The 72,089-nt window shown below is 40.8% G+C and overlaps 1 protein-coding gene across 1 annotated transcript; it reads right to left on the reverse strand.

Annotated features, from left to right (window-relative positions):
• Positions 1-23,523: 23,523 nt before the first annotated feature.
• Positions 23,524-49,718, reverse strand: Lpl (lipoprotein lipase). The gene is made up of 10 exons (XM_005329286.4): positions 49,409-49,718; positions 42,176-42,333; positions 36,448-36,627; positions 35,107-35,218; positions 34,711-34,944; positions 33,024-33,266; positions 30,628-30,748; positions 29,096-29,278; positions 27,691-27,792; positions 23,524-25,477 (listed from the first exon to the last, which is right to left on the reverse strand). Coding segments are annotated over exons 1-10 (1,422 nt in total). The 5' UTR covers positions 49,497-49,718; the 3' UTR covers positions 23,524-25,476.
• Positions 49,719-72,089: the final 22,371 nt, after the last annotated feature.

A 72,089-nucleotide genomic window follows, 5' to 3' on the forward strand; every position in this document is an offset into this window, starting at 1 on the left:
GCTGGTCTACCATCACGCAAGCGCTCGGTGGAGGAGCCTGCCATTCAGTCTATCGGCCTCTCTGAAGGTTCCACATTCTGAGCTCTCTCTCTATGTAAAGGACTAAGGACACTTTAAAGATCCTCCCTGTCCAGGATCCTGCCATGACCTTTGCATATCCTGGATGGAACATGTACAGAATGCAGACTTCCCTGTGGGATTGGCTCACTCACAGGAACTCCAAGTCGTCCACTAATCTCGAGACAAACACTCCCTCCCTTTGGGGATCTGGCCAGTCCTTGGGGGGATGAAGCGTCCTCGAGGGGATCACTAGGTTGCACAGGTTGTTAGAAAGAGCTTTCTTGTATTTAAAGAGCCCCACTTGGAGTCTCACCTGGGGAGGGGACGCTCTGCTCGGGATTTCCTAGCTACGTGGCTTCAAGGGTTGGTGTTTCCCCCAATATAGTAACATATTTTCTTTTCTTTGTCACCTTTCACTTTTGCTTTCATATTATAACTAAAATAAATACTATCTTACATAAAGAGAGTGTCTTTATTGTCTATTGGATCAGACCAGCCAAATTTAGTAGCTGCACACATCCGTAAGGCTTTAATGTTCCCCTCTGCCTGCCTCGCCTTGGGGGGCCAGAATACCACGGGGCCTCTGAGAGGAACCAGGAAAGACACAGAAGAAATTTCAGAGCACACTGAGGCCAGAAGATGTCTCAGAATGCCAGAGGGGAGAGGGGGGACATGGGATGCTGTCAGTGCTTCCTATAGCCACTATGGTGAGGCAAGAGAGGGCTTGAAGGTGAAGACTCGCCCTCAAGACCAGTCGTACACACTAGTGCTCAACCTAGGGAGGAACTAGATGCCTTTTAGAAGTTGGATAGATGCTTTTAGCATCAAATTGATTTGGCCACTAAACGAAATGCTTCATGCTGTTTCTTCCTGGAATCTGGACACCACTTGCCCTAGCAGATTAGCCAAGGAGGAAGCTTAAAAACTGGATTGAGTCTAGCTTTTGTTAACTATGACTAAGGTACTGCTATGCTATTATATATCCATAACATTAGTGCATGATAATAGTATAAAACAAAATACTGTACCTAATATGTTTAATAATATAAAGCTGAAAAAAGGCTTTGATAGAGGACTAGGCAGAAGAAATCAATGTTTCTCAAAATGGGCTGGTGGTGTGGGTGTATTCGAATCTCTTAGGAGACACGTTCAAGTTCAGTAGTGCTTGTCGTCTCTGTCCATCTCTGCCAAGGTTATAAAATGTCCAAGCATGCAAGGCTACGTTTGGTGAGAATTGGAGATGAAGTGTCCCCTAGGGGGTGATGACATCTTGGCAATGACTTCAGACATGCAGAGCTGGCTGGGTTGGTGGAAGGGGTGCCCTGGGGACCACCATGGAGGAGAGCAGAGGAGGATGAGGGAGGGTTTTCAGAAGGCTGAAAGGTGGAGTTGAATCTTAGAGACACGTAGGATTTCCTCAGCCAAGTGTGGGCCTGTGGAAGTACCCTTCATAGATGACTTTATCCTCCTTCTGCCCAGTTGGTTGCCACTTATTAAATCCAGAACACTGTTACTCAAAAAAGAATTTTCCTGGCTGTGCTAGAGGCCAAGTGGTTTTCCAGCATTCTATTATTATACCAGGTGGCTCACTGCTATTAATTCATGACTAATTCCGACAGTAATAATCACTAGGGCTTCTTCATCAAATAAGCAGGGCTTTTTGCTCGGGGATTTAACTGCATTATCTCAAATCCTGGAAACAATTATACAAGGCAATGAGGAATATAGCTCTTTAAATGCCTTAATGCTCCCAGATTAACTGGCAGCTTTAGGACTCTGTTCCCTCTATATTTTTGGCCTTGGCTTGTTGACGTTCTGTCCACCTGCTCTTGTTCACTGTAGCAATAAACAGCATCAAAGCTAGGTTGATGTCATCCATCCTTGACATATGTCCTGTATACAGAAGTCAGAGAGAAACAACATGGGCCATTTTCCACACTCGGGAGCATTACTTGAGCTTCTAGATTGGTGCTAGATTGGATGCTAACGGGAATGCACAATGAATATGGCACAGGGCTGACCTCTGACCTCCAGGGCTCTCGAGGCGTGAGGTCGAGATACACAAGTCAGCACAATGTAGGTCAGATCATGGTAAATGTGAACAGAAATAATTTAAGGGCAGAGATTCTAATTGCTGTTTATTTTGTGTCTTTGAATATGTTTAAATGCCATTGAAATTGAGACCAAGTCACCGTTAACCTTCAAGAATTACAAAAGCATATTCTGTCTGATATTTCACAGGAAAAAGAATTTTTAGCAAACTATTTCTTAAAACGGAGACCACAGAGAGAACCAAATTCTGCTTTCTGTTAACATGCTGACAGAAGATTTGGAAGTCCAAGTTCCTCAGAAGACGGGGAAAAGTGAGTGGCAGGAAAATGGCAGGCCCCAACCAACTCAACATTCAAAGTGCTGCCTGTGGTCTACCTTGCTCTAGGACAATTTTCATTCCTGGCCTGGGTTCTAAATCTATCCCAGCTGTGGGCATTGGCATCCGTGAGGTCTTGACAGGCAGCTGGGACCCTTCTACCCTTGTCTCTCCTGAGTGCTGAGAAAGTTCAGCTGGGCTGACTCCACTTATTCAAGAAGTTCATAAATAATCTTCTGTTGTTCCGTGTCTACAAATCCCTAGAAGATCAGGGAGCCCTAGTGTTTTGGTCTCAGTGTTCTCCTGTACCCTCCACAGGGGGCCAGCCAGCCTCTCCGACCTCCTTCAGCTGAGGCTCTTTGGAATGCAAGTAATGTCTTCCCAAGGAGTCTAGACCTGACCCTAATCCTAACCCTAGCCCTAGCCCTAACCCTAGCCCTAACCCTAACCCTCACTTCAACAGAAGCACCCTCACTGGTGGAGACCTTATAATCCTTCCCAAGGCTAAACTCATATCACACATGAAACTAGAGTTCTCCTAAGACAGGGGCAATACTTAACATTAATCTGGGTCTTCACAAATTTCGGAAGCCCTCTACCTTTAAGAAGTCCAAGATTGGGCAGCTGCATGTGCTGCTTCTCAATCAGAGTGGGCAAAAATACCCATGAAAGGTGTGGTCTTGCTTTATGATAATCCATCTTCAAAAAAAAAAAAAAAACAACTCACTCCCAGAAGAAAGGGATTAATTCCTATTAACGTAATCACCTCTTAAAGGCCTAATCAGCTCTCAGCCTATTCGCTACAGAAAACTTCAACCTGAGTTTCAGAAGGGACAAACCATATTCAAATCAGCACCTGCTCACAGCTGTCCAATCCATTCCTTCTCTCAACCTACCATGTGGCCCACACCACCTATTGTATCCTAACCTGATCCTAGGAGCCAACTAGAATTGCCTTTGTGGATTAAAGAAATTCTCATAGCCTTGTCCTACACCAGGATTTCATCACCATTTGCAGCAGTAGCTCCTGGAGGTGGGGCACCACAGGTTAAGGTCTGTGATGTGTTAGACCAGGCATTTAGACCAGGATTGCCTAGGCTTGCATATGAAAAGCGTGCTCATAGGTATATAGTTTCCCATCCTTAGGAATTAGCTAAGGCTGCCATTTGTGGAGTCTGTGAGGCCCCAAGATGTGAAATCATTAAAAAATATAAAAAACAAAAACATGATTAATACAGGTTAAAACTCTGACTCTAAGAGTAAAACATAAAACTCTGTCTGGAAGCTGGTCAGCACAGCTCACCTACCCAACAGTAGCAACGAGTGAAGTTGGGGGCCTGTATCAGTCTCCACATCTTGGGGCCTCCAGAAATGCAGGCATGACTTGAATGGGCTGTTCCTCTGTGTCTTCTAGAGTCCAAGAGATCATGGAGATAGACAGGCTAATCAGGAGGAAAGAGAGCCCTAATCATAATCTTGAACGATTGTTCAAGGCTACACAGTCAGTGAAGTAGCTGGGCGGGGAACCTAGGCTTCTGAATTTGCTACCTGTGTATTCTTCCCTACTTCTCATAAGAGGTAGGTCATACATGTGAAAAATGGGTCCCAGAGGAGCCAAATAACTAGCCCAAACTTAGGACTAATAATGGGTACAGTTGGATTTTAGAATACATGTCTCTTTAAAAAGTGTCCAATTTGATACATTATCTCTTACACTCAGTGATTTCTTAAAAAAAATTTTTTTTTGGCTTATATTTTTTGAGAATCTGCTGAATGCCATGGGCTATCTCTCAGAAAAGAAAGCTAGCTGCTAATAGTTACATATATTTTAATATTCTGAAAAGGATCCATGAACAAAGATGATGGGGGGGTGCAGTTTGCAGACCCTAGATTAGGACCAATGTTGTGTAGCAAATATTTAACCATTTGCTCTCTGTTTTAGTCAACATTTTTGCTGCTGAAACTAGAAGACCTGATTTTTTAAAAAAAAAAAAAAACTGCAATAGAGGAAAAGTTTATTTGGGGGCTCACAGTTTCAGAGATCTCAGCCCATAGACAACAGGCTCCATTCCTCGGGGATCGAGGTGAGGCAGGACATGGTGGAAGAGTGTGGTGAAGGGAAGCAGGTTACGTTATAATCAGGAAGCAGAGAGAAACTCCACCTGCCAGATACAAAATATATACACCAAAGGCATGACTCCCAGGGACCCACTTCCTCCAGCTACACCCTATCCATCTTCCATTACCACTCAGTTAATCCCATTAGAAGATTAATTCACGGATTGGGTTAAAACTCTTATAACACAATCATTTGTCCTCTAAACCTTGCATTGTCTCACATATGAGATTTTTGGGGACACCTCACATCCAAACCATAACACTCTCCTAGTACAATTCTGCTATGAATAAATATTAGTTGATTTTTGACCAGTAAAATGAAGTGAAATAATGAACTTGTAGTTCAGAACTTCACTTCTTTCTCAAGTGACATGAGAAACTTTCTGGCCAAATTTATCACAAGTTTGGAAGGCTACTACTCAATTTCTGTGCTATTTACAGTGAATGGCAATTGTCACAATTTACTTTAAGTCTTCATTATCAACATTTCTCTATCATATTCTTACGTCTGGATAATCCACAAACAGTAAATCAATCACTGATTTGTGGTGTTTACTAATTTCTGTAGTATTAATATTTCCACCTGGGCAATTTCAAGCTACCAACATGCAGTAGCATACCATTATACTTAATTTGTATACAATGACATAACCCTAAATGCATGGATAATAATAAACTATGGTAATTAGTAATTGAGAAGGTCTATGTATTTTTTACCTTTGTTTTTAATATGATGCATTTAATTTTAAGTTATTTAATTTATTTTGAAATAATGGTTGCATTTAACAACTGGCTTACAAAATTCCTGAAGATTTTAACAGTGGGTGCCTTTGAGCCAGGTATCAGCTATCTCCAAGACAGCCTCTTTCCCTAGTCTCTTAAAACCTCTTAAATTAAGACACTATCCTCCACTCTACTGACCTCTGTTCGATTTTCATGAGATCCCCAAGTCCACCTTTCTTACCTGTTTTCTTCTCTAGCTGCAACATATGAGATAAAACAGAAGACTTCCTGAGTCCAGCTTATTTCACTTAACATTGTCAAGTTCCACCCATTTTACTGCAAATGACATAATTTCTTTCCTCTTTATGGAAGAATAAAACTCCATTGTGTGTATATACCAAATTTTCTTTATCCTTTCATACATTAAAAGACCCCTAGGCTGGTTCCACAGTTTGGCTATTGTGAATTGTGCTGCTGTAAACATGGGTAGGCGTGTGTTGTATGATGACTTTAATTCTTTGGGATAGATACCAAGGAGTGGTATAGATGGGTCATATGGTGGTTGATTTCTATAGTGGTTGTACTAATTTACAACCACCAACAGTGTAAAAATGTTCTTTTCTCCATGTTCTCTCCAGAATTTATTATTATATTTATTCTTGATGTTTGTTATTCTGACTGGAGTAAGTTGTATTTCCTTGATTGATAAAGATGTTGAATCTTTTTTTCATGAATTTGTTGACCATTTGGATTTTTTTCTTTTGAGAAGTGTACCTATAATTCATGTGTTCATTGTTAATTGGGTTATTTATCTACTTTTGGTGTTAAGATTTTTGAGTTTTTTTTATATAGTCTGGATGTTAATACTCTGTCAGAGAGTAGCTAATAAAGATTTTTCTCCCATTCTGTAGGTTCTCTCTTCACATTCTTAATCATTTCCTTTGCTGTGCAGAATATCTTTAATTGGATGCCATCCCATTTCTTAATTCTTGGTATTATTTCCTAAGCTTTATGGGTCCTATTGAGAAAGCATTGCACCTCTATGTTGAAGGGTTGACCCTACATTTTCTTTTAGTAGTTTCACAGTTTCTCGTCTAATTCCTACATCTTTGATCCATTTTGAGTTGACTTTTGGACAGGGTGAAAGTTAAGGATGTAGTCTCATTCTTCTACATGAGGATGGGTTTTTCCAGCACTGATTTAAAAGGCTGTCTTTTCTCCAAGATATGTTTTTGGTACCTTTGTCAAGGATCAGATAACTGGGTATATTGGGTATCTGGGTGCATTTGTCTCTATGTTTTTTATTCTGTTCAACTGGTATATGTGCCTGTTTTTATTCCAGTATCATGCAGTTTTTGTTACTATAGTTCTGTGGTATTATTTAAAGTCAGGTATTATGATGTCTCTAGCATTGCTTTTTTGGCTTAAAATTGCTTTGGATATTCTGGGGTTTTATTCATCCAAATAAATTTTAGGACTGGTCTTTTCTAGTTCTGTGAAGAATGTCTTTGTTATTTTGATGGGCATTGCACTGAGTCTGTATATTGCTTTAGGCAATATGGTCATTTTCCCAGTATAAATCCTGCCTATACTGAACATGGAAGGTCTTCCCATCATCTTATGCTTTCCTCATTTTTTCACTGCTCTATAGTTTTCATTGTAAGGTCTTTTGCCTCCTTGGTTACATTTAACCCTAAGGTTTTGTTTTGTTTTGTTTTGTTTTGTTGCCTTGGTTAGACTATTGTGAATGGGATTATTTTCCTGGTTTCTTTCTCAGCAGACTCACTATTGCTGTATAGGAAAGCAGTTGATTTTTAAATGTTGATTTTGTAACCTGATAAATTGGCTGAATTTGTTTATTATCCCTAGCAGTATTCTGGTAGAGCTTTTTGGATTTTCTAAGTTTAGGATCATATCATCTGCAAACAGTGATAATTTGACTTCTTCCTTTCCTATTTTTATCCCTTACATTTCTTTCTCTTGCTTAATTATCTGGTTAAAATTCTTAGTAGTGTGTTTAACAGGAGTCATAGAGTGGACATCCTTGTCTTGTTACAAATTTTAAAGAAAATGCTTTTAGCTTTTCCCCATTCACTGTGACATCGGCTCTGGCTTTGTCATATATGACCTTTATGTTGTTGAGGTAAGTTCCTTTTATCCCTGGTTTCTTGAGCTTTGTTATCATGAATGGATGCTGAATTTTGTTGAAGGCTTTTTCTGAAGCTATTAAGATGTCTATGTGATTTTTGTCCTTATTTCTATTTAATTTACATATGCTAAACCATCCTTGCAACCATAATAAAAACAACTTGGTCATGATGTTGTTGAATATAGTTTGCTAATATCCATTAAGGATTTTTTGCATCGAAATTCATCAGGATACTCTTCTGCAGTTTTGTTTCTTTTATGTGTTACCAGATTTTGTTATCAGGATGATACTGACTTCACAGAATGAATTTAGAAGGCTTCTATCCCTTTTTATTTCATGAAATGATTTGAGGAGCATTGGCATTAGTTCTTCTTTAAATGTCTGCTAAAATTCAGCTAAGAATTCATCTAGTCCTAGGCTTTTCTTTGTTGGAAGGCTTTTTATTACTGTTTCTAGCTCATTGCAAGTTTTGGGTCTGTTTGGTTTTCCAAGTCCTCTTGATTCAATTTGGCAAGTCATATGTCTTGAAATGTGTCTATTTCTTGTAGATACTCCAATTTGTTGGAGTATAAGCTTTCAAAATTGTCCTAATGAGTCTCTCGATTTCTGAATGACTGTGGTGATTTCTTCTTTTTCAACCCTATTTTTATTAATTTGGGCCTTCTCTCTTTGTATTTTGGTTTATTTATTTATTTATTTATTTTTTAAAGAGAGAGAGAATTTTTTTAATATTTATTTTTTAGTTTTCGGTGGACACAACATCTTTTTTTTTTTTTTTTTTTTTTTTTTTATATGTGGTGCTGAGGATCGAACCCGTGCCACATGCATGCCAGGCAAGAGCGCTACTGCTTGAGCCACATCCCCAGCCTTATTTTGGTTAATTTAGCTAAAGGATTTTCAATTTTGCTTATCTTTAAAAAAAACTTTTTATTTCATTGTTTCTTGTTATTTTTTTTTTTTTTTTTTTGCTATTCTCTATTTCATTGATCTTGGTTCTGATCTTAATTATTTCCTTCCTTCTATTGGTTTTTGAAGGGATTTATTCTTGTTTTTCAAGGGCCTTGAGAGGCATCATTAGGTTGTTATTTAGGACCTTACTGATTTTGTTATGTAGGCACTCATAGCTATGAATTTTCCTCTTAAAACCATTTTTATAGTGTCCCAGAGGTTCTGGTATGTTGTATCACTGTTCTTGTATGAATCTAAGAATTTTTAAATTTCTCCCCTGATTTCTTCTATCATCCGAATTGCATTCTTTGATCTCCACATGTTTATATAGTTTCTGTAGTTTTTTAAACGTTGATTTCTAATTTAATTCCACAATGATCAGATAAGATGTAAGGAATTATTTAGATATTTTTGTATTTGCTTAGAGTTGCTTTGTGGCCTAGACTATGGCCTATTGTGGAGAGGGTACCACAAGCACTTGAAAATAAAGTGAATTTTTGCTGATGTTGGATGAAATATTCTACAGATACCTATTAAGTCCATTTGATTTATAATTTTTTTAGGTTTGAAAAGTCTTCACTGAGGTTATGTCTGGATGACCTATCTATTGGTGAGAAACCTGTGTTGAAATCACCTAGACGTAGGTGAGAACTTCACTTGTTTCTTGAATGTTAGGGGTACTGGGTTCTATCTGAGTCTTTAAGTTGAGTAGTGTATGTTTTATGGAATTAGTTACACCAACCATTGAGAAAAGCCTCTTGCTTTTCCTGTTCAGGGAGATACAGCTTCGGGAGTAATGCCCCGTGTTCTCCTTAGTTGCTTTAAGTAATTTACCTTTTTAAAAATTCTTTTATCTCCTGATTGTGTTTTATTAGCTTTGCACTCACCAAGGACTGAACTCATTGCATTTAGTTATGAAAATATTATTGTTTTCTCCATTGAATGATTGGAAACTTTGCTAAAATTAATTGATCATAACACATGGGTTTATTTGTGGATTCTAAACTCTTACATTGATCTATATTTCTATCCATGGTGTCAACATCACACTATCTGAATTATCATTGCCTTGTAATGAGTTTCAAAGTCAGGGAATTTGAGTCCTTCTATTTTGTTCTTTTTTCAAAATAGTTTAGGCTATTCTGGGACCCTTGTGATTCTATATGAATTTTAAAACCAGGTTGTCAACTTCTACAGAGAAGACATTTGGGATTCTGATGGGAATTTTATTAAATCTATATATCAATTTGAGGAATTTTGCCATTTTAATACTGTTTAATTTTCCAACTTATAAACATGATTTTTTTTCATTTATCTAATAATTAGATACCATTTAATTTATTTCAACAAATGTTTTTTAGTCTTCAGTATATAAGTTTGTATGTGTGTGGGGGGGTGTTGTTTGTAGTGGGGATTGGACCATGGGGCACTTTACTGCAGAGCTATATTCCCAGTCTTTTTTATTTTATTTTGTGACAGAGTCTTACTAAGTTTCCAGGAATGTCTCAAACTTTTGAATAGCAGGGATTATAGGCATGCACCATCATATCCAACTAGCTTTGCATTTTTTCCCAAATTTATTCCTAAATTGTTTTATTTAATTTATGATCACAAATGGTATGTCTGCCATTTCATATTCATATAGCTTATTACAAGTATATAGAGATCTGATTTTGTATCTTGTAACCTTGCTGTGAACATTAGAAGAATTCTTTACCGAATCCAAAGTCATGTCGATGTGTACTAGTTGTTTTATAGTTTCAGTATTTCAAGTTAATTTTTGTATAATATGCAAGGTAAGGGTCCAGATTAATTCTTTGGCATGTAGTCCTCCAATTGTTCCAGCTGCATGAGTTGAAAAGACAATTATTTTAGATAGTAGCTTTTTAATGGATCCCTTAACATTTTTTTATATATGTCTTTTAAGAATAGAGATATATTGGCTTCTTTCTCCATTCTGGGTGACTTTTACATCTTCTTCCAGTTCAGATGCCTTGGATAGAACCTCTAATACAGTGTGAAAGTGAAAATGGATGACCCCAATTTTTTTTAACTTATTAATTTATTTTATAGCAGAATTCCTTTTGACATATTCTACATAAATGGAGCACAACTTCTCACTCCTCTGGCTGTACATGGTGCAGAGTCAGTCCAGTAGTGTAATCATACATGTGCATAGGGTAATAATGTCTGTCTCATCCTACTGTCCTTCCCATCCCCACTCCCTCCCCCCTCCCCTCACTGCTTCTACACAAAGAAGTTCCTTCATTCTTCCCTATCCGCCCCCCACCCCGCCCCGCCCCACTATGGATTAGCATCCACTTATCATAATCCCAGTTTTAAGGGGAAAGCACCCAGTCTTTCACAATTAAGCATCATTTTAGTTGTGGAGTTTGCAGAGGTGCCTCTTATGAGGTTGAGATTACATCCTTCTATTCCTATTTTTCTGAAAGGTTTTTGTTGCCGTTGTTTTCAGTTTTTTGAGGGGGATGAAGAGGGTCTTGGTATGTTGTTCAGGCTGGTCTGGACCCCATGGGCTTAAGCTTCCTCCCGTTTCAGCTTCCCTGGCAGCACGGACTACAAACATCCACTACCACACCCAGCTGAAGTTTTTTTAAAATCGTGTAGGGATATGGGATTTTGAAAAAGGCTTTTTCATACTCAGTTTGTTTCTGTTTATAAAGCAATCCTAAATGAAAAACATATGCTGCTCACAAAGTTACTATTATAAATAAAATTGTCAAGAGGGATAATGTAATAATATCCTTTTACAGATGAGTATCTTCAAATTAAATCCCAAGCGGCAAAACTATCAGAAAACGGTATGCACTGATAATTTTGATAGATATTGCCAATTGTCTTTCCTAGGAGTTAATGTATATTCCTACCAGTAAAGTAAGATAGTTCTTATTTCTCTTTGGAGTTATAAAATAACATATTTTTAAAATTTTTTTTTAGTTGTATATGGACACAGTATCTTTATTTATTTATTTTTATATGATGCTGAGGATCGAACCCAGTGCCTCACACGTGTTAGGCAAGCACTCTACCACTGAGCCCCAACCTAGCCCAAACATAACATATTTTTTAAACTTCAAGATTTTCCCAGTCTAAATTTGTAAAAAGTAGCATTTCAGAATATTGAATTTCATCTCTCTTTTTGCTTTTTTCAAAGTTCAGGAAGTCAGTATTCAGGTGAGTTTGGCTCATCTCTTATTACGAGTGGCAGTGACAATCTTTTCACATGCTGAAGGAAGATTTTATATATGATTTTCTGTTCCCATCTTTTGCTCTTTTCAACATGTGAGAATTTCTTGATTTTTAGGAACTTGTTTTTAGGTATCAATCTTGGTGGTAGTGGGGCATTGTTGTTTTTAGCTTTGCTTTTGGTGTATATAAAAACCAATTTTTTGTCTTATCTTAAATGGTGACTTTTTTTCCCATTTCTAATGGGAGTTTAGGAATGTACTTATGAAAAAATGTAGGCAACCCTGTAGTTTTATCCATTTCTTTGACAAGTCACTTTGTGCAGAGATGTCTACAGGTGGAGAGACTTATAAAAATAGCAAGCTGATTGCTGTTCATTTCTTTTGCTAAAATTATACCATGTAACCTGACACTTCTTCTTTCACTGGTGTGGGTAAAGGTACGGTCCTCCCTCACATTGTACCCTTTGGTGTGAGCAGAGCAACCCAGGTAGAAGAGCAAGGTGATGCTATGTGTTGTGTCTGAGTTAAAATGTGCCTTTGGATACAAGGTCACCTTGAAATAATTAGTGGCTTCATCTCAGATAAAATGCTCCTTACCTCTGAGGGAACCTTCATCACTGACATTTAGCCAAACCAAAGGAGTCCCCGGGGCCTGATTTATAGGCTCTCCTCCAATCTGGAGACAGCCAAGAGATCAATTTCTAATTTTCTTGAAGTTTCTTGAATTGCTGAGTTCACAATATTACTTAAGCACTTCAACTGACCGGTACTTTATCTAACCGGTACTCCCAATGTCCTCAAGAAATGACACCATCTCACATGATGTTGCCACATACAGTGGTCAGAGAAAGTCATTTTTTTAAAAAAAATCAATTTTACTAAAATGACATAGCATCACGCTATAAATATCTTCCTTCCTTCTTTCTAAGTTCTGCTTTTTTCTTTTTTCTTTTTTTGTTTAACCCCAGTTCCACTCACCCACTCTTTCCTAATGTCATGTTTTTGGTCAAAATCTCAGTTCCTTGTTTTCTCCTTAGGACACACAGGAAAAAAAACTCTTCCTAGAGCTAATAATGTTCATGTTCGTTACATTCTTTAGAAATTCATTTTAATGAATCATAGAATGTATTTTTAGAACATCCTACAGCTCTGTTCCTGGGAAGAATGAGCATACTCATCAAGTCCAGTTACACCCACTGCTTACAGAAACCTAAAGTAAGAGACATGGAGTGAAGACAGATTTTCATTTTTTTATGCTCCTAGTCTGTTTGAAAGTACTTATATTTATTCATGACAGTCACCATTCTTTTACTCATGGATTTATTTAACAGTACATTTATTTTTATACTCATGAAGTCAAAGTCAAGGGAGCAGGAAAACCTCTTGGAGAGGTGGCCGTGTTCCTTATCTTGATGGTATCAATGGTTTCACTGGCACATGACCTATTACATTATGCATGCCAGATAGGTAGTTTATTGTATTTAAATTTTCCTCATTAAGATATTAAAAACCAAGCAGACTAAAAGAGAAAAGAGACCACATCATGTTTACCCGTAGATGTATTAAACATCAACTTCTTTCTTACACAGATCCCCTACTCCTGGGAATGAAGGCATCCATACTGGAAGAGGGATCTCTTTTCCTCTGGGAAGAACACCTTGTCCCTCACCCAAAGCTCACAGCTTTAAGGTAGCAAGCAGTCTGTCCTAGAGACCACCATGCCTTAATTCCATCACACCTGCCAAAGAAGCCTGAGTTACCCAAGTTGTCTTGTGTCTTTCACCTTCTTAAGAATCTGTGTGTTCCCCAGTCCAACCCCATTTCCTACCTTCCTCAACCCTCACTTCCTTCCATAGCACTCCCTGGAGTATTTTATTCATCATCTACTCTGTCTCTTGTGAGAACATAACCTCTTTCTTCTTGTTCCAAGACTTGGTTCCTGGGGTACAATCTTTCCAGCTTTCCTCTGGAACAGTGGCTATTTTTACCTTGTCCTGAGAGGGAGATAAAGACCCTGTTTGTTTCTCCTTGCCGTTTTTAGACTATTGTTTTTTTTTCTCCCTCCTTAAACCCTTAGATAGTTGATGCTCATGTCAATAAACTATTTTCTTCTATTTTCCTCCTCGTACACATCTTTAGACCTTTGAGTTTTCTCCTGATCATTCCTTGAATATCTGGACCACTTTCTCCCCCTCCAACTCCAGTCCTCTCATTATCCTTACTGGTTTCCATAGCTACGCTACCACAGATGCTATTTTCCAAAGATGCTCACAACAATACTGCCTGTTACACATGTGCTTCTGCGGTGTTTCCTTGCCGACCCTATCAAGAGTTAGAATCTAATCTCCCCACTCCTTTGAGTCTGGGTGGGCCTTGATGTTGGTTCTACTAATATGATAAGGACATCAATGACGCTGTGCCGTTTTTGGGGTGTGGCCCTTAGCTGGCTTGATAGCTTCTGCTTTCTGCCTCTTGGGTCATTTCCCTTTGGAACACAGCAGTGAGGGAAGAAGTCCAAACTCCATGGAAAAATCCTGTGGTTGGAATTTTGGTCAGAAGCCTAGCTGAGCTCCCAGCCAATAGGCAGCACCCACCATCAACCATGAGTGAGCCATCTTGGACCCCCAGCAGGTGAGTGGTTGGAAGACTTCCACTGCTGCAGGCATCCGGGTGGCACCACATGGAAAACCCCAGTGGAGAATTGCACAGCTCAGTCTAGTCAGCCCCACGTCCCAAGAGAGATAATAATAATAATAATAAAGAGATAATAATAAAAAATTGTTTTAACTAAGCATCGAGGCGATTCGTTATGTAACAATAGATATTTGGAACATTTGCTGATGAGACATAGGGGAGGACATCGGATGGCAATGGCAATGGAGGGAAGCATAGAGCAGAGCAAACTGCTCACATCACAAGACAGGAAGCAAAAAGGAAAACATATATTAAAACGCTGAGAGCAGCTGGGAGCTACGGTGCGTGCTTGTAATCCCCGTGGCTCTGGAGGCTGAGGCAGGAGGATCGAGAGATCAAAGCCAGCCTCGGCAAAAGTGAGGCACTAAGCAACTCAGTGAGACCCTGTCTCTCAATGAAATATAAAATAGGGCTGGGAATGTGGCTTAGTGGTCCAGTGCCCCTGAATTCAATCCTCAGTACCCTCCCCACAAAAAAACGCTGGGAGCAGTGGCACATGCCTGTGATCCCAGTCACTCAGCAGGCTAAGGCAGAGGATCACAAGTTTGAGGCCAGTCAGGGAAATTTAACAAGGCCCTGTCTCAAAGAAAAAGATAAGAAGGACTGGGGATGTAACTCAGTGGTGGAGAGCCCTTGGATTCAATCCCCAATAGGGCAAAGAAAGAGGTGGGAGGAAGAGGCAGGGTCTCACATCATCTTTTGATGACACACTTCCAATGACCTAAGGCCCCCCCCTAAGGTCCTCAACACCTCCAAACAGCACCACCTTGGAGACCAGGCCTTTAACACAGGGACCCTTGGGGAACACTATTCATATTCAGACCTTCACAGTTACCATTTCCAGCAGTCTGCATTATGCCATTAGAGGCCTTAGGAGACATTCAACATTTCATTAACAATTTTTGTCTTGCGTATCCACAAAAGATGAATTGTTTCAGTTTCTGTATGTCTGAAAAAGTTTTTTTTTTTCATCTTTGGTTTTTCAGAGCTCTTTCCACTGAGTATAAAATTCCATGTGGTATCTTTTTCTTTGAGCACTAGAGATGTTGCTCACATGAATTCTGTTCTATCTTTCTCTTATTGCTTTTATATTTTCTTCCTCACTTGTCTTGAGCACCTCAATTATGATGTGCCATGGTATAATTTTCTTGTACCTGGGTTTCATTGGGTTTCTCTGAGCTGTAGTTTCCTTCAGATTTTAAAATATTTCCACCATTTTTTTTTGCTATGTATTTTTTCTGTACTTCAAAATTGCCTCCTCTGTTCGATTACATATATAATAGGCCACTTCAAATTGTTTCATGATTCATTAATAATTTGTTTAATTTCTTATACTTTTATTCTCACATTTTTCATTTTGTGTCATAGGTCTCCCAGCCATTAAGCTATTATTTTATCATTCCTAGATTGCCAATAATTCCATCCACTTTACTTTCCATCTTAGACATTTTTATCTCTAGAAGCCTGATCATTTTAAAAATAAATTCTATGTTTCTAATTAATGTGCTTAATTTTTTCTCATATTCAAAGGGTAAAGTTTCTAAGCTGCAAAGCCTGAGTTAAAATGTAAAGGACCAGGCATTGTAAAGCTGCTTCTAAGCTGCAAAGCCTGAGTTAAAATGTAAAGGACCAGGTATTGTTAAGTTCCTATGCTACACTCAAAACCTGAAATTCCTGTAGCTGTTAAGAATTCCCGGGACTGCCCAGTAGATATTCCCCCTGACCATTTAGTTGTTTAATAACCTAGGACGCTGTGCAGCTTGGCACGTAGGCATTCAGGGCCCAAACCAATCAGTTTAAATGTATCCCCTCCTTAGGATTGACCTATCACCCCCGCCCGACCTGTTCCCGACAATGAATGTACTAATCATGTTCAGGAATTGTTGTTTGATTTTCCCGCAGTGTATAATGATTTGTTAAAGGGGACCGTGACGTATGTAAAGTTCCTGCCCTCCCCAAAAAGTGTACTTAAGCACTGCTCAACCCCTGCTCGGGGCTTTTTGGCCGCTCTCCCTTCTTGAGTGAGCCTGGAGCCCCAGCGCACTGGATCGGATCCTCAATAAATCCCCTTTTGCTGTTGCATGAGTCGGTCTCTTGGTGGTCTCTTCCTCCGACCTTCGCCGGACCCTTACAATATAACAGTCATTAAGATGATTTAAATGTCTACTTATATCATCTGTGACATTTCTAGGTTTGTCATTATTCAATTTCTTTTCCTAGTTCTGAGTCATATTTTTCTGCTTTTTGCATTCCTTATAACTTATTGGATATATTGTGAGCTTTATCTGTGTAGGTGCTTAAAATTCTTATACATATTCTTCAGCATTTTCTTTAGAGCTAATATTGTTGCACTGTTGAGGTAAGGTTCTGCTTGCTGTATGTTTTGTTGGAAATCCATTAATCATGAGGTTTTCTAGTCAGAGAGAAAAAAGACACGGTTTTAGGTCTGTGTGAGGCAAAGGTATCTTTTCTGCTACTCCTTTTAGGTAGCTCGACCTGCTGTACCTCCCTGGCCCCTTTGCCCTGTTTCCATCTCATCCTGCTGGGCTGCACCAGGGCTCCCTGGCATTCCCTGCAGCTGGAAACTCCCTGGATACTAACCTAGACAATGGCAGGGCTTCCGTGTGCTTCCTTTCTCTCAAGGATCACAGTCCTTTGTTGGCTAAACTCCAGTCTTGAAAAAAACCCCATTGTTTCACAGGTTCTGTCTGTTTCTTTCTATTGTTTCCTTGTTAGGTAAGGATTACTTCATTTTGATTAGAAATTGGGTCTATAAAGACTTTTTTTTTTTGGTGGGAAGTGGGCAGAGTCTATGGTATAAAATTTGTTAATAAACCTCTGGTAAACAAATTTCAGTCTCCTTGAGTAGGATGTTAGATGTGCTTCATAATAGTCTTTCATTCTTTCTGAACTTTGATTTTATGAATGAGAAGACTAAAAGGGAGATTAAATAAATTGCACAAGTACCGGGTGATGTGCACTTTATTTAAATCCAGGTGTGTCTTTGCCAAAGCACACATCACATTCTCTTAACTAGTCCTTGGTGTTTAAATGCATGAAAATGACTTGTTTGGCCCACATTTGGAATCTAAAACTAAGTAACTGTGCCTATAAAATCTCCAATAGATATTTTAAATTCCAAAGGCTAAATGCCAAGGAGGTTTTGTCAATGCAGAATAGAATAGACTTATCCAACTATGCGACCAACATTTTTCCTTCCTTTCCATGTTTTTTTTTTTTTATTTTGCCTTCTTCCTTTCTTTCTCTAGTGTTTTTTTCTTTTTTTGAGGGAGGAGTATGACACTATCTGGGACTCACTATCCCCTAAACAAGGAACACCTTGACTTTTGAGAAAACAGCAGAAACAGAAATAAGAAACCAGTCTTTTCAAAACTTTGAAAGAATTCTCTGACCTTCTCCCCTGACCCATACACACAGCCGACTTCTCCCTGAAGTGGGCCATAAGACCCTCACTCCAGAGGTGTCCTCACTAGACCTGGAGGAAAGGGACCTCCTTGTCCTCAGAGAGGCCAATAAAGCAAGGAGGATCAGAGCACACGGGCCCTGCTGAGTTCCCTCCAGTCTGTTCCAGTGGCACCAACCTCCGTCCAACCTCACTTGTCTATGACTGTCCACACTCATGGAGCCTACGCATGAGAATGTGCATTGTCCCATTGCTTTGGGTCTTCGTTGTGAAGACTCCCATGTCAGATAAAGCCTTAAATAAATGGGCAGGCTTTTCTTGTGCGGATCGTCTTCTGTGACAGGTGTCTCAGCCGTAAACCTTGTGATGGAAGAGGAGAAGGTACTACTTTTTCTTTCCCGTTATGTATCAGGTATTTTCACTGGATTTGCTGGATTCAAAATTTGGTAATTGATTTGAGCCCAGACTCCAATGATCATTCAGAAAAATGATGAACTGGTATCACCTGTCAGGTCAGGTGAAAAAGACATAAGGCTATCAACATGTTGGTAACTTGGTAGCTCAAAAATCACCCTTCATAAACACACTTCAGGGTTTTTTGGAGTTTTTGGTTTTTTTCCTGCATAAGTTACGCTTGCCTACTGTATAGTGCTTTTGAGCAACTTTATCTTTTTATAAAATTGAATGACTTTGTCTATTTGTTACTTTTTCAATCCATCAAGGTCCTGGCCTAAAAAGGGCCCAGGAAAAGAATCAATAAATTCCGTGCCACTAAGAGTTTGGGCATGTGGACAGTTAGACACTGCACTAAGTGAAGCGGAAAGACATGGAAATAGCACAGTCCCACCTATTAGGTTTCCTTAGTAGAAAGCGGCAGGATCCCAGGAGAAATACGTGGAAATAAACTGTCTTACTTCTCTCAGCATTTCTAAATCTAGGATTTTTTTTTCTAGTTTATCTTCAAATATTGGCTTCTATTTTCACTTTAACCTCTTGGATTTGTTCCAATTTTTAGGAAGGGGACTTTGATGAACCTGGGATGATGCTCACTGTGCCCTCTGCTGACTCTGCACACAGTGACAAATACCTAGACTCTCCTCCTGGCTGCAAACGTGGGCTCATGGACACCACCCCCAGCCCCTAACACTTCCTTAAAGGCGATGGGCAGATGACCTTTGCTGAGATGTGGAGACCCAGTAAAGAACTTCAGCGGCACGACTCAAAAGCCTTTCCAAAGACTGAGCCAACTGTTATCTCTGGAGGGCAGCATTCGAATCCAGGTCTATTACAACCTATTCTCTGATGAGACTGAAAGTTAATTGCAAAGGTTTTTTTGTTTGTTTCTGTTGAAGGCCTGTTTGAGGATGCTTTATAAGCTTCAACCAAATTTCAGAATCCCAGACCTGAACTTCCCAAGAAGTTTGCAGAGTGGCCATGAGAACATCCAGGCATGAACCCTGGGCTGCTTACATTCACTGGGTGTGGACTGGGTGCTGTCGGATGGGTCGTTGGTAGGTTGAAGTGCTGCTAAGAAAACTTGTTGGATGGTGTCACTATGCTCTAGAAATCTGAGTTCCCAAAGTCTTTCCCCATTGAACAAAACAGAAGCCAGGTCTAGAGCATTAGAGACAATGAAGTCATCATCTTAAGAAGTCATTACAGATTTTTGTTTATTTTGTATAGTTTATTTTTTGCTGTGCTAGGGAACGAACCTAGGGCCTTGCACATGCTAAACAAGCCCTCTACCACTGAGCTAAACCCACAGCCATAAAATCATGTTTGTTTTAGATTGAGGTGAGCAGGGAAAACAAATATACAAGCCAGGGCTGGGGGTGTCGCTCCTTGCTAAGGCACATACTGAGCATGTGCAAGGCCCTGGGTTCCATCCCCAGCACCACATGAAAAACAAAACAATAACAACAAAAAATATAACACACAGTACTTTAAGGAAAGAAGGTTCCGGCTGTGAAACCAAACCAACATTGAGCTATTCTGCATCCTCAGAGGACTTGAGATCAGTGCCAGAGTCCACCCCACCCGAGACCAGGCAGGGGGCACCTGCTGTGATTTGCTTAGTCACCTGTTGTTGTTGTTGTTGTTGCAGTGCAGGGGACTGAACCCAAGAAAAGCACTCTACACCTGGGCTAGACTGCCAACCTTGTTCATATTCTTGGTAGTTGCCATTCTGACTGGAGTGAGCTGAAACCTCAATGTAGTTTGGATTTGCATTTCCCTAGCTGCTAATGATGTTGGACATCTCTTCATGTATTTGTTGACCATTTGTATTTCTTCTTTGCGGAAGTGTGTGTTCAGTTCACTTGTCCATTTATTAATGGGGTTATTTGATTTTGGAGTGTTACGGGGGTTTTGTTGTTGTTGTTATTTGTTGTTCTTTTTTTTTTTTGCAGATTGCATTGCTTACCTGATGTGTGGGTTATGGTGATAATAACGGTTGCCTGGGTTACTTTTCCGGGACATGAAAGTTGCTTTTGCTGAACTGACTCTTCCCTTGGGCCCACAGATGTCTGGATTGGAACCTCTGTTTTCATATTATGTCCGATCCCTTTTGCCTTAAGTTTTGTGTTAGAGTCTACCCAGTCCTGCGTGTAGACTGTTGGTGGCCAGCTGCTAAGCATATTCCTCAGCAATCCAAGCACCCAGAGTCCTCCAGTTCTATCCTAAGGCCCAGAAAGAACCTGTGCACACACATATGGAGAAGATGCCGGTGCCCACTCCAGGAAGACAAGCTGATGGTGACCGCCCCGTTCTCAGCCTTGTGCAAGAAGAACAACTTTTGGAATCGTTCCCCCGGCCAGTGGAAATTATAACTCTAACCGCCCCAGCAAATCCATACAAGCTTGTACCTCCCTTTGTTCAGGAAGCAACCCGGTGCCCCTTTGCATCACTGTGTCCCTTCAGCCGAAGCCCAATTAAAGCCCTGCCGGTATCGTGCTCACCAGAACTCAATTTTGGTTTTATTTTCTGTCATCCACTCAAAAGTTCCTGTCTCTGATGTCATTTGTCATTTCAAGGTATGGTTTTCTACGTGTTTAATGAAGGACTCAGAATCTGTCAGGTAAAGCAAACCAAGTGCTGTAACTGTCTGACTGTCTGGCCCCAAAATTTGGCAGGTGAGAACATCATCGTTTATCATTTCCCAGTTTTTGTGGGTCATGAATCTTGGTGTTTCTGAAGGGTCAGGGTCTCTCCTGAGGATGCACCTGAGCCATTGATAAGGCCTTCCCTCTACCTCAAGCTCCCTCGTGTGGCTGGAGCGAGCTCAGGGGCTCCAGTTCTGCACCCTAGAGCCACTCGCATGGTGACTCCATCCAAGGGAGTGACCTAGGACAGAGACCCTGAGAGAGTAACCCACAGAAAGCTGCAGGCCTTCAGAGCCTAACTTTGGGAACGAGATACTGAGGCTTCGGCCACATACATCGGCCACATGGATCCATGTGGGGAAGGCACACAGGTGTGAGCACCAGGAGGCAGGGTGGTCGAGACGGTGTGGCAGCTGGTCACTATTCCACCCCGCTTGCTCTACACCCATGCAGGACCCACAGAGGAGTCCATCTGTCTAGGACACAGAGCAAAACAAAGACCTGAGATGGGATGAGCCAGTCAGTACCCAGTCAGTACCCTCAACCCCACACACACTGGGTCACTAGTCATGGAGGGGGGGATGAGATTGAGGTAGATTCATTCTATCTTGGTAGGAGGCTGAATCACTTCTAATGGTAAATTTATTCTGTTGCTTTTGTATATGAAGCAAACTCATAACAAGGCAAATAGTATGTAATGTGTTTGAGAGGCCGGATGGTATAAACCAAGTAGGACTCACTGAATTATCAATTAGAAAAGATCACTGCAGTTTCGTGTGTGTTATTAAGTCGCTGTGCAATATCAGGCGAGTCACTTAGCTTCTCTGAGCTTATACCAACTAAAAGTGTCCTATTAGGTGATTTATACTAATGCTGCCATTTCTAAAAATGTTTGTTGATGTTCTGACGATCACGGAACATTCCCAGGGAGATTCAGAGGAATATTATCTGTGTAATTTAATTACCTTTCTACAATAAGAGAAATGCCTCATAAATGGGCTTACAATCTGAGTGACATTTTAAATAGAGTAAGATTATGACAGCTCTCACTTATAGTAAACTGGACACCTGGGATAGGTGAGCCTCGAGTGAGAGGGTGGTGGACAATCCCTGCAGAGACCCCTTGTTGAGGGGAAGAGGGTGCTGCAGCCCTTGGCTGTGTCTATCCCCACAGGACTATGTGGTTGCATTGTGTGTGTTTTGTTTCGTTTTGATTTTTTGGTACTAGGAATTAAATCCAGCAGCACTTTGCCACTGGGCTACATCCCCAGCCTTTTTTATTTTTATTTTTTATTTTGAGACAGAGTCTCTCTAAGTTCCTGACACTGAACTCAAACTTGTGATCCTCCTGCCTCAGCCTCTCAAGTTCCTGGATTTACAGGTGTGTACCACCATACCCAGCCCTGTTTGTGTTTGCATTTTTAAGAGCCTTCCTTATGTAGATACACTTTACATGTCATAACATTCACCTGCTGCACGTGAAAATGTACCATCTAATAATTTTTAGTCAATTTACAGTCATGCAAACATCACTGCCATCTAATTCTTATCACTCCCCAAAGATCCCTCGAGTCCACTTGTGGTCAGTTGTTCCAACTCCCAGCCTTGGGCAACCACTCCTCTATTGGTCTCTGCAAGTTTGCCTTTTCTAGAAATGTCATGTAGCCCAAAAATATGTCGTCTTTGGCATCTGACTTCTCTCTCCCATAGCAAAAAAGTTTCAAGGTACATCCGTGTTGGAGTGTATGCAAGCAATTTGTTCACTTTATTCCAAATACTCTTCCACTGTATGAATGTGTCACCCAAATCTCTTCACTACTCAATGGGCATTTGGATTCTTCATGTTGAGGCTCCTAGGAATAATGCTGCTATGAACATTGGTGTAGTGATCGTTGTGGCCCTGTTTCCATTTCTCTTGGATTTATATTTAGCAGCAGGATTGCTGGTCATACAGAATAAACCCTCTGCATAACTTTTCAAAAAGCTGCCCCATGTTCCCTGAGTGGCCACACCATTTTATAATCCTATCACACAGCCTCAACATGCTCAGCGACCTTGTAATTGTCCTTTTTGATTATATCAACAGGCAATGATGGACAGTAGCAGAGTGTCAACTGGGGAGTTCCTGCTATCTATCAGGGAGGACTCCTGCTCCCGAAGACCCTATCCTGGCTAACAATAAGAGTTTGGGTTAGTAGCTGGGGAAACAACTATTTTTCTGGGCCAAATTCTTCCTCACTTTACAAAGAAGCATAGTTCCATGGATGGACTTTAATGCTACTTTTTTTTTTTTTTTAATGATTAAGGTGACCCAATGCAAAGTCCTAAAAAAATGCACCCACCCATCTCAAATAATTCATCTTATTGCACAAGTACTGCTTGCATCGTAGCTAACAATGAGACCTCAGAAGTAGATACACTGCATCTTAGAAAGCGATCAAAGATATTTTATATGAATCTAACGCTTTTCTTATGATAATGCATACTGCAGGCAAGAAAAGCCTTCGTACTTTATTCAGGAAAAAATTCTGCATCCTTTTCCTCTACATTTAATTTAAAGGATATCTACAGCTTATGTACAAATAGATGTTCAAAAATGTGCACTGTAATTCTTAGAAGCTATCTTACTAAGTATAGTGGTTGCTCAGTTGAAATTTGCTGAATGAATCTGCCCTAAGAATAAATTTACTTTTTCTCAGGGGCTAAAATGATACAACATAATGACTGAGTGTGGTAATAAAATTTTGTCAATTTTATTAAAAGCAGATTCCATTTCTTCACATAGTTAATTCAGTTTCTTTCCTTTTTTTTAAGCCCATTTCATTGTATTATTTTATAAGAGTGAGTTGGTTCACTAATCAGACACGTATAAAGTTAGCACCACACGTCTACAAATCTATAAATGCAGGTAGCCACAATGACCTTTCCAATATGTACACACTCCTGTACACATCCACACATATATTTACAGCTCATAAATAAAATTTAAAGGCAAAGCATCATTGATATATATTTATATATATATTATATATATAGCAAATCTTTAGAAGCAGAGTTCCCAAGCCATGCATGGACTTGCTCAATCTTTTACGTTTATGCACCCTTGATTAAAACCCAAATCCAGAAAAATCAATGAATTAGCAATAAAGGGGGATACCAGTGACCAATCATACATTGTTTTATTGTTAGAATCCATTCCAAGCCTGATGTAGTCAATCACAACATTTGTCCTTCATTATTTAGTCACAGTATCTTTCTCCAATAGAGGGATGACATTCTGGTGCATCTGGAACTATTTCTACTCTGACATGTTCCAATACCTTCCTTGAATGTTCACCTTCCAAAACACACTGCATGACAGACACACAGGTGGGGCTTTATAGGCATGTGTTCATTTACCCACACACTTTCACAGTTTGGGTTCCCAGCAATAACCTCCAACATATCTGACTTCTTAATCATTTTATAATACACAGAAAAGCATTCAGAAGATATGAGATCTAGTCCATAAATAATTGCTCACTCACTCTTGATTCGTTGTTAAAAAAACAATGGTAACAACCCTCCTGGCACTTCATATGGTGACAACAATCAAGGATTCTCTTTCTTGCACTCAATGGTTTATAAGCACTGCTTCTGCATATAACCCGGTAACTTTTTTGATACTTAAGAAAAACAATTTTTGTTTAAGGTTTGCAGTTCACGTGACACAAAATTTGAATTTTTAACACATCTAAGCCAGAAATGAAAGTTTTTTCATGCTTCAAGTATGATTGAGGCATGACTGAGATGAGCCCAAATCTCAATAGCAGCCATCAGATAGGAAACGATTTCAAATTGATGAAAATAATCTGAAAAAATGTGATAATAAAATCATAGTATTGTTTTCTTTCTGCACCAAATTCTGTGTCGGCTGAGGATTGTTGGTTTGTTTTTGGAGAACATGTAAAAATATAATATTAAGACAAAGGAAAAAAGGAACAGAGATTAAGCAATAAAATATGAAAATCTATTAAAGAATTAATGGATCTGAACTTTGTATGTTTTGCTTATAACTTTGTCATGATGCAAGCCAAGAGTCGGGCCAAAGCTTAGGACTTTATCAGCCCCATTCTCTGTCCCTCTCTCCAAGTCGCATTTCTCTAGTTAACTCCTGGGCCACTTCCCAATGGCAAGAGAAATATTCCAAAAGATCAGGTGTTTTGCTTGCTAAATAAACAGATCCGACTCATGCCACAGGGAACCATCTTCTATATTCAGACTTGGAGAAAAATTTGAAAAGGCCTCAGTCCAAAAAAATCCAGAATTCTAATTAAAATAGGAGGGTCTAACTAATTTTAGTTAGTGGCCAACGCACCACCTGAAGGAGCCTTATCTTACTACACACAGGGACAATTGTTCCTTCTCAGAGGACAGAATGCAGTGCTTTTCACGTGTGCTATCTTAGCACAGCAAGATGAGCAATTTGGCCTCAAATTCAATTAGCCACTTTTTTAGACTGTATTTTGAGACTGTTTCCTAATTGAACTAACAAGGATATAGCTTTGGATTAATACTTTTTCAGGACAAGTCCACTTTTAAACATCCACTTTTAAACACTGGGCATCTTTTGTAAAATTTACTTCATTTGCTTCATTCTTCACAGAATTCTTGTGTTCTTCTTTCTGTGGACTTTTCCAGTGTCTAAGAAGAAAAAAAAAAAAAAGAGGAAGAAAGGCAATTTATTATCTGCTTAGTATTTTACAAACTCTTCTCAACCCCTCTGCACCATTTAAGAGAAAAAAGTATTCGACTGGGAATTTGGAACAAAGTATGTGAGGCTAAGCCCCTGGGAGGTGCAGATAAAAGATCAGAGACAGCAGAGGTTCCTGGGACTAAGAGATACTCTGACATCTATTTAGCTAAGTCCCAACAAAAAGTATCATTTTTAGTTGCCGGAGCCAAATGATTTCAAAATTTAGGAAGTTTTCTTACTTCCAAAACGTATCCAATGAAAATCCTGTTTCATTCTTTCCCTGTGATCTGAGCCTTCTGAAGACTTAACGGAAGATACTAAAGAGAGCCTTTGGTTTGGTTGATTGATTTTGGTCCCAGAGGAAAGAAACTGCAGAAGACCATAAGTCTGATTCATAATTACTTCCTAAAGTTAAGATCTATTAAAAAGGAAAAAAATACTGCCTAAATACTTGTCGTTTCAGTAATCAGACAAAAAAAAAAAAAAAGGAAAGAAAGTATCGTTAGACTTTCTCAAATAAATGCTTGTCACCTATACCTAGTATGGCCAGAAGTACTTTATCAATGGCTGGAGCTATTTCCTGATTGGGGACTTCATTTTCATATTTCCAAGTTGCAGACGATCTGGGGAGAATGAATCCATGTGTGTATGTATGTGTGTGTATGTGTGTGTGTGTTGTTTGTAACACAAATGTGCAAATGTGTAAAACTTCTCAGATGTGTGAGGAGTAGAAATGGAGCGAAGAGCCGATCACAGAGAAGCCTCCCCTGGTTAAGGACAGAGCTGTTCTGCCAGGCTCACAACCAGCAACGCTCCTCCATTTCATCGGGAATGTCTTTCCTTCTGTGTTTTTGATCCAGATGGACTTATCTTGTCACTCAAAATGTGCATGCCATGTGGGCTGGGGTTGCAGCTCTGTGGTAGAGCTCTTGCCTAGCATGCGTGAGGCACTGGGTTCCATCCTTAGCACCACATAAAAATAAATAAATAAAATAAAAGGTATTGTGTCCATTCACAACTAAAATTCCATTTTTATAAAACATAAAAATATATAAATAATAGGTAACTATAAAGCGTGCAAGGATGTAAATCAAAATGTGAGTTGGGGCTGTCAGCGGGTGACAGGGCCACGGTGATTTTCTTTGTGTCAGTTTTTCCTAATCTATTCGCGGTGAGCACGTATAAATGATAAAACAGAAGTTTAAAATGATACAGATGCTCCAGGCAAGGTCTTCGGGAGACTTTTTCTGATGAGGCCATTCTTATTCTGCACTTTCGTCTCTAACCCTAACTGGGAAAAGAGGACAAATTAAAGCCAGTTGCTTTTTCTATTTCCCCATGAAGTGGTGACCGGCCTTTGTCACTGTTTCTGGTGTCACTGGCTTGTGTGACGTGGTCTAATGTTCCTCCCCTTTTTAAGTGTGAGCCATTAGCACTTGGCATCTGGCAGGGGAGCCAGGGCAGGAATGAAAATGGCAGATCCCGAGAGCTGGCGGGGGCTGGGAGGGGGAGGGACGGTCACATGCTCAGTCCTCACTTAGCGCTGACTGTTCTGGAAAGATTCCGCTGACAGCTGCCATTCGGATTAGCCTTAAAGGTCAGGGAGGAAAGAGCCAACAGTTGTTTTGAGATAGAAAGGAGGGGAATCTCCACACTCTCATCCCATTAGCTCCTGTCTTTGAGGGTTTTGAGAAGGGTGCTGGACCTTCCCCTTGGGTTCTGTGTCCTAGAGTCCGCTGGCACTTGGAGAATTGAACTATGTGGCCACCACAGTTGTGACAAGACATTTTCTTTCCTGGGGAGGACTGTACTCACAGGACATGGGCAACTACTAAGCCTCCAGTGCCCGCTCTGCACACAGCACCTGTGAGGGCTGCAGAGGGGGAACAGCAGGAAAAACAGTCCATTGGGGGAAGTTTGACTACCCCATAAAATAAAGTAGCCTGAATTCAGCACATGGGACTAAGGCCAGAACTGTTGGGAGAAAAACAACATAAAAAAACAGAAAGAAGAGAAAAAGAGGAAGTAATGCAAAAAACAAATGGATCCAGAAGGGCTAGAGAGATAGCCTGAGGTTCTGACCACAGGACAGGGCAGGCCATTAGCTATGGAAGAAGAGTGGCACATGTGGCTGAAAGCTTCGTCTGACCGAGATGCTCACCAGCCAGACTTCTTGAGAGACTTGTCATGGCATTTCACAAATACCGCGGATCCCTTCCCCTTCTGCAGATGAGCCACCTTCTCCCTGGAGCAAAAGATCACCCTGTGGAAGAAAATGGATGTGAACACACCATGTGGAACAATAAGAACGGCTGTTCAGAACCGTGCTGTTCAGTAAGGACTGTCTGGATCCTGCATGATCAGGCAGATGATTGTGTCGATATTTCCAGTAATTGTACCACTCAGGGCACATCTGAATCCAGGTTAATGAGGGCCCAGCCCAGTGTTCAGCAAATGAGCTAGTTTATCAATCTAGACAGGTGTATAGCTTGGTGCAGCTTTAAAGCCACAAGGCTTTCGCTAAGAGATGGCACAAGGTCAATGTCACCACCTCTTAGCATCTGCATTAGGAAATAGGGAACAGGCCTTCAACTGGCCCTGATGGAGAAATAAAGGTTCTTCATTTTCCATCGACAGCATCTTTTATGGTACAAAAACAGATGATGAAAGAGAAATAATCTCTCAATTCTAATTTAAAGAGTTGGTTTTACTAACAATAGTCATATACTATGGCTTGCAAAATCCCTGCACATGTAGTAAAAAAGTTTTAAATCCTGTCTATATAACCCATTTTGTGGATGTCTTACCCACATCCATAAATGAGGAGTACAGTTGAGGAGACAGGATGAGATGCCCTTGGAATCCCATCCTCCTTGAAGAGATTGGAGTTAGGCTTTGAATGTCAAAGGAACATCTCCTTTGACATAAAATAAGGAGCAAAACAGGGTTTTGGTCAACCAATGCTGAGATTTCTAACTTCTGATCCTAACTGTCACTCCAAATAATGTGAACAACACAGGGCTCATGTTTTCCTTACTTGAAATGCCAAATACTACAGGTTGAAAATCCCTAATTCAAAAATCTGAAATCCAAAATCAAAATGAGGCCATAGTGGAAAATTCTACAACTGACCTCATGTGACAGGTTGGAGTCAAAATGTAAGTATACTAAAAAAAAAAAAAAAAAAAAGAATAAAATTACCTTTAACCTATAAGTATATAAGGTGTATATGAGACATAAATGAATTTTGAATTTAGGTATCCCCAAGATATCTCATTATGGATTCACAAATGTTCCAAAATCAGAAAAAGTCCAAAATCCAAAATACTTTTGTTCTCATTCATAAGGGACATTCAACCTGCACTACATCCCCAATGTAATAACAAAAGAATACTCCAGAAATATCCTAGGTATAGTTACACAGGCTCACAGGATTGAGGATCCACTTTACTAAAGGTTCCCTTCAGTGAAAATTGTAGGTTCCTGAGATATTGTCACCAGGTAATGACATTAGGGGCAGTCTGAAGAGCAGCAGGTGGTGGGGTGAGGGGGATCAACTGAATTACTTTTTTTGAGTCTCTCCTGCTTTTACTCGGATCTTCTCAATAGCGAAGCGGGAGCTGCTCCACCAGTCTGACCAGCTGAAGTAGGAATCACTCTTCCACTTGAGCTTCATCATTAGCAGCTCCCCAATATCCACCTCCGTGTAAATCAGGAAGGAGTATGTCTTATTGGTGGAAACTTCAGGCCTGAACAAAAATTCAACAAATTTGGTTAGTTCTGTAAACCAGTTTTCTCTCTCTGATTTGTTCACTTCCCAAAATTGTAAATGGCTTTATTGTTTGGGCGAAATTTTAGAAATGCAAAAAATGTCCAGAGCAACACTTATGCTGAATGAATGCATTTAGTGTATTTTTAAAGCTGTCCACACCCCCATTGAATCTATACGAACACCCATCCTAATAACATGAACCATCTACAATTCCTAAGAGGAAAAAATTGATTAGCCAGTCATTGACATTTTCATGTATTCCTTTTCAATTGGTATTGATATGTGAACGTATTTCTACTTAGTCACAATCATGGTACACATGTGATTCTCCTTTATTCTTTGTTCTCTTCCTATTATCTTTTGCTTTTTGCCATGTTTTAGCTAATTTTCTATAATTACAATTGTTAAAGGGTAGATTGATCTTACTGAAAACAGTAAACCACAATTCACTTACCATAGACACAAGGCTGACCACTTAGTTTCTAATTTACACTAATTGCCAGTGTGTTATATTTTAAAATTTTTTTAAAGTTTCTATTGACACTTTCTTTAGAATAAATAAACTGAAAACTAAAAATATAAAGTAGAATAAAAACTAAAAAAAAATATTACTCCACTACTTATAAGTACATTTTATGGTTATAGAAAGTTACTTCCTTGCTATTTTCCTTAACTAGAGGGTTCCAGCAATAAACAATATGCCCAGTGAGGGTTTGTACTCACTCACCAACTCATCAGCACTGGGAACCTCAGAAGATTCGTTTGCTTAGGAATTATCAAAGGATATGGAAAAGTTGCCTTGTGTTTTATATTTCTTTGATGAGGAGTGAGTGGTAACCCTTTGTCTTGGGCTTCTTACTATTTCTATCTTCTCTACCTATTATCTTAGCATCTATAAAGTGGTTTCCAAAACAACAACAAAAAAAACGGATAAAATCATCTTTAACTTGTAATATATAAGGTGTATATGAGACATAAATGAATTTTGAATTTAGGTATCCCCAAGATATCTCATTATGGATACACAAATGTTCCAAAATCAGAAAAGTCCAAAATCTTTTTTTTTATGTCAAAACTTTTGAAGGAATTTCATTGTTTTATTTCATTTCTTTGTATAAAAGAAGTAAGCAAAAAAAAAAAATTAAGCAGCTGTAAAATGTATTTGTCAATACAAAAAAAAGAGCCAAGACCTCAGTTCCAGAGTTCCAGTTTCAAGCTAGAACTTGTTGCAGGCGTGATTCTGCCTGTTTCTCAGACCTACAGCTATGGCAAGTACCAGTGCCCTGACCAGCCCCCAGGCAGCAGACGAGTCCCCAGGCTACTCACAGGGTGAAGGGGATGTTCTCACTCTCAGCCACGGTGCCATACAGAGAGATCTCGAAGGCCTGGTTGGTCTGCTTATTACTCTCAGTCCCAGAAAAATGAATCTTTACTTGGTAGTGGAAGACTGTAGGGGAAGAAAATGGGAGCCAGGGCTGGTCAGGCTTCCTGAAAACACCACCATGATGATCAGGCAGTTCAGACCCACAGAACGTATCTCACAAGCTCCCGAAATGGAAGTGCACACACAGCACCACCCATGGCTTGGAAAGACTTCTTCCCGCCCTACAGTGTCACACCTTGGAAGTGCAGACTTTGAATGCTACTCCTTTCAGAAAAGTGTGGTTGCAGTGGACGGGAAAACCCCCCGGGGTATGTGAGTGGTGGAGCAGTCCTAGATGGAGTACTGGGGAGATCACATCAAGCCCCAAACACCTGGGATGCTTCCTCTGGGACCTCTGCCCGTCTTGGCCATCTTGCCCCTCTTGGCCATCTTGCCCCTTAGCATCTGTATCAAGCACATTTGGTACCTGTGACCAAGTCACTGAGTGAGAGGGTGCGCCTTCTCATTTCCCCATTTGCCCTCTGTCCCTGACTTCAAGCTCCTTCAGGGCAGAGGACGGTGTCCATCCTCTTTATTCCCCCACTCAGCCCAGGGAGACAGGCAGTAGGCTCACAGCAAACCATCAGTGAGGCCAGGAGCACTGTTTTGAAAGCTGGTCCCTAAAGTGTTCTGATTTAGACACCGATTCAGAGCAGGAATTTGAACTTAGATATCTCATTCCTGCTCTTCACCAATCTCTGCCGAAACTTCCAAGCAAATAGGACTGGGGAGGGGTTAAGGGGATAGAGGAAGGCAGTGGGCCTCAAACACAGCTAATGTGAGGGAGGAAAAGTTATTATAATACTTTTTTTCTTCTGTATCTCAAGATCCTGGTCATATTTTTTTCTTATTTGTGTTCTGGCAGATGCACTTTCTCTTAAGGTGGGACCCAGGTTTCATAATACTCACCATTTGGCACAATATAGGCAAATGCTGTTCTAATGCTACCTTGGACATTTATTCTAATGAAAATGGTTTTCGATACATTTTCTTATTGTGAGCTTCCAATGTCAAATTGTATTTTATTTTATAGCTAAATAAAATAGATAGAGCTATCTCTTTAAATAATAAAAATAATTAGCCAGATGCCTAAACAAAAACAAACAGAAAAATAAAACAACAAAACCCTCCAACCAGTAAAAGATGAAGAGAAATAGAGTTAAAGGCAGCCCTTGCAGGCAGCACGAAAGACAGAGCAGGAGAGGCTGGGAGTGCCCAGGTGCCCCCACGGGACGCTGATGGCGCCCTGGCAGGCACACTCGGGATGCTAGGGTTGAGTGATCTGTCCATGTCTTCAGAAGTCAGTCTCCTCTGTACCTCACACACTCCTGGTTCTGAAGAATCAGAGAACCTGAGGGTCCCCTCATTGCCTGAAAGGTTTCCCAGAATGACAGATGCTCCAGACTCGATGCCACCAAATGCACCTCTGCAGAGTCTAACAAACCGCCTTACAGATGGCCACGGACAGCAGATACCTTTTACCTCGGGAAACTGTTCTTGAATATCCTGCCTTTGCTCAGGCTTCCACGGGGACTCCACAGAAGCCAGCTTTCCTAAAATCAGCCCCTTTCACCAGTTGTCTGATTACCTCCTCCTACCCCACCGGGGTTTAGGTCTAACCCTAAGCAAGAGGCCAAGTTTGAAGTTTAAGAGTGAAATGAATGGACATATCATAGCGGGTTTGGTATTTTCTTGCCTTCCAGAGATAGTTGAATTCTAAAATACAGGTGGCTCTTTGTCTTCACATAAAGCAAACTTTAGAGGTGGCAAACTTTCCATAAAGGGCCAGAAAGTTAATATTTTAGACTTTGCGAGCCATATATTCTCTATCTGACCTATTTAGCTCTGCACTGGTGGCCTAAAAGCTACCTTAGTCAATAAGGAAATGACTGGTGTGGTCGTGTTCTAATAAAACTTTATTTACAAAAGCAGGTGGTAGGCTGGGTTTGGCCCACGGGCCAAAGTTTGCTGATCCCAAGATGATGGTTTCAAATAAGCTCCAAGCTCAATCCTGACAGACTGAACCATGATAATGGTCACAGTTACACAGGCCAGTGACAGATGAGGTTGGAAATCCCAGGCCATGCCCTGGGCCACACTGGCCAGAGAATTAGGAGCATCAATGAAGTGGATCAATGCAATTCCCTGTACTGCAACAGAAACACAAATGAGGGCTCAGGGCTCAGCAACATCACCTCATTAACTCTGTTCCGGGGGATAGAGCAGTACACGTGGTGCAGAAGGCACGATCAAGACAGGACTAACTGATTGTCCTTACTTAAGACAGTCCCCGGCTTACCTTTGTAGGGCATCTGAGATCGAGTCTTCAGGTACATTTTGCTGCTCCTTTTGGCTCTGACCTTATTGATCTCGTAGCCCAGATTGTTGCAACGGTTCTTTCTGCAACTCAGGCAGAGTCCCTTCTCAAAGGCTTCCTTGGAGTTGCACCTGTAGGCCTTACTCGGGTTTTCTTCATTCAACAGGGAGTCGATGAAGAGATGAATGGAGCGCTCATGGGAGCACTTCACCAGCTGGTCCACATCTGGGAAAGAGAGACACACAGAAAATCTCAATTCCGCAGAAACCCACAAAGGGTGCTTCATTTGGGGTCTAAAATAGGGTGGGTGTGGTATGAGAGTAAATGAGCCTAGAATCCAGTCCTATACATTTGTGATTGTAGGCCCTATTTTAGGAGATTGTCTGGGTGCAGCTGCTCATCTACCTCCAAAATTTTTCAAAGTTGCAAGTTCACAGGTAACTTCTAAGTTTTGTGCTGTCTTATCCGTATGCTTAAAAAGCCATAAGAGACATCCCAGGTAGAAGTTGACTTCCCTCAGTTATCACATCCTTTTCTTAAATAAAAATCGTCTAATAGTGACACAAAGTGTCTAGATAATTGTAGAAACCTACTTCTAAAACCACATTAAATGAATAGTATTTTTTCATACATATTACGAATATTTTAGGATTTGTGTTCTTACTAATGCTTTTTTTGGGGGGTGGGGGCTATACTGGGGATTGAACTCAGGGGCACTCGACCACTAAGCCATATCCCCACCCTTATTTTATATTTTATTTAGAGATAGGGTCTCACTTTTGTTAAGGCTGGCTTTGAATTTACTATCCTCATGTCTCAGCCTCCTGAGCTGCTGGGATTTCAGGCATGCACCACTGTGCCCAGCCCCAACTAATGCTTTTTATATCAAATGAATTACAGAAATGATCAATGATGTCCTAAGAACAGATTATCATAAGCTTTTTAAAGCAACTGAAAACAGTAACATTATGCTACAAGTTCTACAGCATATTGACCAGTCACAGGTGGATCCAATGTCCATAATGTATGCAAAGAGCCCTTAAAAATAAATTTAACATAAGCTGACAGCATTATTAAAGCAAATATTAAATTCAGCTAATATTAGACTGTATTTTTCTTCTTGTGAGAGATTTATCACAGAGAATGGTGATTTTTTTTAATGTACCTGTTTCTTAAAAAAAAAACAACAAAAGAAATTTGGATGAAGCATACCTCTTTCACTTTCTATAAAATTCTAAATCAGTTCCTTGACTTTGCAACTACCTTCCAATTATGACAACGCAGAGCCAATAACATTTTATGGTACTATTTATGGAGGCCAGCAGAGTTTTCCTTCCTAAATCTCGCTTTTACTTTCTCTTAATCTACAATACCATAAATAAGAAATAAAATGGCTGCCTGCCTCTAATGCAATCATGCTGAATATGGTAGAATTCTTCAGAAACAAATTTTGGACTATGGTATATTTATAGTACTCTGTTTTTTTCTGGTGCCAAGGTTGCAACCCAGACCAAGCCCATGCTAGACAGGCAGTCTCTACCACTGAGCTATATCTCCAGTCCCAAATGTGTACATTAAAACCACACATTTTGGGGATAATAGTAAGACACTGAGTCAATAAAGGCGAAGAGAAAAACGCACATTTAACCAGCTTCTAAGTCATATTTACCTCCAAAGCCTCTCTCCGCAATTACACGAATAGCTTCCCCAATGTTGCATCCTGGTTGAAAAGTGCCTCCATTGGGGTAAATATCAACGTGTCCTACTGGCTTCTGGATCCCAATACTTCTGTCCGGAGACCCTCTGGTGAATGTGTGTAAGACGTCTACGAAATCCGCATCATCAGGAGAAAGGCGGCTGGGAGCTTCCGCATACTCAAAGTTAGGTCCAGCTGGGTCCAGGCCTGGTTGGGAAAAAGGACCCCACAGATGTTTAAATCCACATTGATTTTAGTCCCCTTTGATCTACACTGGGCACATGACCAGACCAACACCATACACGTGACTCTTTCACAACAGCGGCCACCTCAACTCTGGTGACAAAGTGAATGAAAGTGCTTTCTTACCAGTAATTCTGTTGACTTTCTTATTGGTCAGACTTCCTGCAATGCCAGCGGCATGGGCTCCAAGGCTGTATCCCAAGAGATGGACGTTGTCCACGGGGTAGTTAAATTCCTCCTTCAAAAGAAAAAGGCTTTTATAACTAAAAGAAAGAAAATGAAGGACTGGGGTATAGCTCAGTGATAGAGCACTTGCCTGGCATGCAAAAAACCTTGGGTTCAATCCCCAACACCACAAAGAAGAAAAGAAATAAAGAAAATGAATATAATGATTGTCTTTAAAATATGAACACTACTGTAAATAAATATAAATATACATATATGCGTGTGTGTGCATGTATATACACATATATTAAACTTTAACCCATTATTCCCTCATCTAGATCATCTGGATATGCTGCCTCACTTTCTTCTTTAAGCTTAGCCATGCCACAACTTCTAATCAGAAACTTCAATAGTGGGAAGAGGTCAGAGACACGCATGCTCCAGCCTTCTCATTCAACAGGGCAGAAGCCTAAGGCCCAAATGAGTGATCTGATTTGCCCAAGTTCACTTGCCTGATCGGCCAAAAAAACTAAGAAGAGAAATTTTGTCTTTGGATGATCAGTTCCATAAACACGGCTCAGTTTTTACTTTCACTTGTCAGTTTTAACTAATTTGGCCCTGTCAGGGTGTTAGCTTTCTTCTAACTCCAAGAAACTTTTCAAAGGTAATTTTCAGAGAATGGCCTGGAAAAGTGGACCATTCTCTGAAAACTGGTAAAATCTGCAGCCTAGCCAAAACTCTGGACCCTGCGTCACTTGGTATCCTATACTATATACCTTTCCGGCCTGTGTCTTCCCAGCTCAATCCCAACCCTCCCTCAAACCATGAGGCAGGATCATATGCATTCCAACAAAAATCTGGATTCTTAATCCCCACTGAGAAATAAATCCCGCTAATGTTTTTTGTCAAAGAGATCAGCACTGTAACAGGAAGCAAAGCCAGGATGAAACCACCCTGAGCCAAGCAGTGGGAAGGATCTGGCTGAAGGCACCACCTGCCCACCCTCCCCAAATAACAAGCTTTTGTTATTTCTGCCCATGTTCTTGGTCTCAGCAGATCTCTTCACTGAAAATATCAAAGAAGAAGGCAGAGGGCAGGCAGGGCTATGTATCGGCTTGATATCGGATTATTCTTTATCCTAATGCTGCCTTGGACTCCAAAAAATGCTCCTGCTCATTTTGAAGATATGAATCACCCCAGAAAACATCCATATCTAAGTGAAAAGGAGAAAGACCCACCCCCTCATCCAGTGCTGCCAAGAGCTCTGTTTTAGACGCATGATGCTCCTCCTCCCCGTCTTACCTCCATCCAGTTGATAAATCTGGCCACATCCTTTCCCACCAGCTTGGTGTAGCCTGCAGACACCGGATAATGCTGCTGGGCCCGCGACAGCCAGTCCACCACGATGACGTTGGAGTCCGGCTCCCTCTTATACAAGGCAGCCACAAGTTTGGGCACCCAACTCTCATACATCCCTGTCACCTGGAGAGGATGACAGGAGCTTTCTTCAAAGACCCACTTGTTGTTAGATCCAAAAGCCCAATACACCTACGAACTGGCGAGGAAACCCTCGGCTCACACAGAAAAAAGAAAGACTCCAAGACAGACCAGAAGCCTGTGCTACCCCTTCTGAGGCCCACTCAAGAGTGCAAAGGAAGGGCAGATGGAGGTTTATCGCACTTTCAATTTTAAAGCTTGTTTTATAAACTCAGTAAAACTTTAGTAACTTTGACGGTGGAAAGATCCGCCTGAGGGAATTAAGATTCCTATAGAATTAAAGGCTGTTTTAAGAGAGATTCAGCTTAATCACTTTCAATTTGGCTACTAAATGTTTCCCAACAAAATTGTTTTAGGGGATATAAATGCATTTTTTTCTCTCTCTTGTAAGGAATCATTTACATGCAGTGAAGTGCTAATGACCCTTGGCGGGTCACACCATAGCCACATAAAGGTGACTCAATTACATACTGAATAGACAAAGAGGATTCTGAGATTCATGTTTAAGGCATCTTTTAATGGGAAACCTGTAAAAATCCAGATTATATGTATTGTAATTCCAATAGAAAAAAAAGGAGTGTTGGTTTCCCAAACCAAGGGACTTTGATCTCACAAGGTGGGTTCTTTCAGATTTATGCTTCTTTGGTTTATCTGTTTGCTAGACCAAAAGTATCAAAACAGAAGCTCTAGCTTCCACTTCTGATACTAACTAAGTAAAGTGCACAATTTTTCACCAAGTTGCCCTGGTGTGTGTTGGAAAAAGGCCAATCCAAGACTCGGGAGATACTGTTTCAGGTTCCTCCTCTTCCACTCAACAACTTCAACCTTGCCAGGCCACCTATACCACAAAGGGGTTGGGCTCAGGTGATCTGGATGTTCCCCTCCACCCCATACACTTCTCCTTGTGGCCATTCTGCTTCCCAATCTACTTGCAGTGATAAAATGTCAGCTCTGCAGCTATTTTGACATAGAAACTGAAAAAGAAAAGGCACTTTAGGAAATTATTTAAACCTCCTCTAGACATGTCTCAGGGTAGCTGCTTCAAGTCCGGGTGCAGAGTGGGTCTTTGAAGGAGCCAGCTGGACACCCACTGAGGAACTGGTCAGTCAAACCCCCTTCACTCCACTTCCTGGCTGGGGTGCTGGCCACCCTTTGCAGCTGCATCTTAAGATCGGGGAAGATAATGTCATTTCTTCAAAATGAGGTGTTGATGGTTCCTTATTCCAGCCAGCTCTGAGCTCCCCCCCCCCCCCCGCTTCACAATGAGAACTCTGTACTTAAACTTAGTAAATCCAAACGAGTGGTGAACTTCCCAACCAGCTGCCTCTAAGCTGCCCCCCAGGATGTGCCATATGTATGCTAGATGCCTGAGCATCTTTGGGGTGTCTCCTGAGAGGTGGGAGAGTGTCCTCATTTCCCTTGGTCTATGCCCTTGAGTGGCCTAGTTGCTTATCTCAGATAAGATGAGAAAATTGTGTTTGCTCATGGCTTCTAAGTTTTTCTATACTATCAATATTTCCTGTTGAGAGCCACAGCCAAAGGGGCCCCAGCAAACTTCCAGCTGCCAGCAAGCTTCAGACTGCCCCAGCAACATCTAGCTGATTGGCTCCTCTGCGGTGATGTTCATTGGGCTGTTTCCCTGCCCTTCAGACTGCCAGCTGATGATTGGCTCACAGCTGCCCCAGCAACATCTAGCTGATTGGCTCCTCCACGGAGCTGCTCATTGGGTGACTTCTTTGGCTCTGCCCACGCAACCCAGCCAATCAGCCTCAAGAGGAGGAGGATTGTGGGAGGTTGAAAGGCTGGTGTGGGGGAGAGAGGCTTGTGGAAGCCGGTGGTGGCAGTTGGGCTCTGAGGGTTTTTCCCTGGAGCTGTTTTGTTTGGCGTTTGTAGTTCTAAAAATAAAGTTAGTTTCTTTTTGACAAGTGGCTCCTGATTTGTGCCAAGCCAGACTTCGGCATTTGGTTCCCGTACAGCCAAAGGGGCCCCAGCAAACTTCCAGCTGCCAGCAAGCTTCAGACTGCCCCAGCAACATCTAGCTGATTGGCTCCTCTGCGGTGATGTTCACTGGGCTGTTTCCCTGCCCTTCAGACTGCCAGCTGATGATTGGCTCACAGCTGCCCCAGCAACATCTAGCTGATTGGCTCCTCCACGGAGCTGCTCATTGGGTGACTTCTTTGGCTCTGCCCACGCAACCCAGCCAATCAGCCTCAAGAGGAGGAGGATTGTGGGAGGTTGAAAGGCTGGTGTGGGGGAGAGAGGCTTGTGGAAGCCGGTGGTGGCAGTTGGGCTCTGAGGGTTTTTCCCTGGAGCTGTTTTGTTTGGCGTTTGTAGTTCTAAAAATAAAGTTAGTTTCTTTTTGACAAGTGGCTCCTGATTTGTGCCAAGCCAGACTTCGGCATTTGGTGGCCCGTACGGGGAGCAACTGAGGGTAAGTAAACTGCTCGCCCCTGAGGGCAGGGCGAGAGGATGGGGAGCCATTCTAAGATTCCTCTTTTGTTTTGCTTCATTTTTGTTTTAACTTGCCTGTCCCTGGAGATGAGTGAGAGGGAAGAAAAACCACTCACATCTGAGGAAAAACTATTTGCGTTTGAGGAACAGATAGGGAGAAAGGACGGATGCATATGTCAGGAGGATAGAAAGGCTGTTATAATGATTTTGTGTGGTTCCCTTTTTATTGGATTCTGTCTCGGTTTTGTTTGGCGTCATCTTGTTGGGTTGTATTATAGTAGAAATACGGGATCAGCAATTAGTAAAAAACAAACCGAAAGAGTGTTAAGTAAATTGTTAGAGGAAGGAAGCTTCCCAGTAAAACCAAGAGCAGTCAGGGCATACGTTGATGTAATACAAGAATATAGCCCATGGCTTTTTAAGGAGGAGTTGTTAGATATATCACAATGGAACCATCATGGTGAAGATTTAAAAAGAATAGAAAAGAACAACCCAGGGACTCTGCCAGTTGGCACATTGTCATTGTGGATGTTGGTATCTAGTTTGCTTAGTCCAAAGCCTTCAGTTCAGACAGAGGTAGAGGAAGAAGAAGACATATTGATTCAAGTAGAAGAGGAAGTCTCTCAAGTTAGTCAGACAGAGGAAAAGATTCAAGTAAAAGCTCGAGCTAGTCAGAAAGAGGAAAAGATTCAAGTAAAAGAGAAGGTCTTTCGAGATAGTGAGACAGAGGAAGGAAGTTTAGAGCAGAAAAATCTATCAGGGGAAAAGTTAAAACAGGTGACTGCTAATAAGACCCTTTTATTAGAGAGCGTAAGTGTCCAACCAACAGCACCGCCTCTACAGGAGACTGCTACTAACAGCACTCTATCACCAGAGGGCATAAGTGTCCAATCAACAGCACCACCTCCATATGCTAAGAGACTCCCAACCCCCGCAGTTGATAGTTTGGATCCTGAGACAGGATCTCAAGTATGCCCTGTATTTGAGGTAGGAGGGCAGCGAACTTACCAGGGTTTAAATTTCAAATCAGTGAAGGAGCTAAAAGAGGCTGTAACAACCTATGGTCCTCAAGCACCCTTCACTGTAAGCTTGGTCGAATCCATTACCAACTTAAGCATGACGCCAGCAGATTGGGCTAGTTTGTGTAAAGCTGTGCTAAATGGAGGACAATACCTGTTATGGAAGTTTGCTGGGGCCCCTTTGGCTGTGGCTCTCAACAATTTCCAAGTTAGGCAATCTATAAAAGGGCAAGTAATCCGATTTACTCTTTCAGAGTCTGATACATTTACTAATTAAGTAACAACTAATCTAATCCTTTGCTTTCTAATTCAACATAAAATACAGATAAAAGGAACCTTGAACAAAGGGAATGAAAAAACCCAGGTACCTACTTCCCTCAAATCAGCTCTTATTTTCTGGGTTTTTCTTTTGAGACTCCTCCAATCAGTACTTCTTTTAGAAAACTTTGATAGTCACACACAACGCTGAACCCAGACTGTCTGCCACCTGTACCAGGTGGTTCGACTGAACTCACCAGCAGGTTCATGAGATAAGCCAAGATCAGCGTGTCTGGACGGCTTATCATTGCAGACCAAACAGCTCTGTGCGATTGCAAACTCTGTCCTATGGCCAGCCACCCAGCCTGTGAGGCCAAGCACTCAAAACATCGGGACACACATGTGAAGAATACCCGTGGGCTCAGTGGGGCTGTCAGATCAAGGAAAGTAACTGGCACACTCTTGATAGTGGGTTAGTCATGTTATCTTCAGTAAGAGAAGGAAAGTTTGTTCAAAAACTCTTAAGCACAAAATTCTCTAGGGATAAGACTAAGATGCCTGGAATACCCAATTTATTCCTGTTGCAGAAATGTTTCTATTAAGCTTCGATTTTTTTGAAAAGTCTTGAAAGCCACATTGCATATACACTCAAAATGCCTCTAAAAACATCAAAGTTTCTCTTGTTCTTGTTAAATCTCTTAAAATATAAAATTATTCATTTTTGGAAATCTGAAATTTTATCATTTGAAATTACTACGTTAACTCTAGTAAATGAATGTCTTATCAGGATAAACATTTTTTGTGAATTCTGTTAATAGTTGCTTTCTTTTTCATAAAAATTATGGCAATCATCCTATCATGCCAATAGAAAGACACTTTAGTTTTGTAGGAAAAGAAATCAGGAAGAGATGTGTATCATTTTGTAGCTAATTCTTCTCACTAGAATTTCAGATCTATCAAAATTTTAACAAGATTTGACATAACGGAAAGATAATATATCTCTGACAATCCATTTCATAGAAATCCTTTTCAGTAACATTATCCAGTCATTGGGGATTGAAAAATTTAAAAACAAACTAAAGTATTAAAGCAAGAACGAAACATCAGGCAAAGTGACTATTTGACGTATTTAGAGAGGGCTACTCTGTCTTTGTTCATATTTTAAATAAGTAGATTCAACCCCAGTCTGCACTTCTCCAGCCACCTTGTGTGACAGTCCCCTGGCTTGTCCCCTTTGGTCTCTAGATAAGTTCCCTGAAGTTTACAGGTGAGGTACGAAGTGGAGAAACCTTAGGGAAGTCTAGTCCCACCTCTTTGTCTTACAGATCAGCAAACTCAGGCCCAGAGATGAGAAGTGGCTTGACCATGTCACAGAGCTTGGACTAGCTAAGCCAGTACTGAGACTCACACCTCTCCCTCCACTTCAGCCTCTCCTCGCTGACAGGTGTCCTTCTTCAGAGAAGGGCCTTGGGGGCCGTGCTGGATGAATCATGCTCACTCCAGACGTCCCCCAGCCCTGCACAACAATAACACATCCTGCCCTGTCTACAGGCAGAGCCACCTTTTCCCTCCTTGTAGGAAGGGCTGCCTCAAGGTCACCAGCCAGGTCCTGTGTTAAAGTGAAGGCTGGCTCTGTCAGAGGAAGCATTCACCAGCTTGTGGCTTTGGATTCCACCCTGAGCCAAAACTGCCTTTTTTCACGTTTAAAACAAAGGCACCAGAAAGCAGGCAGAAGTTTGGGCTGAGTCCCCACGAACCAGGGTTCAGTCGATCCCAATGCACCCGCTCCTAAGAGCCGCTCTCACCGTCCAGCCGTGGATGACCACGAAGGTCTTGCTGCTGTGGTTGAAGTGGCAGTGGGCCACCGACTCTGACACTCCAGGAACCAGGTGGCAAGTGTCCTCAGCTGTGTCTTCAGGAGTCCTGAGGGCAAATTTACTTTCGATGTCCTTAAACTCTCTTGCTACAGGAAGAGGAAAAATCAGATAGGAAGTTAACTGGAAGATTGCTTGCTTTTATTTTCTGGAATGGTATGGTGAACCAGCCACCACTGCCAATGCTATTTTTCATTCCTAAAGTGCTTTATAAACATCAAATGTGAATTTCAAGAGAATGACAGATGCTCTTTTCCAATGGTGACAAGTGGATGGGGATGACCTTAATCATGAGTGAAGCAGTATGGATCTCTCCGGTGTTTCCCGCCTTTTTACATCTCTAATTACATCAAAAAAGTTTTCCCACAATATCATACAATTGGGCATGTTGGAGAGGTTTTTTTTTTCCTTTTCATTTGCATAATTTAAAAAAATATTAGTAATAAGAAAAGTTGGGATTATGAGGAAGCTTTGTATGGACTTGTTTCTACACCCATGGCAAGAGAGACTGGCTCTAATGTTTAGAGAAATAATTAGTGGATTGTTCAGAAAGGGCTGCCCAGCATCTGAGCCATGGCAAACACTTTCCCCAGACGTCTCTTCTTCTTATATGGTTCCTATCTTCCACACAAAGGCAAAACTTAAAAATAACAGCAAAGTTAGTTGTAGAAGAGTCCACTTTGGTTTTTCATAATGAATCCCAAACTGGATAAAGACAGAGACCCTAGCTTTTGAAACTATGGACAATAAATCTGAGTGCCGTTAAATCTTCGTGGGTATTGGGGACAGTACACATGACATCACAGGGGCACTTGAAGGAACTTATATTGCAAGTACAATCAGACTCTTTTCACAAAGCAGAGCACAATCAAAGGGAGGCATATTACAGGAAATTATTTAATTCCTTGTGAAGTTAAAAAAAAACCTACCTATTTACTATCAGAAGACAATAACTTGTATATTTTAGACTTCATGATTCAAAACTTTTAGGAGATAAATAGATATATAGGAATATATCTAATTTCTGAATCTAAGTTTATCCTTTTCCACAACTTGAAATTTAAAATCTATAATTTCAAAATAACATTGCAAAAGCAGGGCTAGAATAAAAATAAGAATGAGACAGTAATAGTGAAACTATAGACATTGGGATCAGGCTCATTTTGAAATTACCTGAGGACTGGTAAACATTGTCCTTTTTATTATATTTCAAAATCCCTTATACCATATTGTGGTTACTTGCTAAGGGACTTCTTATATGTAAGTTGAGTGCACACGCATGTGTGCATGCGCATACACACACACACACACACACACACACACACACACACCTATTACCTAAAATATTTGAGACATTTCTTAATGTTATACTTATTAGAAAGAAAAGAGTTTTCTTACAGTTGCTAATCACTCTAATATCATTTATTCAAATAAGAATCTGTACTAAACTAGTGCTCTTCAATGTTCTTTTCATTTCCAGACAGTGAAACTTCACCAAATCCATGCATCCATCAAGAATCTGCTCCATCTCTCATTTTATTCGAAGATACAGGTCTCCTTGCTCTTTCCCAATCAGAAAATGCTGCTAACTTTATTAGTTAATAGAATAATGCATATTTTAATATAATTCTGTTTTCAGTGCCCAAGTTCTTTTATTTTTAGAAAGTGTTTTAGAAAATGTAAGACTAAATTAATATCACTTGCTCCCACATTTCTCCACCTCAAATAACTCATACCTCCTAAGAATCTTATTTTAACATGCTCCATTATCCTTTTTTTAAAGCATATTTGATCTGAACAACCTGGCAGACAGATCGATCTGGCTTACCATCTATTTGTACATTGCCATTTAAGACTATTGCCTTGTACAGCTTCAGAGAGGCCAGTTTCCTAGAATTATGCAACTTGGCCCAGGTATTGCTGGTGTTTTTGAAATGTCCAAGAATATTCTCTGAAATTACTAAGACTACTAGCTTTGTGTATTTCCATGAAGGAAAAAAAAAGGTTTATTCAATCCACAGATCCTGCATTAGATTATATGTATGGCTCATTGACAGCTGCAATTTCCTACAGCCAACAAGGCTGTTGGGTCTGTTGCTTATAGAGAAAAGTAATAGGAAACTCATGCATTCTCAAATTTTCATTTGGGAGACTTTCATTCCTCTTTTAAAGGATTTTTTCTTCATTTCAAGTTTGACAGAAAAATAGTGCCACTCTGTGCTGTGTGAGATATGAAGTCATAAATCTTACCACCGGCCTCGCCAGTCCTTGCTTCTCTCTGGTGTGCTAATGGGAATTTTCATACTACCTGTGTTTGCAGTCCCCCAAGGACGACTCAGCAGCCTAAAGATCAATGATTTTCCCCAAACCTCTCTCATCCCTCCATCGACCACCTCAGACCATGTAGAAACAGAGAGGAAGATGGACCCCAGCTGACGGTCACACAGTGCTCAGTTGTCCCAGCACACCCTGGGGTTGCTACTGGGTGGCAGATGAACGGATGTAATGAGACGGTTACTAAAGAAACTACTGGTTTTCGCCCATGGAAATCATGTTAGTGACTCTGCACTCATCTAACTCCACTGTCTTTCATCAGGTTGCCTAGAAATCAAGACCATATTAGAGTAGAGTAGAGGAAAAAAGGAGCAAATGAATGAACAAAGGAACCAGGGAGTGAGCCTGAGACAGTCCTCCTGAATTGGACTTACACTCAGCACCACCCTGTCGACCAGGACGCCCAGATGCGTCCTCATTGAGCACACAGAGAGATTTTGGGGAACAAAGCATGTTACAACTCAATGCATTTCCTACATAATCTTTACTCCTAAATTCCTAAATAGCTCAAATCAGAGTACTTGAGCAAAGAAGATGTTTATCTTAATATGGTTAATAACTCTTAACACACACACACACACACACACACACACACACACACTCACACCTATAGGACTTTTCCAGTAATTCACTCTCAAGACTGCTGGCCATAGTTATTGACACAGGCAGCGTCTGGAGGATGCTAAAGAAAACAAGTTCAATCACCAAACTGGTCAGTTGGGAGAGGGGAAATATCAATATTGCCATTTGACCAAAGTGATTAGTGTAGTTGAATATTCCAAAGTGCACAATGCTCTTGCCTTATCTAACAAGCAGATTTATTTTTCTTTTTTAAAGAAAAAAAATTTTTTATTCATGGGGTTGTAAAAAGAAAGACTGTACCTACTACCTGATTTTTCTGTTGAATTTTCTCCAAAATTAGGTCCAAACCTAAACACTACCAAAAAAACACTACCTAACCACTACCAAAAAGTAGAGCTACAGAAAAGGTTCTGAGATGTGTGTTAAAACTCCCCACTTGAATTAGACCATTAAGTCTGGACAGGAACAAGCCATCATTATCTAGGGACCTTGTGGACTGCTTAATGAAATATTTTGGCTGTCATTATGCAGGCACACTTAAATTAAGATTTTTTTAGTTGAAATACAAAATTCTTATTAATCTGAAGTTACTTTTTCCTTGTTGATAGAGATAGCAAATGGTTCAAACTAACACAATGAAAGTCAATGATGACCTTGCTAACAAGTCTATTATTTGGAGGAAGGTGGGATAAAGAGAGGAACTCAGTAATATCAAAATGCAAGTGCTAACTTGTACGCTGTTTTCCACCATAATTAACTTTGTAAACCAAATTTTTTTTTCAAAAGTAAGTTACCGATTTCAATATATTTATAGCTTGCATTGAGAAACACTAGATTCAGAAGCCCTTCACCTACATTCAATGCCATTCCTCCAAAAGAATCTAACTTTTCTTACTATTTAAAAGCTTCTGTAAACTTAAATTAAACTTAAATTGATCTTAGCCAGGATGGCTAAGAAAACATAGAAACAGACTTCACCATCCAAGCAAGACACATAGAGAACACACACAGCAAAGAAGTGTGCACCACGAACTTGGCGACGGGATTAGACCAATGTGGTCATGCCAACCTTTGTCATATTCTGCTAATTAGCAGTAGGTACATTTTTTTTCTATTTCTTCAAAAGTCAAAATCACTGAATCACCTAAGACAGAATTTGATTATTCTGGGAGAACACAGGGAAGAGAAAAAGAATGTTGGCACAAATTTCATAGGCTTGTTTCCATAGAACTCTCTGTATGTACATCTAGGAGTATCATCTAAGATAACCCACACCTTCCTTCCTAGTAGATACCCATTTCCTCCATTAGAATGGACTGTCCTTTGTTAGCACTCAAATGGTGTCACTCAACAGAAAGAGACATTCTCAAAGTGACCGCAAGCAGCAATGTGAGTTCTTTCAGTCCAGGAGACAGACTTTACTCACAGTAAGTTTCAAAGTCTTTAGTCTCTGAGTAAACTGGAATCCTATTACTCCTTTAGAAACTAGCAAAGACTTTGACTTTTGCAAAGAGAAAGTGTGTGACAAGAACTACTCCTGACAAAGATTTGCTCACAGATTAAAAAGTCTCTATTACCAAAAAATATTTAGCCCACTATGATGACAAACTATTTTGTGATTAGACTACCCTACCACTTTATGATGATATTCTTTTTGTTGTAGTTGGAAAGTACATGATATATAAATCCAAATGGTACCTCCATCCGGACCTGGAATCTAATGATATTCATGTCTTGAATACTTCCCCTCTACCTTTGTGACCCAAAGTCATGCTCTGCCCATCACTTTGACGACCCCAACACCTGTACATTTAAGGCAATACAACCTTCGTGATAATAAAGTGAGAAGAGGTGTTGGTAGAAGAAACGAACAGCAAAACGCGGCATGCTTTTCTAGGCACTTTTTCGAACAATCTGTCATGACAGAGGCAGTGAATTGTACAGAATCTGTGCAGCCCAACTTCTCCTTCATAATAAAGCAAAAATGGAGGAGTGAGCTAAAAATACACAGCTTAAAAGAAAGTGAAATTTTTCCACCGCAACTCTTTGCCCCTACCTGACTGCCACCTTTCCATACAGCTATTAATCAATCAATCACTCCCTTGGCGAGCTCTGCTCCAGTGGCATTTGCTATTTTTGCTCTCATCCTCCATCCTGTTTAACTCAGGTGTTAGCCTGGAAATTCACATAGAACTGCAGCTGCTGAGCAGGGCTCCAGGGCTCCCCTCTCTCAGCTGGTCAAGTTTCCTGACTGGGGCCCCATGAGAAAAGCCCTAGTGGCTCCCGTGGCAGTGTTTCTTGTCCTCTTGTTCTTAGAAATGGAGAATGAATAAATCAACTCAGAGCCCAGAGGAGGAGCCACCAGTCACACACACACACACACACACACACACCCCGCCCCGGGCTCCACGGTCCACCTTGCTCTCCTTGACAATCTTCCACTCCTGGATGAATTTATCCAGAAGAGAAAGGGCTGGAAAGTTACTGTGATGAAGGAGACATAGAGGATGGGTGGGGTGAAAGTGGAGAGGATGACAGGGAATCCTTTCAAGTCTACTTAGGAATAATCTCCCCTAATACATTTTACATCCAGGATAAGCATATATTGGTTAAAATCCAATTGAAGTAATCGCCTAAGTGTAAAATCAGAGTAAGAATGAGAGGGGCCTGAGAGAACTTTCAGTCTTGTCAACCCCTGAGTTGAAGAATTTAAACCCAGAGAGCTGACACTGACTCAAGACTTTAGGGTCCTGAACCTCTTAAGGGGGCCCAGCAAAAAACTTTAAATGTGAATGACATAATTGTGTGCGTTTACAGTAAAGGTAGCATTATATGATGGCATTGCTTCTGGAATAAGAATTTCGCATGGAGAGTACATGCCACCCATTTAAAAACCCTAAATCTCCAGTATCCTCAAACTGATCTGATTAAAAAACAAACAAAATATTTGTCTTTTTAAATCCAATTCTGCTTTGATGGAATCTCCTCCTTTTTAATCCAACAAAAATGTTCTTGCATAACTTAATGCAGACATAAAACGAGCTTCAGTGTTAATCACAAAGACTGAACTATAATGTGGACTGCTGAGGACTTGCGTCCCCAGAGCACATCCTTAATGGTAATTCCACCACCCGCGAGAATAGGAAATGTCGCCTGCTTTTATGACTTGCTTCAGTGCTTTTTAAGCTGCTGCTGCTGTGTTAGCTAAACCAAGGTTCAAGTTACACGGACTCTCAATTGTGGGCGGGTCTCGGGCTGGGCTTCCCTCTTCTCCCCAATAAAGAAATTCGCTTCTGGCCCCAGACGCCTTCACCCTGGCTTGGAGAGCCGGCGGCGCCCGGCCGGTGACCGCGGTTCCGCCCGCGACCTCCGGAGGCGCCCGCAAACCCCACGTGCTCCCCAGCCACTCAGAGGGGCTGGGGGACGCGAATTAGTTTCAGATCCGAAGAGAGAAGGGATCGCCAAGTGTAGACCTGGCAACCCCCAAGTCGGAGGCCACAGATTGCTGGTCACTGCGCCACGTTTTCGGCAGGGTGGGCTCTTCGCTAGGTTTTCTGGGCACTAAGAAAAGCGCAGCGTGCAAGCGTGGAAGCTGGAGTGTTTCCCGGCGCCCCAAAGCGTGCAGGACGCTGCGTCCCCCGGACTCCACGCCACGCGTCCCCGGTCCGCGGTCACCCGCACTTGCACCCAGAAAACCCAGCCCAGTGACGCCGAGACCCAGAGTGCCCTGTGCAGCTAAAATGCCAACAACGCCCCCGCCCCGGGCCGGCTTCCCCAGAAGGGGCCACTGCCTGCCCGCGCTTCCACAGGCTGGGGCCCAGCGCGTTCCCAGCCAAGTCGGGGTCACCTTGGCCCGCATGCCTTTCATGCCAGCCCCTTCTCCCGTCGGGAGGTGACTGCAGGTCACCGCCACAGCGCCCTTTCTCCCCGCCTCCTTCGTCCTGCGCGTCACACCCAGGACCTCTCCGGCTGAGTCCGAGAGCCCGGGAACGCGGCTGCGGCCAGAGAGGAAGGGACAGCGCGGGAACCCGAGAGACCGAGAGAAAAAGCGGGAACTAGGAACCGCTGCAGGATGATAGCACGCAAATTCCTTCCTGGCTCCTCCTAGATCCCATTCTGGTGACCCTTCCCAGGTCCCTGGTGCGCATCCGCAGCCCCTTTCAACTTTCTCCTTCTCATCCTTAAATCGTGTGGAAGCGGCCACTGGCGGGGTCTGCAGGTGGAGAGGAATTTAAGCACAAAACATACCGTCGGCGGCGGCCACCCCTCCGCGGGAGGCGGTCAGACTCTGGAGCCACAAGCCCAGGACCACCAGGAGCAGTGCTTTCCCCTCCATCTCCGGGCGTCCTTCTGTGGAAGCTGCACGGCGCGGGCTGGTGCGCCGACGGGCTGATGCACGGGCTGAGCAGGAGGCGGGAGAAGGCTGGGGCCGCGGTGGAGCTCAGAGCAAGTCGCCCTTTAAAGGGGAGGGTAGGGCAGCTAGAAGGGGCAGATTTCCTCTGAGGAGGAGGAAGAGGAGGAGGAATTGAGTCTGACACTGTTTCCACTCCACGGCTCCTTATGTGACTGGAAATATGCAAATAAACCTCATCACCTATTGGCTATAAAATCATAAGTTGGGGGGAGGGCCCTAAATTCACTTCCAAATATTTGAGCAAACTGTAATGAGGATCAACCCTGCCAGCGAGAAAGAGGGGAAAGGGCAGAAGGGAAATTTTGCTTCTTGTTAGGCTCCCATTTGCCTTCCCGGAGGGGTCTACTCCCCAGTCCCCCTGTATGGGCACCGAACACGTGTTTATTTATCTTTATGTTAAATATTCAGTGATCACCAGTTTTCCAGAGAAAGGAAACTTTGCTTTTAAACTACATTGAGGCAACGGTTTAATCCACTCCTCTTTCGATGAATCCTGTTTGTTAATGTCCAGTTCTGCCTCCCAAAGAGCAATGTAGGGATCCAGGGACACACACACTGCTCGCCAGATTGTGCTTCTACAATCTGATATTTTAGCTTTGGCAGGATGCATTAGTTTATGGGGTGGAGAAAAGCCCACTTGATCTAACTAGTTTCTAATTTTTTGCCACAGGCAAATTATATTCAATCCTCAAATTTGTCGAAGAATGCAAGAATAACATTTTACCTTCAGAGGCAGAACACCACGGTCAAATAATTTAAAACTATACCAAGTTACAAAGGAAAGAAGCTAGTTTGTGGTTCCAAATCTACAGAGACAGAAACTAAATTAGTGGTTGCCTAAGGCTAAAGAAAACCTAAGAAGTTTGAGGAGCTTGGCTGGGGTGATGCAAATGTTCTAAAATTACATTATGGTAATGGGTGCACAATTCTGTATATGCACTAAAGACTGTTGAATTGTGCACATTAAATGGGTGACTATTAAGCTATTTTCAAAAGTGGATTGGGGCATGTGCATAAAGCAAGAAAAATAAAATCATATTGGATACTGTACCTTTCTGCCAAAATGCTCAGGATACCTTCAAATATCTTTTTAAATGAAAATAATTTACACTAGCTAGGAAGGACAGTTAACACTACGCTCCCCACCTTGCAGTTAAGAAACTATCTTGTAAAACCAGAACCTTCAATTGGCTCTTTACTGGTCTGATTATCTTTAATGTGTCCTTCCTGTGTTCCTTTCATAACATACAATGTACATTTGTGAAGTAGAGGATGAAAGACTATATAATTTAGAGTTTTAAAGTTTTTCTTTCAAAAATAAAATAAAAGCTAATAATGCCCCAATAATTCAAAATTTGCTGTTCTGTGGAATAGTGTTCTCCTTAAGTTAATTTATTCAATAGCATAACGATGTGTGTTGTCTTTTATTGCAGTTATGAAATAATATACTGTCCATATTATTTTTATTTTATAAAGCACGTAGAGAATCTTGAAACCTGCCAAGAATTAAACCTCACAGAACAACTTTAGAAGTGACAACAGACAACATGGACAGATAACTATGATGTAGCCATCCTCCAAATTACATAGTAAACTAATTTCCAAAAAGGACCCAGGATGAGTCGAATTGCATGGGATGTGCTCCAGGTGTAAAAGACATAAACAGAAGTGCAGAAATGCCTGTTATTCTATACAGAGCACTCATATAGTCTATTTCCATGCATAAATACCCTTCAGAGGATAACCAAACCACACTCCATCTTTCAGAGGAGTGCAATATTTTACATGATTTCTAAAGGGAACTCTGGTGTTTATAGTGTATTTTTAAAATACACAGGTTAAGAGAAAGTCAAAGCACTTAAGAGTTGGAGCACATTTTTTGTTTTTACACATGAAACCGGTTTTGGAGTGGCCTGTGCTGTTACACTGCATGTTCATTAGCGTTGCAGAGATTTCCAGGAAGAACTAATTCAAAGCAACTCAGCCTGTTAAGGAGCAGACGGGCTGGCTCCTCTCCCGGGCATAAGCGGTGGGCAGGTGGGTGTGGCGGCAACTCACTCTCCTGATTGGCTCTGCTGGGAGCGATCAGGTGCCTGAGTTCTCACGCAGAGACTCACATGAGCACCAGGTCAGGATTGCTAGTGCTTTAAGGAAGCCTCCTGTCCAAATTTCAACAAGATTATTTGGCCAAGGAGAGCTTGAGGCTTGGCTTTTTCCAAAATTGATGTTTCCTTTATAACAGACTCAAAAAGCTTTAGGCCATAACAATTAAGCACTTTATAAAAGTTTCACAAAACAGTACTCTTGAGGAAGGACACTTGTGCTAGGTATACATTTAAAATGATGTAAGGAAAGTTATATGTTTATAGCTAATGAAACAACTGACATCCCAGATGTAAATAATCATTATCTACCTACCTAGCTACCTACTTACCATCTATTGTTTTGATTGACTGCCTGCCATGTTCATTCCTGTCTGCATTTAACCATGACAAAAGTGCCTATAATTGAATAATATTTCCATTGGACAAATGAGGGTAGTTGAAACCACAAAAAGATAAAATTACAGTAACCACAAATCATACAGTGTTTTTTCTTTGATAATCCCAGGAGAGAAAGAAAATGTATTTGGTGTGTTAAATTTTGATGTTGCTGTAATTGCAAACCAGAGAAGGCTGGGAAGCAGATGCTTTTGTACATGCATATTTTAATGCATATTTTATTGTGGTGTTTTTGCTAAACTAAAATATAATGACATGTCTATGTAGGCTCTAACAAGCTGGTTTTGAAGTGGATCTGGTTTCTATTATAAAAAAATTATATCTCGTGTAGGAAGAAAACATGGCTAATACAAATAATATTTACAAGTACAAAAGTATTTTGAAGTCTATTGACTTTTTAAATAAGGAAAAAAACTAAGATGTTTACTAAAACTAAGGCCTTTGTCTAAGGACTTTTCCTTCAGTACTCACCCACATTATGGGAGATGCCACAAACTGATCAAACAGAGGTGATAAAGCAGAGGTGAACAGCTCTGGATATAGTATCTGACAATGAAGCTTTCTTACTGAGCAGTAGAGACACAGGTCTTACAGATCCTTTTAATCCATTGCCCAACAAAGCTATGCTGAAGAATCCCAAATAGCTTATTTCTGGAAAGTGAATCTCAGACAGCATTCAATTCCTTTGCCAAAGTTGGGTGCCATGATCTGAAAAAGTTATAAGTACAAATAAATATTATATTTAGTCAATTTCCTACTAACGCCTTCCTCCACCAGGACTGAGATAAGGGATCAGGGTAATTTTGTTTGCTTGGGGCCAGAGGAGGGTTGTGGTGTAAAACAGGGTCATGGTGTAAAATAATCTAGATAGGCTTTAAGTCTTTTATTTTTCTTGAGTTGGGAATACTTATACAATTCCTTTTAAAAATAATCAAAAGCCAACAATAGCATATATGTATATGTGAAGCCATATTTAATATCAGCATTAAAACATTTATCTGAATAAAGTTAAGAAGAGAAAGCAATGATATTTTTTTTAGAAAAGAATTTTTAAAACCCAAAAGGCAACATATTACAATGGTATGTCCAAAAGAAGGCTTTGTGGTGAATGGGAGAGGACAGAAGATACCAGACAGACTCTGTCACAGAGGAACTATGGGACCAAGAGGCAGAAGGATATAGGCTTTTTGTTAAGACACAGCCCACAAAATCTAAAAAGAATGTCCCACAAATAACACAATAAATTTAAAGCCCATGTTCATTTATCAGCAAATTCTTTTTTTTTTTTTTGCCAAAAAATAAAATGCAAAACAGAACAACTTATGTACATGTAGGAGATAAAAGAAGGCATGAGTGCATTTTGCTGAGTTTCACCCTTAGTGGTCTGAAGTCAAGCTTGGCCTCAGCCTGGCTGAGCAGAGGATGTGTTGGAGGTGCCCCCTGGTGACTTCCTGGAGCTACTGTCACATCTCTAAAAAGCCATTTTAAGAGTTTGAAAGAATTGACAGGATTAGTAAACTCTAGCATTGTTACTGAGGTTTCCTGTTCCTTTTGTAACATGGTAGAACACATTGCTCTCCCCAGCCCCAGGCTTCCTCCCAGAGCACCTAATGGTGCTGGGAATTAGGAGATACTTGGTCAATGGGTGGGACATTAACATGGGGGATTATAAATTATAACAGGATTATAAATTTTAATTTTCCACTAGATTTACTTATTTATTTATTTTGGGGGGTGGGTGGTACTAAGGATTGAACTCAGGGTCACTTGACCACTGAGACATATCCCCAGGCCTATTTTGTATTTTATTTAAAGACAGGGTCTCACTGAGTTGCTTAGCCCCTCACTTCTGCTGGCTTTGAACTCTCGATCCTTCTGTCTCAGCCCACCAGCCATTAGAATTACAGGCTTGTGCCATGACGCCCTGCATAGATTTTTTAATTATGAAACTTCAACTATACACACATGTACACACATACAAACACACACACACACACACACACACACACACACACACCTTGCTATAATCTAATCTATGTAGGCCAAATCTGGGTTAGAGAAGGGAGGCCAACTTCATTTGACTGGGCACTTTGCTAGCCTCAGTTCTTTATCTTTTTTGTTCTAATTAACTCTTGAGTTTAAAAAGTAATAAAATTATTTATCAAAAATAAAATAACAAAATTTCAATCAGCACAAATGTGAATACAATCAAACAAAAGTCTTTCTTTGACCTCTGATTTCCAATCCCTTATTCTTCCCACTGGATAATAGTAGTTCCTTTGTGTATCCTTCCATAAAAGTCTATGTAAATACAAGCATCAATATGTATGGAAAAGTGTGCATGTCCCTCTCCATTCATCCACACATATATTACTTTTTTTTTTACAGTAATGTAAGCACATCATAAGCCCTGTTTTGCAATTTGTTTTTTTAAGTCAATAATGTATTAGAGATAAGCTCATTTAAAACGATCCCTTTTTTCTTTCTTTTTACAGTCACATAAGAATGATGGTTCTTGGGCTGGGATTGTGGCTCAGTGGTACAGTGCTTGCCTGGTATGTGTGAGGCACTGGGTTTGATTTTTAGCACCACATATAAATAAATAAATACATACCTACATACATATCCAATGACAACTAAAATAATATATATTTTTTTAAATGATGGTTTTACCATAATTGAATTAATCAGACACCTATTCATAGATGTCTTTGGTAATATAAGCTATGCTAAAATGGGCAAGACAATTTCTTTGAAATTATTGAATTAAAAATATGAATTTTTATCATTTTAATAAATAAAGCTGCTTGGCCTCCCATGAAACTGCACGAGTCTACATTTCCATCTACTGTGCAAGAGAGTGATTATAAACATTCTGTCCATTACTGTGTATTACTGAACTATTTAATCTCTTTTAATCTAGCAAAACATATATTTATATATTTGCTAGATTAAAAGAGACATTTCCTATGCAGTATATATATAAGAAAATGGACTTATATATCAGCAATAATAGTAACCCTCATATAGCACTTACTATGTACTAGCTGTTGTTCCAAGAGCTTTACATATATGAACTAATTTAATATATAATAGTTTCATATACTAAAACATAATTCATACATGCAATTCATCCATTTAATTATACAATCAAGTGGTTTTTGTTATATTCGCGGGATGTGCAGCCATCAGCAATTTGGAACACTTTAGTCACCTCCAGAGAAGCTCTATAGCATAGCTGTCACTCCAAACCACCCATGCACTTCAACCCTGCAGCCATAATCTGCTTTCTGTCTCTGCAGATTTGCCTATTCTAGACATTTTCTATGCAAGAATCATATAACGTATGGTTTTGAAATAGACTTATTTCACTTAGCACATTATTTTTGAGTTTACCCATGTTGAAACATGTATCAGTACTTCATTCCTTTTTGTTACCAAGTAATATTGTATTATTGAATCGATCTACTACGTTTTATTTATTCATTTATCACCTGATGGACATCTGGGTTGGTTCCAATTGGGGCTATTTGAATAATGCTGCTATTTATGTACAAGCTCTTGTATGAACAATATATTTGCAATTCTCTTTGAGTATATATATATATGGAGTGAGATTGCTTGGTAATATGGTAACTAAGTTTTTGAGGAACTGCCAAACTTTGGGTATCTTTCTCCCATTGAATTTTCTAGATTTTCCCTCTAATAATTTGTTAGTGGTAAAACAAATTTTGTTGAAAAGTAGTGTTGATGTCTTGATTATTGTATTTAAAGCATAATGTTATTTTATATCTGTCTATTGCATGAAATCATAGTCTCTCAAACATTGAGAATGAAATTTCATTCAGTCTTCACATCTTTATCGCCAAACAGAGGTAGATACCAGAGTAAGGCACTCAAACACTGATGTCAACAAAGCTTAAATAGAGGAAAGACGTAAAGGTTTGAAAGGTGAAAACAGATATATATTTAATTTATCTTCCAGATCATTGTCTAGTTTCCTTGGCAAGATGGTCAAATAAAAGAGCTAGGATTGGAAGGATAAACCGAACTCTTTGTCGCCTGAAAGAAGTTGATAGGTGAACAAATACGCAGCATGGTCCTATTCATAAATGAAGTCAACGGAAGCCTTCAGAACCAATAAAAGCAGGCCTAGAGCTGATCTTTTAATGATTGTAAACATCTGTGATTGTGTGGTAGTGTTTTTGACTTCCTTTACGTGACTTGGATAAGTTACAGCAACTAATAAAATTTCATGGGTTCCTTTTGTCTCCTACTTGAAATGACGCATTAGTGTAAAACTAACTGCCATTTTTCTGAATGTTTATGAATGTTTTTGTCATCACTGGTTGAGTACTGTTTTATTTAAAAAAAAAAAAAAACAATTCTTTCTATATTGTTTAGTCTCAGTTCCAAAACCTTTCTCTCAAGGTATTTAAATGGTCTAGTAACAGTACACTTGTGCTTATGGACAGGCTTCGCAGATGCCAAGGTGCAGGCAGTAAGAGCAGAACTGAATATCTGCCCAGGGCCTGACCTTGACTCTCAACCACCAGGGAAAATTAGTACACAAACCCATCTTCCTCTCAGGACAGAGGGAGTGGACTGACCCATGTCCAGACTGCAGCACAGCCATCCCATGCCTAGGGCACACTCTCTCCTGGACCTACTCTTTGGATCATTTCATGTTACAGAAGGTCAACCCAGTGGATTTATTACTTAATACCAATGTAAGAGGTTAGAAATCTGCCAGGACCTTGAGCCTGCATTGTTAAGGGCTTTCTCTAGAGGCCCTGAACCCATCTGTCTGCGTGACTGGCCTGGAGAAACGAGACAATTTCACTAGCTCAGTCCTGCCTGAATGAGGGAGTCTTTTCTACCTTACACTTCAGTTCTGGAAGCTCCAGGGAAGAAAATCTCCAAGAAACTCAATCTCTGGAGAACTCAATAGAGGGGAGGACTGACAATAGGCAGCAAGGAGACCCCAGAGCCCCAAGTTCTGGGCCTATTTCTGGTGGCCAGGCTCCTGCTTCCCAGGGATCACTTTGACCTCCACAGTCTCAGATATCCTAAGGTAGAATGTCCTTCTCATTTAAATATTGTAAATCCCTATATGTAATAGACTACAGCTGGCTGAGAGCAGCTGGTGAAATTTGACTATTAAATATCTGTGAATTTTGCAAGCAGGTCAACAGCACTAGTAGCTAGAAATAAACTCGAGTGAGCATTTACACCACAGAAATCAGTGCAAGAAAGGGCTTTTGACCCTAAAGAGAGCTGGCTATGAAATATTTACAAGCAAACCACTGATTCCTACTTATAAAACCTTGATACAAAGCAGTGGTTCTCAACCAGAAGTAATTTTGGCACTCAGGTGACATTTGGCAATGTACAGAGACATAAAACTGGCTGTCAAAACTGTTGAGGGGTGGGGTGGGGGGATACTGCTGCCATCTAGTAATCAGAGATGCTGCTAAACATCATCGTCCCACACAAAGAATAAGAAGTATCCAGCCCCCAATGTCCTTGTGCTAAGGCTGAGAAACTCAGGCATGAATCTGGAGACTATGGGGCACCTTATTCATTAAGACTAAAACAGACTCTCAGCGGCAGAATGCACCAGGATGCGCTTCTAATTCTTCTCTTCTTCCTGCACAGAAAGGCTCGCATGACCTCTTGACAGTGATTGCTAAAGCTCATGTCATTAAAAGTGATCTTGGCAATAGGATTCCCCTGGCATTTTCCCTTTCCCTCCTTCAGTCTCCTTCCTTAACCCTACTCGTCTTCCTTTGATTTTAATGAGATCCACTCCCACAAACCTTTCTTTTCTTTTTTCCTCTCTAGCTTGCACAGATGAGAGAAAACTTTGCTTTCTGAGACTGGTTTATTTGGTTTAACAATGTTTCCAAGTTCCATCCATTTTCCCACAAATGATATAATTTCATTCTTCTTTATGGTGAATAAAGCTGAATTGTGTGCCTATACCACATTTTCTTTGTCCATTCATCCGCTGTTGGATACCTAGACTGGTTCCAGAGTTTGGTGACTGTGGAATGTGCTTCTGTTATAAACATGGGCATGCATGTGTCACTATAGCACGCTTATAGCATGCTGACTTTAACTCTTTAGGATTAATAGGGAGGAGTGGTATTGTTGAGCCATATTAACTCTTTAGGATTAATAGTGGGGAGTGGTATTGTTGAGCCATATGGTGGTCCCATGCCTAGTCTTTTGAGGAACTTCCATACTGATTTCCATAGTGGTTGTACCAATTTTCAAGGTTACAGGTTTTTGTGGGGACATGTTTTTTTCACCTAGGTGTGGAACATGGTAAGCTGAGTCATGTGGTAAGCTTATGTGTGGTCGTGTGAGGAAGTACCAGACTGCTTTCCAAAGTGGCTGCACCCTTTCCATTGCCACCATCAGTGTTTCAGAGCTCTGACTTCACTACATCCTCACAAACACTTGCTATCATCTGTCTTTTGATTATAGACACCCTAGCCAATGAGGAATGGTATCTCATCAGAGTTTTGATTTACATTTACCTGAAAACTAATATTGCATTGTTTCAACACCATAGATTGAAAAGACTACACTTTTCCCCCATTTGAAATGCTTAACATTTTTGTTGAAAACCAACTGACCTGATATGTTTGGATTCTCTATACTCCCTGTTCCTTCCTCCCTCTCCTCCTCCCTTCTTTTCTCTCTTCTCCCTTTCTTTCCTTCCTTCTGTAGCATTATGTAGTTTATTTTTGCAATACTCAGGCATACATACATTTTTATTATACATAACTTGTAAAATCAGAAAAGTGAAAGGCTAACCAAACATTCTTACCACCCAGTCATAAATATTGATAAAATCTGGCTATATTTCCTTCAAAAGTCTTTTTTTTCTGAGCAAATACATTTAGACTCATAAAATGGACATCTTGAAATCCATTATCTTTTGATTTAATAGCTGTATATTAAACCAAGCATAACCATAGCTATAATCAAGCAGGATGTGGCTATATGGCAAGATCATCTTACACTGCAGCACAGTTTTCTTAGTTTTTTTCACATTTAAAATTTTGTTCTTTTTAGATATACATGTCTGCAGTGTGTTTTGACATATTATACAATGTGGAGTATTATTTCCCATTCTGTGGTTGTACGTGATGTGGAGTTACACTGGTTGTGTACTTATTTACGAACATAGGAAAGTTAGGTTCAATTCATTCTACTGTCTTTCCTATCCCCATCTCCCCTTCCTTCCCTTCATTTCCCTTTGTCTAATCCGATGAACTTTGATCCCCCCATTCCGACTTATGCGTGTTATTATCTTCATGTCAGAAAGAGCATTCAGCCTTTGGATTTTGGGATTGGCTTATTTCACTTAGCATGATAGTCTCCAGTTCTATTCAATTACAGGCAAATGCCATAATTTCATTCTTCTTTATGGCAAGTAATATTCCACTGTGAATATATGCCACATTTATCTATTCATCTGTTGAAGGGCACCTAGTTTGGTTCCATAGCTTAGCTATTGTGAATTGAGCTGCTATAAATATTTATGTAGCTGTGTCACTGTAATATACTGCTTTTGAGATTTGGGGGTATATGCTAGGGAGTGGAGTAAGTGGGTCAAATGATGGTTCTACTCCAAGTTTTCTGAGGAATCTCCATACTGCTTTCCAAAGTGGTTGTACCAACTTGCAGTCCCACCAGCAACCTATGAGTATACCTTTCTCCCCACATCCTCACCAACATTTACTGTTATTTGTATTCTTGATAATTGCCATTCTGACTGGAGTGAGAAGGAATCACCTACAATGTGTAAGGCCAGAGGAGACAGAAATATGCCATATTCTCAATTAAAAACTTGAAATGTGTCAATATTGATGTCAATTCAAATAAAAATAAAAATGGAAGAAATGGAGGAAATATTCGTCCTTGAAATATAAGTGCTCGTACACGCATCCCACAGCCTTCAAAGGCAATGCCTCAAGTACATGCACAAACCAGGGAAGACTGGGTTTAACTAAAACCGTACACTGCCTCAACCTAAAGCAATTTCTGATTAGAACAGAAGAAAATAAAACCTGTTAGGGATGATTGTTACCTTTAGTTTCTAAGGCTCTTTTATAGAAATGTCCTGCACATAGTTAAAAAATGTGAGACTCCCAGAACCAGCAATGTATGATCAGAATCAAGAGATGAAAACATACAATAAAGTACAGATGCTCAGATGACCCAGAAGTCAGTGCTAACAGATGAAGACTTCACCGTAGCCAATATGAATATGTTAGAGAGATCAGTGGGAAAAACTGAATAAAACATGAAAAGCTATATAATTTAACAGAGGATTATAGGCTATAAAAAGAATCAGGGGCTGGCGCTGTAGCTCAGTGGTAGAGTGCCTGCCTTATACATGTGAGGTAACAGGTTCGATCCTCAGCACCATATAAAAATAAATAAAGATATTATGTCCATCTACAACTAAAAAAATTTTTTTAAAGAATCTAATGTACACTTTAGAACTTCAAATAATAATAACTCATTGGATGGTTGAATAGCAGATCAATACAGCAGATAACAAAATTAGTGAATTTGAATTCAGGACAATAGAAAATATCCACATTGAGACATAGGAAGAAAAAAAAATAATAAAAACATCAGTACATACCAGATATGCTTTCATGCAGCTTGGGAGCTAAGGGTGGTTTTTGTGTTTTTAAGAGGGTTGTTTTAAAGGTCTGTGAGTCAAGTAATTGAGGTCCCAGAGGAAAAGAGAAAAATATGGACAAAAGCAATATTTGAAGAAATAATGGATGTAATTTCCAAAACCAATGAAACATATCAATTTGTGTATAAAAAAATCAATCCTTTTTAAATTCTCTGTATTTCTGTGTTTTGACATCTGAGGCCTGGCTGACCCTATCAAGGATGTCCCTCATGGGTTAGCCAGTTCCTAGAAATAGGAGCATTCCAACAAGTATGCCTTTCACATGACCAACCGTACACCCCACAACCTCCTCCACCAGATTCTCACACTTCAGGCCACTATTCACCTGCCCTAATCAGGTGAAGTTCCAGACAACTAGGGACAACCCCTTTGTCCCAGAGAGAGGGGACAAAGTTATTCCCAATCCTAAACCTGCTTACCCTGCCTCACCCATTCCTTTCCATGAAAGCCAAAATGAAAGCTGTTATCCATATTGTCCCCACTCCCTCTGCCTCCAGATCAACCCTGGTGCCTTCCCACGTGGTCTCTATGTGTCCCTCTCCTAGTGGGAACTGTGACAAACTGTCTTCAGCAGCAGTTGTCTCCTAATGTTGGTTTCACTGCTGTCAGAATAAAAATAATAAATAAAACCTACACTTTATAATACCAGAGATTCAATAAGTTTGAGAACTCTACGGCAGTGTCATACAAAGAAAAGCACAGGTGGGCACAGCACATCAAATTGCTAAACGCTAAAGACAAAGAGGACATCTTAGATGCAGCCAGAAGAAAAAAACATAAGACTAACGGCTGGATTTTTCAACAGGAATTATGGAAATTAGAAAGAAAAATTAAGAAGACAACTTTAAAGTGCTGATGCAACTAAGAAAGGCAGAGAGAGAGGGGAAAGAGGCACGCAGAGATGAGCCTGCAACCTAGAATTCTCTACCCAGAGTTAGAAATAACGAGGGACCACAGGAAACCAAGCAGGTGCTGGAAGGTGGGTGGGAGAGACCGAACTACTCCTGGCACGAGGGTGGGCTACCAGCTCTTGGCTGCTTGCTTAGAACTCTAACCTAACGCAGAGCTGCCTCCACTCTGATTGGAGGAGTTCGTGCGTACGATCTACGTGATTGGCTAATTTTAGAATTAGGGCGGGCCTAAAGGAAGGGCTTCAGTTGGATCCAATTGGTGACTTCTGGGTCATCTGTATTTCTGTACTTTTATTGTATGTTTTTATCTCTTCATTCTAATCACACATTGCTGCTTCTTGGAGTCTCGCATTTTTAAACTGCGTGCAGGACCTTTTTATAGAAGATCCATAGAAACTAGAGGTATTAAGCATCCCTAACAGGCTTTCTTTTCTTCTGTGAGATGAAAATATTCTGAAGATGGACAACCTGACTTCCTATTTCGCACACTAGCAAAGACTGCCTTTTTAAATGAGACAAACTACAGATATTTTCAAGCAAACAAAAGCTGAAGGACTATGTATCCGTGTATCCACACTGCAAGAAATATTAAGGAAAATCCTTAAACCTGTGTATGTTATGTTACAGGTTATTGATCAAATTAGAGTCTATCAGAATAGGACCCAGGACCAAACTGGGCCTGTGGCCTGTTCACATACAGCCCAGTGAGTCAAGGATGGTTTCTATGTTTTTAAGGGGTTGTAAGAAACAAAGAATATGCAAGAGGCTGTACAGGGCCTGGCAGAGCTGAAATACCCAGTGTCTGGCCCTTCCTGGGACTGCTTCTCCGACCTCAGCACTGAACCTTCCCCTGGTGGCACCTCCTGAGACAGAGGAACACAGCTGCAGTTAAATGGTAAAAGAGGTGCTTCAAACAACACAGTTCCTCACCTCAGAAAGCATCTATACATTGACAGATTAAAAGCATGATATTTTAAAATTTCTTTCTGTCTTCTAATTCTTACTTCATATCCACGTGAATAATAAATTTCTGGGCGATACCCATATTCTTCCTTTTATTTTTTTTCCAGTTAGTTTCTTAGAATCCTTTCATATCTACTTATACCATAAATATTTTCTCTAATTTTTTTACATTTTTTCCTCATTTATTTATTTTTTAATTGGTGCTTTATAGTTACATAAAGGTGGAATTTACTATGGTGTATTTATATATGCACATAGGGTAATTTTGTCAAATTCATTCCTAATTTTCTCCTCTTTTCCATCCCTCCTCCTCAATTTCCTTCTTCTACTCCACTGATCTTCCCTATATCTTTACAATATCAAACCTTCCCCCTTTTTTCTCTCACTTTTCTCTTACTTCCCCATATGAGAGAAAAAAATTTTACCTTTGGCTTTCTGAATCTGACATACTTCACTTACGGTAATGTTCTCCAGTTCTATATGTTTAGCAACAATGCTGCAATTTCATTTTTCTTTATGGATGAGTGTGTGGATGAGTGTGTGTGTGTGTGTGTGTCTGTGTGTGTGTGTGTGTCTCGAATTTTCTTAATCCATTTATCTGGGCTGGTTCCATATCTTGGCTATTATGAGTTACAGTGCTATAAACATTGAGGTGGCTATATCAGTATAATATGCTGATTTTAGATTTTTTGGATAAATACCGTGGACTGGGATAGCTGGGTCATATGGCAGTTCCATTCCTAGTTTTTTTTTTAATATTTATTTTTTTAGGTGTAGATGGACATAACACAATGCCTTTATTTTTATGTGGTGCTGAGAATCGAACCCGGTCCTGCCCGTGCCAGGCGAGCGCTCTACCTCTGAGCCACAATCCCAGCCCTGCCATTCCTAGTTTTTGAGGAATCTTCATATTGCTTTCCAGAGTACTTGTACTAATTTTCAATCCCACCTTTTTCCTCACATCCTAGTCAGGATTTATTATTATTGAGTTCTTGATAATTACCATTCTGACTGGAGTCAGATGAAATCTGTGAAGTTTTGATTTTTTAAAAAAATTTTAATGAACGTGACAGAACTCATTAACATTCATTCTAGAAAACAGCTAAGTGTGACTTAGTTGTCTTCATGTTGCTGAAAGCTTGGTCCTTGTCCCTGATGCCAATCCAATAATAAGGACACGATTTTGAGAAAGAAGAAAAAAAAAAGAGGATTTATTGCTTTGCTAGCAAAGGAGAAACACAGAGGACTCCTGTCCCAAAGATTGTGATTTCTGCCCATCAGCAGGAACAGAGGGTTTTTATAGAGGTGATTCAGAGAAAAAAAGATTAGGGAGGACAGGTCAGAAAGGAGAAGTTTTGGGAAAAAAAAAAACATGTAAGTTTCAAAGTCATGAGAGATATAGTCAAAGCATCAAGCGAACCCTGTTACATTCACACAATTAGTTTTGTCTTTTCTCTATTTCCTATTTCTCTTACTCTCACTTTTGCTCTCTAGAGAGTTACCAAAAGCTGGGTCCTTGTTCCCAATGCCAGTCCAGTAACAAGAACAGTTTTGAGAAGAAGGTTTTATTGCTTTGCTAGTAAAGGAGAAATACAGGGGACTCCTGTCCCACACACTGTGATTCTGCCCATCAGCAGGAACACGGCCTTTTAAAGAGGTGATTCACAGGCTCCAGGTCCCACAGGTAGGCTGCACGGTGTTTTCTGCTGGAGTTGTAAATCACTTGTTAATTTCTGAGAGTCTTTTTTGAGGTCTTCTAGTACCATCCCCAAAGTCTGGATTACTTTATTCCTATGGTGGGTGTGTGCTCAAGGACAGATAACTGTTAGGAAGGGGAAGAACGGTAATCCTGTTTCTCCTGAGATTAGGAAGAGGGAGAGATTAGGGAAGAATAGGGGGAGAGGAAGAGAAATGCATCCATTATAAAAATCAATTGCAGTGGCAGAGAGGCAAGGGCTCTATTCAAAAGCATAGAGTGTACCACTGTTCCTCTCCTAATTTTCCTCCATCAAATGTGCACACAGAACCCAAACAAATGAACCCTGTAGTGACATGTTTTTATACTTGATTGTGTGACTTTCGAAATCAGTTATTTATTGACCATCTACTAGTGATGAGAAATGTTCATAAACTTAGAACAAATCTTCCATGCTTAGCAAAATATTGGAAGGGTCTGGGAATGCTATAAGGTCCTTGCTTAGCATCTGGAGTGACAACTGCCATTTTAAGGAAAAAGTTGCGCTTTCCTGCCCAAGGGCCTTTCTGAGAAAGGCTCACCACTCCCTCCTACCAGCCCAACCCCTAACCACCTGCATTAGGACCGCCCAGCTCTGATTCCTGAGCCTGCCCTACAAAGGTCCCAGAACCCAAGCCTGTTTGCCTCTCTTCGCTGCAGAGAGGTGGCCTTTATTTGTCAGCTCTGTCTAATCAACTTTCATGTGTATCTCTGCCTGGTGTCTTTCTTGCTTACCCCTCTCTCTTTCCTCGCTTTCCCCTCAATAGGAAACGCATATCAATACACGCCACAATTGCTCGTGAAGGTGGGGTCCTAGAGACCTCTTAAAGGCCCCGCCTGCTCCCACTTCTTAGTATCTGATCATGGGGACTAAATTCCAATCGAGTTTTGGAGGGCACCAACCACGTGTCCAAGCCCTGGCACCATGACTTGTCCCCTTGCTCCCTGCCTGCTTTGCGCTCTCCCTGTATTTCTAGTTCTTCTCCCTCTTCAGCCCCAGGCCCTCCTCTCTTCCAGTGATTTCCAGACACACCCCTCATGCGGAGCAGAAGGTCACACTCAGTCAATTCAGAGGCCTGGCTCTGGGCCTGGCCCTGTCCTCCCTCCCTGCAGATGGGCCTGTGGAGAGGCAGTTCTCTGGGACCCCCCCCCACCGCCCCCCCGCCCCGCCATGGTTGTTCTCTCTGTTCCTTTAGCACTCACATTTTGAAGTTTAACATTGATTTCAACAACTATCTGTTCTCTTTCCCCTCAAGACTCCTGGTTAATCCAACCAGAGTTAAAATAATCAAACACACTGCTACTCAAGGAGTGGCCCTTGGACAATCACTTGGGTGTCGCTAAGAAGCTGTTAGGAACCTCAGTACCACCCCCCACCCCTTCACCCCCCATCCCCCCACTCACCATTAGAGTCAGAATCTGTAATTCAATGAGGTTCCCAAATGATTTGCCTGACTTAGAAGCACTCACTTGGGTGGGAGGGCAGAGAAGAGCTTTTGGGCTCTCGGTTCAGAGCTTGGGAGCACAGTTCCAGGCAGCCTGAGGGTACAAGTCCTGCCTGACACGAGTGATGGAGAAGGTCCAGCAGATTCAAGGAAGCCTCCCCCCCCACACTTTTTTTTTAATCATTGATGTCAGTAGCCTCAGAGCTTCCTCCTGATGCTACTCCTGGAATGTGCCCCAGTGCAAGATCCAGGGACGTCTCTCACCAGCAACAAAAGAGCCACAGATACCTCCTGGGAAAGTAGAAGCCAGCGACTAATGAACTCAAGGAAAACGGGCCTCGTGGTCCTTCCTGCCTCTTGGAGATTTGCTCTTCCTACAAATATCCTTCTGTCCCTTCTCTGGCTTCACAGTTCTCCACTCTGTCCTTCCAAAGGGGAATGTTACTGGGATAGATTCTGTCCTCAGCTTCTTTCTGATTTTGAGTTTAACATTCCTTGTTTTTTTTTTTTTTTTTTTTTTTGAGGGGAGGCGTTTACTGGGGATTGAACTTAGGGGTACCCGACTACTGAGTCACATCTCCAGCCCTTTTTTGTATTTTATTTAGAGACAGGGTCTCACTGAGTTGCTTAGTGCCTCACTTCTGCTGAGGCTGGCTTTGAACTCACAATCCTCCATCCTCCTATCCATCTGGGATTGCAAGCCACCGTGCCCAGCTTAAGTTTGGCATTCTTAGCAGATCTTTCCTGAAATAATACTCACTGAACGAGATGATTATCAAAGCCTAGTAAAGGTAGCCAAGATAATCTGACATAAGATCCTTGCTGTGTCCTGGCTTCTGTCTTGATACCAAAAGGAACGCTGCTCTCTGCTCACCTATGGATTCCCCTACAGAGGGGCTGGGGCAGAAACTACCACCTTTGCTGATCTTGGGCAAGAATGTGAGAGATTGCACTTAGTTAATAATGAAGAAGTAAACTCTAAATTTCATATTATCTTAAATTATTATCTCAACCTGCTCTTTACCATACAAGAGAAACAGTATTAATTTTTAAAGTACTTTGAACTGCAAAAAATGAGCACTATGTGGCAGAGTTGATAAATTTTACACTTTAGTCCCTCAGAATTTATGTCCTCTTGCTTGACACTTTATTTGAATAAGCTTTGATATCTGATTTCCAAGTCAAAATAAATTTGAGAAGAAAAACAACTATGACTGCTATTTGCAATGAAGGATGCAGTTTAAAAGTAGAAATCCTACATGCTCTCTCTCTCTCTCTCTCTCTCTCACACACACACACACACGCACACACATACACACTAGTAGTTTGGGACCATTTTTTACAGAGGCAAAGATCCATCTTCTTGCCCTGAGAGTCTTCTTGTATTACAATGCAGTATCCCATTGATATTCTTAACAATAATGCTAAGTCATGCCCCAAATTGAACAAAATAATATAAAATAAAAATAAATATAATAATATAAAATAAAACAAAAATAAATAAAATAAAATAAATCCAAAAAGGCACTTAAGCGTAAATTATGGTTTAGCAGTAAAAAGCTATAATTATAGCATAAAGGTAATTTATACAAATATCCCCTAAAAATAATTCAAATAAAAATTTGAGGTACTATTCAAGGATTCTGACTAAAGTCTTACAGCATATTACATATTATATAAATTTTGAAGTTTTTAAAGATTCTCATATACATTTTCTCTTATCCAAATAGGTTGGCAAAAACTTGAGATGAATTTGATTAAACTAGTAAAGGAAGATAAGCAGAATTTAAACCCAAGGCAAGGAACATCTCTCTGCAGTCAGGGTGATTCCTGTGACTCTGAAATCACAGATTAACTGTTTTAGAGTGCATTGGGTTCTCCAGAGAAACATAACCAAAAAGATGCACTTATGGGGCAAAAGAGATTTATGGTAAGGAATTTGGTTCTTGCAGTTATGAAGACTGGCAAATCCTCAAATCTACAAGGCGAGTCAGCAAACTCAATCCCAGGGGAGCTGGTGGGTAAGTTCCAGTTGGAGTCCAAAAGTCTGGGAACCCGGAGAGCAGATGGTGTAGTTGTAGTTTGAAGAAGGGCAGGCTAGTGACCCACAAAGCCCCAGTGTTTAGTTTAAGTTTGAGTCTGAAGACAGAAAAAGAGCTGATGTTCCAGGCAGAAGAATTCTTTCTTCCTCTGGGTTGGTTGCCTTTTCCTTCTTCTCCGCAGACAGGCCTCCAGCTGACTGGATGAAACCCACTCACATTAGGCAGGCCAATCAGGTCAGCTGAGTCCACTGATGTGAATGTTCACTTCATGAGAAACACCTTCACAGAAACATGGAACCCCACGGCCCAGGCAAGCTGACACAAAACTAACCCTTGCATAGAGATATCGCAGAAGGAACAAAGGTATGTAGAGTCTTACCTCTCAGCCTAGAAGGAATTAGCAATTATGGGGTCCAACTGTTTATAATATTCAGAATCTTTCTACAAATTTTCTGAGAAGAGATTCTTCAACCAGGAGCTAAATCACTTGAGAGTCAAATCTACTGCCTTGAAGACCCACTGATGCTACTAGACCTCTCTCTCGGCCTTCTTTAGTAGGGGAAAAGCTGAGGGGTGGAACTCAGGTGAGGGTGCTCATTTCAATTCCTAGTGCACAAAAGAGAAATTATGTGTTCTAAGGCCATTGTGATCTATGAGAAAATAAGTTATGGAAAAGCAAAAGAACATTTAAATAATTACTAGTGCCCACAACACAATAAACTTCCTGGAAAGGCCCTAAGTCCTTATTCCTTTTTGTTTTTTGTTTTTCTTTTTTTTTTTTTTTGGTGCTGGAGATTGAACCCAAAGGCACTTATTGACTGAGCCACATCCCCAGTCCTTTTTTTTTTTTTAAAGAGAAAAAGAGAGAGAATTTTTTAATATTTATTTTTTAGTGGACACAATATCTTTGTTGGTATGTGGTGCTGAGGATCGAACCCGGGCCGCATGAATGCCAGGCGAGCGCGCTACCATTTGAGCCACATCCCCAGCCCTCCCCAGGCCTTTTTGTTTTTTATTTTGAGACAGAGTTTTGCTAAGTTGCTTAGGTCCTCGCTAAATTGCTGAGACTGGCCTCAAACTTTGGATCCTCCTGCCTCAGCCTTTTGAGTGGCTGAAATTGCAGGTGTGCCACTGTACCTGGCCCTGAAGCATTCTAATCGAGACTTAAAGACCCTCTGTGGGGCACTAGAGCAGATGACTCCATATTACATGGAAGACTATGTTTTACAAACTTGTTTACAAACTTGTAGCCCATGTTTCTGGGCTACAACTCAGTACTCAACATTTTAATAATGATGATGAGGATGACAATAACAATAATCGCTAGCATTTATTTAGTGTTCGCATTTTACCAAGCAGTCCAAATATTTTACCTGATTTAATCCTTTTGAGAGCCCTGAGATATAGATGATATTGTTTATGTTCTCATCTGATGAGTGAGAAAATTAAGGTTTACAAGATTCAGAACCCTATCTTCAAATTACAGTGATCAAGAGCAGAGTGGTGGTGGTCAGGGACTGGTAGTGACGGAGGGCTGATGATGAGCATGAGAGAGATTTTGGGGACACTGCCATTGATCTATGTCACAATGGAATCCACATGGTTGGGCACATTTGTCAGGACTCAAATTACAAAAGATAAATTTTACAACATAAATTATATCTCAGAAGCCAAACTTTAAAAATCTTGCCTTGTTCGGGAAGGTAGTTCGTGCCCTTGTGTGGATTGAGATATCTGCTAGTTTGGCTTCTGAGATGATTCACTCCTCACCTGGGCCTGTAACTCGGGTCAAGTGCTGCATTTGCAGCAGTGGTGCGTCGTGTGGCTCAGGAGCATGGTCCACGTGACCAGTACAATATGGGGCCTTCGGTGTCACAATGGTTTTCATCACTCTCTGCTGTACTGGTCACTGTTTTTCATGTCTTCATTTACTACTTTTTTCATAATTTTCACACTGGCTGCACTTTGATGAACTTGAAAGCAAAGATATTTTTCCTGCATCTTTACCATAAGAAAACTGGAAAATTTCCAGACACTGAGTGTAACATGGAGTGGTGGCGGGCGGCATTGGCTTAACAGCTGGAGATCTAAACCAGGATCTTAACCACTTGAGAAATGATTCATTTCTTCAACAAATAACATGGAAAAACTGAGCTTTGGATTTCAGCCTAAGGAAACATGACAGAGAGTCACTGCTACTCAGAGGTGGACCAGGTGCCCACTAGAGCAACAGTGGTTACAGATAGCAAAACATTTCCCAAGGCTCCCTTAGTGGAATTTATCAAAATTCTCAGCAATTTCTCTGAAGTCCAGGGTGTGCACAGGGGGTGGAGGTTGGCTTAACAGCTGGAGATCTAAACCAGAATCTTAACCACTTGAGAAATTTCTAGCTTTTTCATCTTTGGAAAAGATCCTTCTTTTTACAATATTTATTACGAGCCATAAGAGGGGGTCCCTGACTTTGCTCCGTCTCTGCTGTCCTCCTTCTGTACCCACTTCTTTTTGGGGACATGAGATTCTTACTGAGGGTGCCTTAATGGCAAGATTTTGAGGCCATTGATGAATGAAGCCACTAGGAGTCATCAATTTTTATAAATGCGGCATTTTTTTAATAGTTAACATGCCTAAAGATATTTCCCAGATCACTGGTTTTATTCCCACTGAAAGTTGTTTTGAGTCAAAACCACATACGGCGATGAGTATTCACTTTAGGTGACGCTGAGTGGAAAGGAGGGTGATAAGAGAGAAACCCCCTGAGTTGTCAAAGTTGAAAAAAGCAAAAAGTGTAACTCCTACCTTCTTTACATGTATATCAGATGGCCAGGTCACTCTGGTCCCTGCCGTTTTCCAGAGCCAGCGTGACCGCAGGATGCTGAAATCCCTAAGCACCAAAAGCCCTGAGAGAGTGTAATTAGACCTGTGCTCAAAGATGGAGCACGGGATTCCCACAGGATTCAGGGTTGGTGGCTCTCTGTAGCCAAAGGTGCCCAGATCCCTGCAAGCCAGGTTGCATGACTCTGGGAAAGTCAGGCAGGGGCGCCTGGGTTCTCCTCCCACCCGTGCGTGATCTTAAGCCTCTGTGTGTCTCTCTGGCTTCCATTTCTCATCGGCAACATGAGACACACAGGATTGTTGGAGTAGATTTCAGGACAAACCTGGTAATATCTCAATAGTTAGCCTCTTAAACATTTTAAATTACATTTTCCTCTGACATTGTGTCTGGAAATTTCCCAGTTTTCTATATTTGCATGGAGTTTGAAATGTCACCCATTGTGAAAACGTGTGTCACAGCCTTCCAATGTCTAGCCAATCAGGCAAACAGCAACCCATGCGAGTTGAGTAAGATAAAGACTTATTTTAAAATAGAAAAATCTTGCTCCATAGAACTTGTGTCACTGCGAAGACAGAAATATCAGAGAACAATTTCATTTAATTGCTCAATAGTGGTAGAAAAGGTTAAATAAAAGGGACAAATTGCCTAATACATACTCCCCTCCAAAACACAAGAGTGGCAGCCACTTAAGACAACTCTTTAAACCCAGAAAGTCCTAAAATGAAAAAGTAAAGTAAAGCCCTAGGACTTTGTTGTCTGGGAGAGGAGAGAGGAAAATGGGCAAGTTCTCTATGACCACTGCATTTATTTGTAGCAGGTGGGGAAGTTGGACCTGTTCAAATGTCAGAAGGGAGGATAAAGGAGCGGCTTTCAAAGGCTCCTGTCAAGAGGTCCTGGCCCAGCTTCTAGCTCCTATAGCCCCTAAAGTCCTAACTGGGACTTCTATGTGTAAAATGTCTGCAGAATTAGATTTATGGTGTGAGCGTGTTACATAAGAGAGATTATTATATAAGTGCAGCCGGGGTATTTTTGCATTCAATCACGTGGACCTCAGGGCCTCGTGTGGTCCAAGGGATGAAGCAAGTCTGGCTACTCTCCACTGATAATGCAGGGTTTAGATAAAGGGAAAATGCAAGAGTCGGAGGAAGCCCTTGCTATCAAGGGGGCATGATGAAGTGAGGTGTGCCGGTCTTGAACTCCACCAGGCCAAGTTCTGTGCTCGCCATATGCAATCAGAGCTTCTCAAACCTGAGATGAGTGTGGGGCAAGGAGAAAAGAAGAGGAAGGTGTCAGGGGGAGAGATGTGGCGCTAGCCAGCTTATAAAGATGGACCAGGGAGATGGAAGCCAAACCAGAG

Source organism: Ictidomys tridecemlineatus, chromosome 14 (assembly GCF_052094955.1).
Source record: "Ictidomys tridecemlineatus isolate mIctTri1 chromosome 14, mIctTri1.hap1, whole genome shotgun sequence".
Lineage (NCBI taxonomy): Eukaryota > Metazoa > Chordata > Mammalia > Rodentia > Sciuridae > Ictidomys > Ictidomys tridecemlineatus.

What these genes read in the sequence shown, in the direction of transcription:
- Lpl (XM_005329286.4), bottom strand. Translation starts at nt 49,496, where the DNA reads ATGGAGGGGAAAGCACTGCTCCTGGTGGTCCTGGGCTTGTGGCTCCAG. An exon ending in GATTTATCAACTGGATGGAG is followed by an intron (nt 35,219 to 36,447) that starts GTAAGACGGGGA and finishes TTTCTTTTGAAG; the next exon opens with GAGGAATTTAACTACCCCGT. An exon ending in GAGAACATCCCCTTCACCCT is followed by an intron (nt 29,279 to 30,627) that starts GTGAGTAGCCTG and finishes ATTTTTGTTCAG; the next exon opens with GCCTGAAGTTTCCACCAATA.